This window comes from Pygocentrus nattereri, chromosome 29, assembly GCF_015220715.1.
Source record: "Pygocentrus nattereri isolate fPygNat1 chromosome 29, fPygNat1.pri, whole genome shotgun sequence".
Taxonomy (NCBI): Eukaryota; Metazoa; Chordata; class Actinopteri; order Characiformes; family Serrasalmidae; genus Pygocentrus; species Pygocentrus nattereri.
In genome coordinates, this window is record NC_051239.1 from 10,726,108 (window position 1) to 10,798,196 (window position 72,089).

Sequence of the window (72,089 nt, forward strand, 5' to 3'; positions counted from 1 at the left end):
AACACGCTTGGAGGAGAGCACTAACTGTTACATCAGCTAACAGGCAACTGAATTAGCTAACACCCATTCAGTGCTAGGGAGAGGGAGACCACCGAGAAAGAGTGAGGACAACTGTTTGTTTGTGTCATCGTTAGAAATCAAATTGGCAATCATCCAACAATAAGGCCGCTTGTGGGCAGCTTCGGGAGAAAATAAATGCTTTGTTACACCAGTAGCAGATAAGCTAACACTACTTGTTAGCCACCTTAGCCTTGTAGCTCCAGTGCGCAAACAAAACTTCAGGTACCAAGCATGTCGTGGCTTTTTAACCAAACCATCACTTTTAAAGAAAAGAGAAACAGGTGTGTTTGTGTGGCTATATGCATCTATCAGTCTGCACTCCTGAGGTATCATTCTTTTCTCTCCAGGCGCAGTCAGAGATGCATGGCTAGATGTAGCAGGCACCTGCAGCTCCTCTTAGTTGTGTGGAATAGATCTAAATCACAGCAGGAGCCGCACAAATCAGAATTTACACTGCAATCTGTGTGTCATTTCGCCCCGCTTTCTCTTTCCTCACTCTCTCTGTCTCACTCTCTCTCTCACTTGTTCTCAGCTCCTCTGCATCACAGCATCTTAATTATTTGACACCTACAGTGCTAAGGACACATGTTTTCTCGTGTTCACTTCCAGCTCAGTGCTGCTGCAGAGAGATGGTGGAAGATTCTAAGCATGCAGTTAGATGGGTTTAAGATGTTTTTAAAAACCGTTTAAAGCTATAATCTGATAAAAACTAACTTAAATGTTTGCCCTACATGTTTGGCATCTGAAGATTGCTTCTTTAGTTGGACTGTCTGCAGCTAATGTACCTAAAAAGTAATAAAAGCTTCACATTAAGTCATCCTCAAACCATGTCATGTTTAGTGATCTCTAACAGACTTGTTCATGTGGACTGTATGACATACTATTGTCCAGTAATGGCTAGTAATCATATTGGATGGCTAAAAGGCTAAAGCTAATATTGGAATGCTAAAAACACTAACAGTAGCTCACTGTAGCACCACATTTGAGAACCCCTTCCCAGCTACAGCAATTAAACAATGAAAAAAGTTGATTAGCTAGCTTGTGTTTTAAATGTTGATGGCGCTAACAACTATAGCTAGCTAAAAGAAAAATCCGACTGAAAGCAGACCGGGCTGGCTGCTGCTGTCTACTACCCACTTCTACCACTTTCTTTCCTAGTTTTACAGAAAACTGCTGCGTAAAACTCTTTTCAAGACATGAGGTGACCAAGGGACTGAAAACACAGGTGGGGTTACAGGACTTCTTACTACCCAGTGATTTGTATAAGCATACAAGTCTTTACCATAGACTCTGGAACTCAGAGAGTGATGTCTTTTATAGTTATAGAGTTCCTCAGAAACATGGAGCACACTCTTAAAAATTATAGTTCTTTAGTAAAGAAAATGGTTCTATAGAACCATGAATGCTCAAAGAACCCTTTGCATGATTAAAGGTTCTTCAGTTTTGTGGAGTATGTGCTGTAGATGGTTCTGTATAGAACCTTCTTGAAAAAGGCTCTATATAGCACCAAAAAGGGTTCTTCTATTGTTATGATGTCAAGTCTGTAGCAATAAAAGAACCCTTTTTGGTGGTAAACAGAATGCTTATCAAAAGGTTCTACATAGAAACATGTAAAACACATTCGCCATCAATCTGAAGAACACTTTGACAAGGAAAAGAACCATTTAATCGTGCAAAAGGTTCTTTGAGCATTCATGGTTTTATATTGAACCATTTTCTTTACTAAAGAACCCTTGAAGAACCTTCTTTTGATATGGTTCTTTTTTATTCTCAGTTGTTCTCATTGCAGTGAAGATGTAGAAAATCAGTGATGTTGCCTTTTAAGAGTTGAGAATAGTATAGGATGTCTGGCCAATCTTGTATATTTTGCAATGGGGTAGCCAGTGCAACAACTGAAAACCAACTGTGTTTTGCACACAGAGGAATTAGACCTCCACATTTAACCCATCCGTGCAGTGAAACACCCATGTACACGCACACTAGGGGGCAGTGAGCATACTTGCCCAGAGCAGTGGGCAGCCCTATCCACAGCGCCCGGGAAGCAATTGGGGGTTAGGTGCCTTGCTCAAGGACACTTCAGTCACGTATCGTCAGCCGACAGGATCAAACTGGCCACCTGCAGGTCATGTGGCTGATTCCCTAACCTCCAGCCCACGACTGCCCCCATATGCTATTGTTACTGCTGTAGAGTGACCTATATGAAGGGCATGATTAGTACTTCTAGAACAATGAACAACCTCATGTATCATAAAAAACAGATTAAGACTAATTATAGAGAGTAATATAATTTAAATATCTTATTTTTAAATTAAATGTAGAAAGTCTTCCTAGATTACAGTGAAAAAGAAATGTAACATTCACCTCTGTAGGTTTATGAATCTAGGCAATGCAGCGTTAAAGCCCAGCATCAGATTGAATTATCAGTCAAATCTAAACATAGGTTCGATCATTTTTATCTGACAACACCGATATGATTCTAATTTTATACTCTCTAATATCATGCTCTGATTTTAACAACATTTTTAAATGCAACTACTGCTTTGCTGGAGCATTGTGTTCATTTCATCTTGTTTGCAAACCTCATAAGAATATCATCATGCACTTCGTCACTGTTCAAACAAAACAATTTATCTGAATTTTTGTTTGATTTTATTTTTCTACATCATTTCAAAATACCAGCTGTCCTTTATGTTGTGTGAAAATTTCATGATGAATGGCCCAATAGAAATGCGAATTGCAATGGCAAACAATGACACAGTTGACTAGGTTGATCTTGGTTGTCACCATGCCAACACAAGAGCAAGCAGTGATTGGTGGAGTGAGTTCAAAATGCCTAAGAGTGTGAATAAAATAAAGTTGCATTTTCACGTTTGAAAAGTTTGGTTTGGCATGAAAGATATCATCTGTATGGAAGCCCATTCACACCAAGTAGAAGAGAAAAAAATATGTGTTTGTCTGTTTTTTTCTTCTTCTATGTTTCTCACAGCTGAAGTCAAACTGACTCGGTATCTTGAAGTAATGACTTTTCTCAAAATACTGACACACTATATCAAAATAATGACAGTATCTCATAACAATTACAGATTATCTTGAAATTTTATAACATTATTTTTACACAATATCTCAAATATTCATTATTTTTAGTCATTATTTTGAGATATTATGTGATATATCAAGAAAATGTCATTATTTGATTAAGAAAAGATATTTTAAGAAAATAAAATATTCTTCTGATATACTTATTTACATGTCAATATTTGCAACCTCATTTCCAAAAAGGTTGGGATACTTTAAAAAATGTAAATAAAAACAAAATGCAATGATGGGCAAATCATTTAAATCCTATATTTCTTTGAAAATGTTTCAAAGACAACATATCAAATGCTGAAACAGTGAAATCTTTATTGTTTTTTTTAATATACGCCCTTTTTGAATTTGATGCCAACAATACATTCCGAAAAAATTCAGATGGGGGCAACAGAAGGCTGGTAAAGTTGTGTAAGGCTTAAAAAAACACCTAGTGGCTAATTGGCAACAGGTCAGTAACATGATTGTGTATAAAAAGAACATCTCAGAGAGGCAGAGTCTATCAGAAGTAAAGATGAGGAGAGCTTCACCACTCTGTGAAAGACAATCAGATTCTCAGATTAAATTGCAAAAAACCTTAGTTTTTCATCATCTACAGTACAAAATAACATTAAAACATCCAGAGAATCTGGAGAATCTCTGTAAGCAAGAGACAAGACCGAAAACCAGTATTTGCTGGCCTTGATCTTTTGGGTCTCAGTAGTCACAGCATTAAAAACAGACATGACTCTGTAGTGGAAATCACTGCATGGGCTCAGATACACTTCTGATAAAACCCTGTTTATGAAAACAGTTATTTAAAACTCTTAAATGAAAAGAAGGAAGAATCCAGAATCCAGAAATGCTGCCACCTTCTCTGGGCCCAAGCTTATTAAAATGGGCTGAGGTGAAGTGGAAAAATGTCCTGTGATCTGAATTTGAATTTCTTTTTGGAAATCATGGACACTTTGTCCTCCAGGCTAAAGACCACTCAGCTTGTTATCCGTGCAAAAGCCAGTATTCATGATGGTATAGGGGTGCATTAGTGCACATGGCATGGATGATATTAAAAATATGACAAATGACCCCCCCGGACTGATCAGCAGTTGAAATGTTTTATGTTAAACAAAAATTTTAAAATATTTCACTTTCAAAATTACAGCAAGTGGTCTTCTCAGTTCCCAAATGCTTACAGAGTGTTGTTAAAAGCTGAGGTGATGAAACACAGTGGTAAACATACCCCCATCCCAACTATTTTGAGACGTGTTGTTGACATCAAATTCAAAATGGGCATAAATAAAAAAAAAAAACAATTTTATTTCTCAGTTTCAATGTTTGATTTGTTTGTACTATTACTGTACAGGCTTCCATACAGCAGTTATACACATGTTGAAAAAAAAATGCTGTCTAGCAATGTGTCTAGCCTCCAGTTTGAAGCTAATTAGCACTGTCTCTGCCTGCACAGTGAGGAATGAAACCAGAATAGTGAGTAGTACTCTGTGTGTGTGTGTGTGTGTGTGTGTGTGTGTGTGTGTGTGTGTGTGTGTGTGTGTGTATGTGTGTGTGCAATAAAGTGGCTCTTCAGGGGACCAGATTGGTTTGCTGTTTTTGCAGCATATTTACAGCCTGTCAGGCCTCCAGAGTTTTGCTATTGCATTAGAGTTTTGCAGCAGATTAGCTTTATCTCTATTATGTAACTCAAGATCCACATAGGAAAAGTGCTTATTTACAGTTAAAACATTCGTTTAAATGGCTTCATGCTGCTCACAGACTCCTGCTGAGAAGTGTATATCTGCTCGGTACAAAGTATGCGCTTGTAGCCACTGATATTTGTTTTGAAATACTTCCGAAATTCCATGAAAGGTTGTTTTAGGCACGAACTGGAGGACTGTTCATCACCTTCCAGTGAGTTCAACCTTAGAAAAACAGCGAAAGGCAGTACAGGAAGTATTGCATTACTCAACCAAGGTCAGCGCTGAATGTTGTAGCTTTCAAATGACAATGAGGTAAAAGCAAGCGAGGGAAAAAAATCACAGTCAAGGTTGGAACCATTTTAATATACACTGAAGCACATTCAAGAATCCAAACCATCAACACAAGACAGTATTACAAAAATGTGTCTTTTCATATGTACAATATTGGGAATGTTTTCTGGCAGAGACTACGAGGCCTACGTAATAAGGCCTTCCCACTAGCCTTGGCTGATACATGATACATAACACAATGATACTGAAAACTGTTTCTAGCAATAGTGAATCAACAGTTAACTGCACTGATTAGTAGATACATTAATTTCATGTGTCCTACTTCCACACATCAAAAATGATATCTCGGCAAACATACAGGCAACATATCTAAAATTTCTTATAATGTGATTATTGTAAGTTTACCTATTTCTCGATATTTTACTTACATATTTTTCTTAATGCACTGGCATATTTTGCCTGTTTTGGGAAATGATTTTTAAAGGCCATTTATTAAGTAACTACAGGGACTTCATTGCAAACTGGTTGAACTACTCTTAGGCTATAGACGTGTGCTATAAAACTTTGGGCCCAGTGGTGGTCCTCTGGTCATTGAAGAGGTTAAAGGAAGTAAAATCATCTGCGAACTTCAATTATTTCAATGCTTTCTCTACAGATCATTGCTCATTTTCTGTGCACAAAGCAAAACTACACTACATTGGCTTATTTAAACAAACATATTTAGATCCATTCCCACTGAGCTGTTGAAATTCACTTTATCATCGTCACTTTGGTTGCAAGGCCTTGTTCAGGCTGTTAGCCCAAGCCCGATTTTAGGTGTATATAGATTGTATCTTGATACCAGCTTGATTTTTCATAGTGTGAAGAGCAAAAAACACATTAAATCTGAATTAAAATTGGAAGCTGTTTGAGGTGTGATTCCAATCTGATTTTTACAAATGCATCTTAGTCTGGATGCTCCACTCAGTCTGATTTCAAAGTCTTTTACATCACTTGCAAAGTCAATGTCAAATCCAGAATGATGGAATTGCTGGGATTCAAGAACCACTGTTTCAGAGATTCATGCTTATGCCAGAGAAATTTGAAGAGTTTGAAGGGTGAGATCACCAACGTAGCTACATAGTTGCTGTCACCTACGTTGTTACCACAGCAACCAATGTAGATAGATTGGTGATGTCTGGACACACAAATCCAATATGATTACTTGCAAATAACAGTGTGGACAGTGTTGAGAAACAAACCTGATTTGCCTTTTACATAAAGAGTTAATTGTGTTCATATAAAATGAAATAAAATATATAAAACACATAAGAATAAACATATAAACAATACAATAACCCCATTTTACTATCAAGGAGAATTCCAATTCTGTTATTCAGTTGTTGAGATGTAAACAAAGGTGGGATAGCAACCAGGGGTTGCAATGCCTGCAATGCAAATGTCTTCTTTTATTTTTTATCCAAAACCCCCAGTTAACCTACAAGTATCTGAGTTTTTTATATGTAATATTGATGGCAATTTTTGTTTCATAATTCCCTGCAAGTACCTCTTAAACATACTTTATTGCCATTAACACATTTTGGTCCAAAGGTTTATCTCGAAGCTATTGTAAGACAGTATCTCTGGCATCAGTATTGACAATAATTTCATGTAAAAACTTTCTGGCTCCTATTATCACCACCGTGGACAGATTGCTCAGAGCACTTCAAACCACTCTGAATGACTTTGTACCATTTTTAGCAAATGAATTATACACAAAAAATATGTGGATTTCCCTTTAAAAAGCATATTATACAGCACTCACATACGAGGGATCACAATATCTAGTTTAGACGTTGAGTAAAATGGGTTGAACCATCTGACAATAATCTTACAATAAGGTTATTATAAGAAATTTTAGGCATATTCAAAATGGCAAGATATATTCAACATGCTATATTCTACCACTATTGCAGTGCATGTTGAATTATACTCATAAAGTATGTTGATTCAACATACTTACATCCAATCTGTACCTGAAGGAGTCAAACAGTGAGTCAGGATCTAATTTACATGGATATAGTTCTATTTGTATAACATGATGTTTGGATTAAATACAAGATATTTGAATGTGTTTATACATGACAAAATGCTACTAATGCTCTTTTCTAGCAACCTCTGAATAAAGTCAAAGAAAAGATGTTCAAACTTTTGTGTTCAGGTGAACAAATGAAGTCGCAGCATCATAAATAATAAACTGTGTCATTTTTAAGATATGTTTGTGCACATTATGTATCTATGCTATATATCATGTTATGTGTGGCCTGTGTAAAACCACACTAAGCAATACATGAATGTTCAGGGACTTTCTATGTAGTCTGTGATAAATCATCATACGCTGATAAGAACAATGGTAAGTCATATGAATGTGTGAACGTTTGCAAGACCTAAATGTGTTCAGTTTACACAGTCAGCATTTCATAAATATCTAATCTTCTTTATGTTGAACTAAAAGGCCGTAAACACATGCACACAAATACTTGTATTGCTTTACTTGTGTTAGTATATTCGCTATGACGGTCAGTCAGACTATCTCTAATTAAAAGCCGAAAACTGCTCTCATAAGACATAATCATGCAGAGTTTTAAAAAAATGTATTTTATAAAATATTGTAACTACGATAATTCTAAAATAAAAATGGAAAAAGTTACATATAGTATAAATACACATATGTATGTTCTCTTAGTGGGTGAGGGGGTCGGGTTAGTTTAACTTTCTAGTTGGCCAAATCATCAATGTCCTCATCAATCACAGTCAGGGGGAGGTGTCAGAATGTATGATGCATCGATAGATCCAATCAAAGTCAGGAAAAGGTCTCAGAACCAATGTTACTGTGATAATAATGAGTTCCAGTCAGGAGAAGGTCTCCGAATGAAAGATAGTAATTAGAACCAGTCACAGTCAGGAGGACATTCTAGAATGAATGACACATGGGTTTGAACCAATCACAGTCAGGGGGAGGTCACAGAACAAACAACATGGTGGTTAGAACCCATCACAGTCAGGGGGAGGTGTGAGAATGAATGATGCATTGATAGGACCAATCAGAGTCAGGGAGAGGTCGTGGAACAAAGGATGCTGTGATGATGACCAGTTACAGTCAGGGGGAGGTCTCAGAATGAATGATACAGGGACTAAAACCAATCACAGTCAGAAGGACATTCTGGAATGAATGGCGCATTGATTAAAACCAATCACAGTGAGGGAGAGAACAAATGAATCAGCTATTAGAACCAAACACAGTCAGGGGAGGTCACAGAACAAACAACATGGTGGTTAGAACCCATCACAGTCAGGAGGAGGTGTCAGAATGAATGATGCATTGATAGGACCAATCAGAGTCAGGGAGAGGCCAAGGATGCTGTGATGATGACCAGTTACTAAAGGACTTTACCAGGACTAAAACCAATCACAGTCAGAAGGACATTCTGGAATGAATGGCGCATTGATTAAAACCAATCACAGTGAGGGAGAGAACAAATGAATCAGCTATTAGAACCAAACACAGTCAGGGGAGGTCTCATAACAAATGAATCAGTGATTAGAACCAATCACATTTAAGGGGAGATCTCAGCATGAATTATATGGTGATCAGTAACAATCATGGTCAGGGTAGTCTCAGAATGAATAACATGGGGTTTAGAACCATTAAATCACAATCAGGAGGAGATTCTAGAATGAACGACTAAGGGATTAGAACCAGTCACAGTCAGGGGAGATTGCAAAACAAACAACATGGTGGTTAGAACCCATCACAGTCAGGGGGAGGTGTCAGAATGAATGATGCATTGATAGGACCAATCAGAGACAGGGAGAGGCCAAGGATGCTGTGATGATGTCCAGGTACAGTCAGGGGAGAAGTCCCAGGACAAATGACATAGTAATCAGAACCAGTCACAGTCAGGGGGAGGTCTCAGAATGAATGATACAGGGACTAAAACCAATCACAGTCAGGGAAAGATCTCAGAACATATAATTCAGCTATTACACAGTCAGGGGGAGGTCTCAGAATGAATGATATGGTGATCAGAAACAATCATGGTCAGGGAGGTCTCAGAATGAATAACATGGGGATTAGAACCATTAGATCACAATCAGGAGGAGATTCTAGAATGAACGACTCAGGGATTAGAACCAGTCACAGTCAGGAGGAGGTTCTAGAATAAATGACGCAGGTATTTGAATCAGTCACAGTAAAGGGGAGGTTTCAGAATGAATGATGTGATTAGAACCAATCAAAGTCAGGGAGAGGTCTCTGAACAAATGAGTCAGTGATTAGAACCACAGTCGGGAGGAGGTATCAGACCAAATGAGTCAGTAATTAGAACCAATCACAGTCAGGGGGAGGTATCAGAACAAATGAGTGAGTGACTGGAACCAAATACAGTCAGGAGGAGGTTCCAGAACAAAGGATGCAGGGATTAGAACCAGTTGGGTAGAGGGCTATGAATGAATGATATGATGATCAGAAACAACTGTAGTCAGGGAGGTCTCCAAATAAATGACGCAGGGATTAGAAACAATAACAGTCAGGAGGAAGTTCTAGAATGAATGACACAGGGATTAGAACCAGTCACAGTCAGGGGGAGGTTTCAGGATGAATGATATAGTTATTAAACCAGTCACAGTCAGTGATAGATTTCAGAACAAATCAGTCAGTGATTAGAACCAAACACACTCGGGGGGAGGTTTCAGAACAAACAAGTCAGTGATTAAAACCAATCACAGTCAGTGGGAGCTCTCAGAATAAATGATGCGGTGACACAGTCACAGACAGGAGGGGGTTGAAGAATGAATAATCCAGGGATTAGAACCAGTCACAGTAAGGAAGAGGTTTCAAATCCAATAAGTCAGTCATTAGAACTAATCACAGTACGGGAGGGGGGTCAGAATGAATGACATAGTGATTAGAACTAATCTGAGTCAAGTTTAAAATTTCAAAACGCATAAGACAGTTATTAGAACCAATTATAGTCACGGGGAGACCTCAAAACAAATGATGCAGCGATTAGAACCAGACACAGTAAGGAGGAAGGTCTAGAACAAATGACACAGGGATTAGAACAAATTGTGGTCAGGGAGAGTCTCAGAATTAATGATAAGGTGATCAGAAATAATCATGGTCAGGAAGCTTTCCAAATGAATGACACAGGGATTAGAACCAGTCACAGTCAGAGGGAGGTTTCAGAAGGAACAATGTGGTGATTAAACCAGTCACACTCAGTGAGAGATTTCAGAGCAAATGAGTCAGTGATCAGAACCAATCACAGTTGGTGCTCTATGAACAAATGATGGGGTAATTAGGAATTCTGTTCTTCTGCACTGCACAAACTCAAAGCAACACGTCATTCTGGCCAACAGACCCTGACCCTTAAACTGGACTTTAGCCTGGCTATAACATTGAGGCCAGTGCACAACTTTAAACATAAGCAAAGGCACACAAAAAGTTTGGCTCATTTAATTGAGAAAATAAAAAGCTGTTGTTTACTTTAAAAATCTTCCTAATGAGAGCCAGCAAAAACCATGTTTTCCGCATTTTACAACCTGGTTCTCACAAGTACAGCAGTACAAGGTCACACACACATATGTATGCACACACACACACACACACACACACACACACACACACCGAGGGGCTGAGCAAGATCAAAGCAGGTAAAGATATAATATTTGTACATAATAACTGAACACAGAAAATAGATAGTAAGAATAAATTACTCGTTCACATAAATACTTCAAAGCAATTTCCCACAAGGTAATAGAACTGGAATATTGTTTTCCCATAAAGTTGGAGCAGAATCACTCATTAAGTTAAAAACCAAAGACTCTGGAACATAGCCATCAAGCAGGTTTATAGCAGTGTCTGCCTGTATGAGTGAAACATTTTATGATTTAGAAATTATTCATGGAAATTATAGTTCACTGTACTGAGTATATAAAATGATTAGAAACAGTACCTCGCTTCATGTGACCGAAACACTCTTTGTAGCTCCATATGCCTTTGCTTTTTAGGCTATGATATCACTGAGAACATTATGTTACATTCAATACCACTATGATATAACTGGCAGTTACTCTATTGCGTTTGGAATAGGGACAGTAACGCAAAAAACAGTTCTTCAAATAGGCTATAAAGACTCAAACCCACTACGTTTCAACTGTTGTATCTATACTGTGGCATTGGCAAATACATTCCTTGAATAGTTTCCTTATAATACCCTCCTTAACTCATTACAAGTGCTTTGTCAACTGATCTTGACAAAATGTACAATACTGCCCAAAAGTTGGAGACCATCCTTCAATTATTTCATTTCCAGTCAAAACAGCCAGTATGTACAAGTTATTCATTTTTCAGCAAACATATTTAACAGAAAACTGCATATTTTGTTCCACTTCCACACTTCCACCACTTCCCACACTTCCAAATTCAGTCTTGGAAGCTGGTTGCATTCTCTACTTCTCACAATCCAAGAAATCCCAAAACACATTCAGAGATGTTGAGGTCGGGACTCTTGGGTGGTCAGTCCATTGTTCTTAGAACATCAGTGGCTTTTTTTTGTTTTGTTTTTTGTATTTTTTTTATTTACAGTCTAGAGAATGAATTTTTCTCCACAACAAACATTTTCCAGAGGGTCTAGCATGATGTATTTCCAGCATTAATGATGCCTTTAATTAACACCTTCAGATGTTGTTATACATCCCCAAACTTGCATTCATCCCCTCTTTCTTTTTAGAATTAAACCACACTGACTAGATGATGAAAATAAAAGAAGGGTGGTCTCTGACTTGTGCACATTACTGTATATCGCAATTTTATATAACACCTGTATTGTGTAGATCGCAGGAGGGTTCTATAAGCATAACTTCAGTAGTGTATGCATTACTGCATTAAAAATGACTGGGCACTCCATGTTTGGAACATTACATTATACAATTCCTCTGTCAAAACCTCACTGCATCCTGTTTTTTGGCAAATTCTTGATACCCTGAAGAGCCCAAGTTGCCGGTGCACGTTTTTGAAAAAATCTACATCATCATTCATCACAATAGGTTTGGAAGGACCTATAACATTTACCATCACTAAAGAAACTAACTCTCTTATTTTTGACTTCTAAATGTCACTACAGCAAGATATCCGACTGTTTATAACTCTATATCATTCTATCTGTCTATCATTCTGCCTATACTTGTTATAAAATATTAAAGTGATCTAATTACAATGGCCATGTTTTATTATTTACAGAGACAATGAGATCGAGGTCATTGTTTACACTGCTGGTTCCAATTTATCTACACCTACAGTTGTGACCTTGGAGGCATCTAGTGATCTAGAAAGTGACGAACATGGTGATCACCTTTCGCTTTACCGATCTCTATGTCTAGAACTGGATCACATATTGAGGCAAAGGGAACGAGGCAATTCAACCTTAAGGCCTTTGTACACTATTAAACGTTTTCTTAAAAACACCAAAGTTGCTAAAAGTTTGTCTCCTTTTCAAGAGGGACTGAAAAGATTCTACATTTTTTTACATAGTGCTTGCAAACTTTCCTTTCGTGACCACAAGCTGTAATAGTGTCCACTATGCAGTCACAGTTCTCAACTTACCAGCTGGCCAATGACTATGCATAAAACATAGTTCAGTGCATGAGCATTATTGAGCCATCTTGAATTATTGTTCGGGCATAAACCTGTCAATTGCAACTCAGACTAACGAATATTTATTATGCATTGATTTCCAGGCTCTCTTTCTCTTGGTGCTGTTGCAAGACATTGATGCTAACAGAGCCATTGCTAAGAACCGAGCCCTTTGTTACGTCCGTGCTGACGGTGGACAGTGGGAAACTCTCATAGTTCTCTGGCGCCCCCCAACAGCGGCACTGGTACAGCAACGACTTCAGCTCCTTCTGGAAGTTGTTGTTAAGGAAGCCGTAGATGATGGGATTGACGCATGTAGATGCCATGGCTGTGAGGTGGCACAACGAGAAGACAGTGTTGTAGCACACCGGCATGGCCTCGTGGTTCCAGTCGAACACGGTGTTGAACACGATCAGTGGCAACCAGCAGAGGGCGAACACTGCCACGATGGAGGCTAGCATGACATTGATCCGCTTGGAGTGCTTGGCCTTCCTTTGGCGTGCATCTCGAGTCCTCTCAATGATATCTTTCCGGCGACTGAGACGGAGAAAAATGCGCAAATAGCAGATGGTGATGAGGACCAGTGGCAGACAGTATTGAAACATCAACAGTGACGTCATGTAGGCAAGCCGGTTCCCCCTTGACGGCCATTCCTCTATACAAACTATATGTTCAACTGATGTATTGGTGGGAAGGTTTAAGTTGTCTTTGTGCAAGTCATGGATCACATTAAAAGAGAGTAAAGGCAGGGAGATGAAACACGCCACTATCCAGGTAACAGCCACGGCCAGGTACGAGTGCACAACTGCAGGCTTCCAACCGGTCGGGTGTATGATAAGCTGGTGCCTCTCCAGTGCAATGAGGACCATGGTGAAGGTGGAGACTGTGATTGATGAGCACTGGATGAACGGTGACAGCTTGCACAGGGTCTCTCCAAGGATCCAAGTGTCCATGAGCGTGTAGACGATGGTTGAGGGCAAGCACAAGATAGACATGAGGATGTCGGAACATGAAAGGTTGGCGATGAAGATGTTGGTCACGTTGCGCATCTCCTTCTGTCGCAGGATGACCACAACCAGGCACGTGTTGCCCAGCAATCCCACGGCCAGCATGGCGCTGTAGGCCATGATGAGGAAGGTGGTGCCGCTGAGCGTGGGTGGGCAGAGATCCAAGTCTTCTAGAGAGTCTCCAGAGCTGTTACGGTAGAAACCCTCCATCAGCAACTGCTCATAGACACAGATTAAAAAAAACAGAACTGCAGTCCTTTATTTTCCGGTCCTATTTTTTTCTCAGTTCCCAAAACATCTCATTTTGAAGCCTCTCGTGGCAGAACAGTGAACAGTGGCGCTCCTATGATATCTGCAATAAAACAACAAAACAAAAGGCATCAGTACTTGCAGCAAATGGAGGATCTGTGACATGACTACCATATGAAATCTCACTAAGAAGGGTGTCAGGATTATTAGGTAGAGCAGGGAATCTGTCGTGCTTGGAGAACGATTCCACAGCACTGCTGATTTTTTTCATATGCCAACTGAAGTGACAAAGAATTACACCTTCACAGACTCTGGGCTAAAGATAGATTTGCCCTTTGTTTTATTCTATTCATCTTGCCATTGCCTTTCTTTATCATCTTAGTATCTTTGTTGGCTAACCCCTCTTCATTCTCTCTCTTTCTTGCTGCATACTTTGCCTATTCAACAAATTATTTTCCTAAGAATAGCTGTCCTGATATTTTAATATGCTACAAAACTCTCTACACCACACAGTAGGCAAAAGAGCACCATCTCTGAAAGAAAGACTTTTACATCCTCTCACTTAAAGACCACCCGAGATTCCAACACCTGAGACAAGCTTTGCATCTTTCAAAGCAACTTCAAACTCCATTGTATCACTAATACCTTCAAAAATGGCCATGAATTATTTACAAAAAACACAGTGGTCTGGGGAGAATATAGGGAGGGCTTACAAAACGCAATCTACAAAGCTCAGTTACTGAACTCAGCAGAGGTGGATCAGAAACATTCACCACAGACTTAACAGATATAACACACTATTCTTATTGCGAGTAATTAGGCCATTTCGTAACTGTGAACATGAATTATTCATCTTTCACCCAACACATGATGCATATACAACGCAGCTCCAAACTGCATATCCAGCGTCTGGTTTTTCCAAAGTGTTATAAAAGAGATTTCGGCCAAAATGAAAAATGCTTATTTTCATCCCATTGTGGTGGTGGACTAGTCTCTAGAGAGAGATTTTCTGGTTTAAAGACTATTTTGGATGAAGGTTTAAGAAATGCAAAAAAAAAAAAAGCTTTCAAATTATCACTACATTGAAGAGAATCAATTGCTCAAAGGACAGAAATGCTTAAAAGCTTAAGGTAAATGAGCCAAAAGCTTAAAAGTTAGCAAGCTAGCTGGCTATCTAGATGCCTAACCCCTCTAGCTTTAGCTAAAAGCTAAAGTAAGCAAGCTAGCTGGCTATCTAGATACCTAACTCCACTAACTTTAGCTAAAAGCTAAAGTTAGCAAGCTAGCTGGCTATGTAGATGCCTAACCCCTCTAGCTTTAGCTAAAAGCTAAAGTAAGCAAGCTAGCTGGCTATCTAGATACCTAACTCCACTAACTTTAGCTAAAAGCTAAAGTAAGCAAGCTAGCTGGCTATCTAGATACCTAACTCCACTAACTTTAGCTAAAAGCTAAATTAAGCAAGCTAGCTGGCTGGCTATCTAGATGCCTAACCCCACTAATTTTAGCTAAAATATGTACCTAGATACCTTACCATTGTTCTTTTTGTCTGTCTGAAAGGCTAAAAAGCTTTTCTTTGAGGTTTTTGCGCTAAAAAGACAGTCACTGTTATCTTTACATTGAACTGCAAGTTACACTAATTCTAGCTTCGCTCCATTAACATAAGCCTACAGTCCTGCTGGAAATTAACAGTGTAGACCAGCATACCTGCCCATATGGGGAAAAATATGGACATATATTTTTATATTTATATTTAAATACATTTCAAATACATTGCAAGATACCCTCTTTGAAGGTATGTGATTCGCTAAGCCTAGCAGTGAGGTTGCTGAACTTCACACTCCTGTGCTGTGACTGCAGACTGGCAGGGTTGCCTAAGTAATGTTTTTTATTTTAGGGTTGTTCTATTTCATATGAGATTTCAACCACTACCCCATATAACTCAGTTCCAAGGGGAAAGGTGACACTTGAAAACAAGGGGTAGGGGTGGAGATAAGAAATGGGATTGGGCCTTACTTTAAACTTTGGTACTGTATACATTTAGAAAACAGCATCATAAATCTCAAGTGTTACAAAGCAAAATCTGTAGGCATGCAGCAGGAATAGAACATGGAGTAGCTAAATACAATTTGCAATCCAATCTTCAGTGCATCAAGTATTCATCTGAGAGAAATATCAATCTCTTGAAATCTTTCTTCCCAGTCTCCAGTCCCACTTGGCCAGACACTGTCAGCTCTGTGATATGAGGCTTCCAGCATCTGACACTGCTTCAGTCTCCTTTTTTATAGATGTGCATTTGTATTCCCTGAAGAAAACATACACAAGGATAAAAAAATGCAGTTGTTCTGCAAATGAGCTATTGTCAAAATATCGTTTTGAGATACTAAAGCGACACTGCAGCCATTCAGATTTCTTTATGTTTATATTATTATCTGCTGAAGAAGTGTCCTACTGAATAGGATTAGAAATGGGGTTTTATGGAAATCGTGGAGAGCCAGGTTAGATAGCAATTCCAACTTGGCCTGAAGCAAAGATCGGCCTGACTGCTGGAAAATATTACTGTCTAAAAATCTTATATGTCTTTATATATTTCTGCACCAGGTTTGCCGTACTAAATGAAACATCTAGCACTTATATGGTTCTCCTGTTGAAGAAGAAATGGTGGTGTTCCGATAATGCACGTCAGCGTCCATTGTTTTGGATTTGTTTGCAAAATAACGTTAAATTGGAGTTACACAGATGGCTTCAATTTGCAGTGTGGCAGGTGTGACTTCATTTAGTCTTAAGATGAAAACAAACTGGAAAGGGGTCGATAAAGGCAGGATGACAACATAACTTATAGTACAGATTCTGAGTTTTCTTTGAAGCTACAATATCTCTATGTGCGAGTCTGACAGCTGTGAAGTCTAGCTGAAATGCCAAAGCGCTCAGGATCGATAAGCCCAATACCTACCCACTCCACTTCACCATTCTCAGGCCTCATAATCAGTGCTGAGGAGCAGTTAATTCAGCCAACACTAATCTACTGTCTTTCTCTTTATCTCTCCATCTCTTTCTTTCTGTTCCTCAATTGGCCTGTATTGTTTTCGCTTATCCATCTCTATCAGTCTCCTTCATGCCTTCCCTCTTTCTCAACACAGCTCACACAGCACAATATCAATTTAAAAGTGACATGGAATTCAGCTCCTTCCTTCCAGTTCAATTAAACTTCTGTAAGTCAGTGACCTTGACCCAAGATAACCCACACAAATTTGGTGTGAATGTGCTCCATAGTACTGCAGTACAGCGAACCTTCATTCGTTAAAAGGTGGACAAAGTTAACTCAAAATTACAGCAAAATATTCTCCTGTCTTTGGACGCAAATGATATGATACCACAATACACCTAAAAAAATTATTATTATTAATACAAATTTATGTTTATTGAATTGAGGCTTTATGTGGTCCATAATGCTACAGTAGAACGCTGGGTGATATGGACTCAAATTTACATCACAATATTGATAATAATAACAATCAACAAATAGAGACCACTGATGGCAACAATAATGATACAGTAGAACAGTGGGCCTTCATAAGCCTAAGGCTAGGCGATATGAACTCAAATTTACATCACAATATTTACCATCTCTATACAATAATGATGAAATATTACAATATGCACCTCAGAAAAATGATTTCTAATTCATTTTTACTGAGGTGGTGTTATATATAGTTCTTAATGATACAGTAGAAAAGTGGGCTGGGCGATGTGAACTCAAATTTGCATCACAATATTTCACCGTTTTTTGACAATAATGATACAATATCACAATACACTCCCCAAAATGTTTTTATTAATACCAATTGATATTTATTGGAACCTCTGTCATCAGATTTCCTTTTTTTAATAAGGCTAGTAGAGTTAATTGATCAGCAGGCCTCTGTTAGCCTGGGCCTGGACAAACTGAAATAAACAATAAATGTAATATATTAATAATCAGAATAATATTCATATTTGTTTTTTCTTGGGGACAGGGTTATGCTACTGTAGAAAGGTTGGGCAATATGAACTCTCTGTTAGCCTGTTAAGGTTGAACAAAAAGTTACATAACATATTTCACAGTTTTTCCACAAAAAAGGTAACACTAGCAATTTATTATTATTAATTGACATTGGAGGATAGACATTTTGAGGCTTATCACAGTGTCTATGAGATGGTAACACCTATTTAATATGACATGGCAGTATTCACTATGAAGCCAATAACACTCCCCCTACTAGCGCTGTGAGTGTTGCGGGGTAATGGTTCAACGTTGGGTAAGAATGTAATTATGGCTTTATCCTTGTGTCTCCGCGGCCCATTCGATCTCTTCAAAGTCTGTTCTAATGACTGGCTCTCTGAATGCTAAAGATTTGAAGACTGATTTTCTGAGCAAATAGTCAGCTGCTGCTGAGGCGATGGTAGAATAACAGCGGACGTCTGCCTGGAGATGGACTTCGGTCACAGTTGGGTTTGTGCTGTATAAACAACTATTCCATAATGTGTAGAAGGTGCAGCATCCTTACAGAACCCAAAATGTCCAAAAGACAAATGACACAAATGGCAGTCTTGCAGCTACAACGACTTCAGTGCAAACTGGCTGAGCTATTCTTAGCTTTAAAAGGTATGTAATAAAATTTTGGGCCTTGGATTTTTAAGCAGTTAACTAGTCACCTAGAAAAGACAAGGCAAACCTACAATGTCAAGACCAACAAAATGCTTCCGAATCGTTTATTTTTGGTTACATTACGGTTGGTTACATTATGGTTAAGCTTAAAACATTCTGATTATCCATAGATACTTCAACTCCTCCATTCGTCCAATCTTAAATCAGTGGAGTCACAGCTGTGTCCTCTAAATAAATGCTGTTCCCAAAAGTCACTGACATTATGTTCCCCTTCAATAAGACACTAATCACTAACATTCACACAAACAACTACTCAGGATCACCTCAGCTGCCTTCAGATTTCTTTCTCATGTGAAAAAATGGTTACAGGAGATCTTTCTCACGAGTAAGGAGGAAGCATTTTCTGTCAAAGGTGTCATAGAATGGAAAACTGTAAGGACAGTTTGGCATATAGGACTGAAACACTGTTGTCTCCTTCTTCAAATAAAACCCTAAACTGTTGCATAACAGTCTTAACTCATTAATTATTTACACCCTCCAGAATTTACACACACCAGTCCATGTTCTAGCCCAGTGAAACAATGACAACAGAGCAAGTAATCTGAAAAGGGCAGCTGTCCTGTATATTGAGCCACAATTTTATGATGAATGAACAGAAAGGGTGTTAAAGTATGTGGGAAAACAGTTAAGAATGTTTCCCTTGTTCTGTAGAGTTAGCTTTTTGGAGATATACACCTCCAGCAGCACTGGTGTGTCTGATCCACTCAGACCAGCGCAACACACACTAACACACCACCACCATGTCAATGTTACTGCAGTGCTGAGAATGATTCACCACCTAAATAGTACCTGCACTGTGACCCCATGAGAGTCCTGGAGCTTTGCATTCAAGGACTACAAAGTGCACCCATATAGTGGACAATGAGTGTAGGAACAAGGAGGTGGTTATAATGTTATACCTGATCGGTGTAGGTGCTTACATAAATGTGTGTGTATATGTGTGTGTATATATATATATATATATATATATATATATCAGAGAGAGACATTTTGATTGGCTTTTTTGAAGTGCCTCCTCAGGCTTGGATAACACCCAGCAAGTAAAAGGTGTAACATTTCACTTTCACCACACCAAGTTCCACATCATCACCCAAGTCCTGAGTGATTACATAAACACCCCAACAATTATGACTGTAATTACAGTCTATGAATAATTCATTAAGGTACTCTATGCTAATTTCTCTATTTAAACTTTCATTGTAAAGATGAATATGCATTTTCAGATATGTCTAATTAGGCTACCTAATATTGGTACCTCCATATCAGGACCTGATTTATTCAAAGGAATTGCATCTAAGTCAAACAGAATTACTGAGCACTCACATAGAATTCAGCAACAGTGCTAAACCTACTGCCTTTTACCTGATTGCCCGCCATCTTCAAACTTTTGCCAAAGCTTAAATATAGACCAAACATTCTCAAACATGATTAAACATCAATTTGAAAAATTAGCAATGATTAGATTACAATTTGCATGATGATATACACCAATCAGGCATAACATCATGATCACCTCCTTGTTTCTACGCTCATTGTCCATTTTATCAGCTCCACTTACTGTATAGGAGCACTTTGTAGTTCTACAGTTACAGACTGTAGTCCATCTGTTTCTCTGATACTCTGTTAGCCTCTTTTACCCTGTTCTTCAGTGCTCAGGACCCCCATGGACCCTCACAGAGCAGGTATTATTTGGGTGGTGGATCATTCTCAGCACTGCAGTAACACTGACATGGTGGTGATATTTTAGTGTGTTGTGCTCAGGTGCACTGCTGGTTACCAAAATAACGAGCTAACAGTGTCCTGTGTCCTGTGACCACTGATGAAGGACTAAAGGATGACCAGCACAGACTGTGCAGCAGCAGATGTGCTGTCATCTCTGACTTTAAATCTGCAAGGTGGACGGACAAGGTAGGAGTGTCTAATAGAGTGAAGAGTGAGTGTTTAAAAACTCCAGCAGCACTGCTGTGTCTGATCCACTCGTACCAGTGCAGCACACACTAACACACCACCACCACATCAGTGTTACTGCAGCGCTGAGAATGATCCATCACAAATAGTACCTGCTCTGTGAGGGTCCATGGGGGTGCTGACAACTGAAGAACAGGGTAAAAGGGGGCTAACAGAGTACACAGGAAAACAGATGGACTACAGTCTGTAACTGTAGAACTACAAAGTGCAACTATACAGTAAGTGGAGCCGATAAAACGGACAATGAGCGTAAAAACAAGGAGGTGGTCATAATGTTACGCCTGATCTGTATACTTTGCCCATGTATAGCATATGCTAACAAGAGCTAGATTAACCTGCTTACAAAGAAAACACACAACCATATACCTCTTAACCCAGTGGCTTATTATTCATTTCATAATGCATCTATTATAAATAAGTGAGCTATCACAGTGTTTACAGGCTTAACGTGTCTATATGATAGGAAAAACTGCAACGTTTTGTGTCTTGTGTCCCTTACAGAGTCAAAGCGAGTGTGGGTAATTTATGACATCATCACTGGCTTCTCTCCATATCAATGGAAAAGTGAAACATCTGTCAGACTGCAGATAAGATTCAAAGTGCCTCCTCACAAGTGACAAAAGATCCATCAAGCTCAAGGCGTTCATCACGGAAACTGAATCTGGACAAGCGCCCGATAAGCCGCCCGAAATGCTGATTATTGTCTACTCAATCTTCTTCTAGAAGCCACTTTCTTATTCAAACAGGATGCTTATGTCTCAACAGAAACACTTGACTGAAAAGCAGCGTGCTGGGACGTTGGAGAGTGAAGGAGCAAAGATGCACGGGCCAAGAGGAACAAAGCACATGTCATGCTGTTTTTTACAGTCTAAAACACCCAGACGCAATCGATGGGTTATCTATGCGGCCTGTCAGGTAAGCTTACGGATGGCGCGGCGAGGGGACATTTAGGTGTCGACGGTGGCGATGGATGCGAAAAACACAGACACATGATCATTTCTACTGCTAAAATAGAACCCAACACCTCAGAACTGATGGCAAGTGTCCGCTTTTTATTTTCTGCAGCGCTGTTGACGGGAAAGGAGCAGCCCAAGGAAGACAGCGGGTCCCTGCTGACTGCTGTCTTGTAGAAAAGCAAGCATACTTTTAAGTGGCTCTGTGAATCATTCTAAATGTTGTGTGGGCAGGGGCGGGCATGTGGGTTGCATGATGTGCGTATGTAGCTGTCGGATCAAAAATTTCAGTATTTGTTTACTTTTTTATTAACAGAAAACCACAGCTGCCTTTTACGTCAGGTGGAAAGGTCTTGTTGAATGGACCAAAGGAAATGATGCTGGAAGAGATGACTTGGAAAAATATCTTCTCATATTAGCTTACAATAAAAGACGAGGCAGCCATAGAGACCACAGCTAAGTTTGGTGTTAAAAAAATTCAATATTAGAAGCTTTATTTCTTCTTATCATAGCACATCATTTTCACAATCCAAAAGGCCCCTACTAAAAGAAATAATATCAAAAACTTCCCATTACTAAAAACTAATATCTTTACTAAACGATATTCCAGAGAAACATCAGAATCTAAACTTGAGTTGATACCTGTTTAGATATATATATATGAGAAATATATGCATTGTATGTAAATACAATGTATGAAAACTGTATTGATGCTCAGATACAAACCATCAACAGACCACTAGTGTCATTATAATATAACTGGATCATGAGAACATACATCACTGCCGTTAGACTGATCAAATTCAATAACACTATCCCTGATATTGAGGTGTTGCCAGGGTAGAGATGCAGCGATACCACTTTTTCCCATATTAACTCTATCTAACCTAACTCACTTGTCCTGATACGGGTCCGTTAGCGTGTTTTTTCACCAAATGCTGCCATTACAGATGATGCCATGAGCATTTTTGTTGCTGCTTGTCATCCCACATCACTGACGTGTTGTTACGTTCTGTCTACTGGCAAGTATGCATGCATCAGACGTCACTTAGGGGATACTGGTCAATAATATCGGTATCCCCATCACCAATGCCAATACTGCGTTTAAGTGCCACCATCAGTAAGCCTGGACTGGGTAAGCCTACTCAGACTGATCACAGGTCTACCCAATGATATATGATATCAATAATATTTATTGAGCCAGTTTCTTAAGAAAATTAAATTAGATTTGTTTTCTGTGTGTGCTGTTATTGTATTATGGCTATTCAAGTCATTACACTTTCCACCAAGCTTTGCCTTCTTTTCTCAGCCCCTTAATCACAGCTGCTCTCCACTATTACCAAAAGCCTCCAGTTTGAATGTAGTGCTTGAAAGCTCCAGTGGCTGTTAAAATACGTAACTGGGATGTTTAGAAGTGACAGTGCATCTTGTTGAGTATATTATTTTCTAACTACATAAAGCCACAAGCAAATTTTAAAAATCAATTTTGGTTTAATTTTGGCTGAAATGGGCTTTGGGAAAATGTAAAAGCAAACGTGTAACTTTATTTCCGAGCATTGAGTCATCAAGGGTAAGACATAAATAGACCATAAGCATTTCAAGCCTGCCACAGCAATATGCTTTTGTCTACATGATTAAGTTTAGGTTTTTAAAATGTTGTGTTTTTTTCTCTGCTTTGTACATCTCAGCTGTCTGATTTGAACTCGGTTGTGTTGTTTCCACTGAGCAAACATGTTCTTTATAGTTGTTTCGTACTACTACTATCTCATGAAGTTAACATGTTGGAGATACAACATTAGAAATTAGTGAAAAAGGCAATAACTGGCCAGTAAATGGGCAGTTACAGTAAATTAATTTGGCATAACCAAACAAAAGTGTGCTGAGAGGGAAAAAGAACGTAAACAGTTCTCAGAGGTAGGTGGCCCCTTCGGCTCTGCATGTGAAGCAGTCAAAATATGAAGTGTTGGCTGGGGACTAAAGAATTCAATGTCTTTAAGTACCCTATTATTATATTTTTGCACATCGCCCACCCCTAGTGCATTTACCAGAAGAAGTCCACATGCTTGAGAAACCACAGCTTGTTGCAAACATGCAGTGAAATCCATGACTTTCTCCTGATGACTGGCACTAAGCATGACAGAAGGCCATAAGTAAACTCCACATGTTCAGCAGTATCATAGCAGGGGGGCTCTGAGATGCCAGAAACATCGCAGATCATCTAATGAGCTCATGAGCATTCGCTCTGATTGTGTTTCATGTGGGGCATCAGCGTGAAATGGCTACAGCCAGCATCAACACAAACCACAAAGGGGAGTTAATGAACGGTAGCGTGGAGAGGTATGAGATTTGATTAGCATCGCTGAATCAGAGCATGCAGATTAGCTTTGCTTTTGACCTGAAACCCGGGCGCCTTTTGGTATAAGTTCAAAATGATACAGGATACAACAACGCAGAACCCTGGTGATTTGATCTCTTGCAGACAAAGCTGTTATTTTCTGAGCTTTGGAAGAACAAGGAGACACATCTCCTGTAAATCTGCACCGTCTCTCGGGAAATTTGAACAAATTTAAAATTTGAACGGCCAAAAAAGGCAGCAATGCGAGCCAACAGTGCAGGCTCTATAAAGAGACTTCCTTTCAAAGGCCAGCTGGCTTTTCCCAAATGCTGGCTGTAATCATAGGGGAAAGAGTAAAGAGATCTATGGGGCATTTCACAAAGCAGCGCTTCTCATTTGATAACTTAAAGGGCACATGTCATGGAGAAACAAAGTTTCCTTGCTATTTTGTTGCATGTAAACATTGTATCAAAATCACATTCCAGTCCATATAGAAGAAATAATCTGCAAATACAGCCTACTTTGAACTCACTGTTTTTGTGATGTCACAAAATCCAATGCATTTCAATATTCACCCTATTTAGCCTACATCAGTTTAGCTCCACCCATTCATGTCAAAGTTTCAAGGAATGTTTTTGAACTAGGCACAATACAAGACAGCCAATCAGAATAGACATCATTTACATACAGCTATATATGACATTTTGGGCACCCCTGGTCCCCTCTGTAAGTTTTTATTGTGAAAATAAGTTAACACACCCTCATTAACACATTCTATTGCGCAAGTATTGTTTATTTGCTGTGTTTAATTTTAATATTGGGAAAAAATAAATGATTAATTATAACATGTTTGATATTTTATCTTTATTGTTTTTTCCACTATGTTAAACTTAGCAAATAAATAGAAATTATGCACTAAAATTAGCAGGAAAGTACCATAAGAAAACGGATGCAATAAAATTCACATAGCAAATCAACAAAATAAGTAATTTTGACTGTAATTACATGTGTGTATATATATATATATATATATATATTTTTTTTTTTTTTTACATGTATGTCAAACACATATAGAAATATATTAATTGATATGCTTTGACACATACTTTGAAAAACCTGGATGGATATTTGCTCTGCAGATGGGTGTGAGCTACATCGAAATTATTCCACAGCAAACAGAGATGCTGAATTTCCATTCTTGCATCCATCTGTTGGACTCTGGAACTGGAAGTGCTGACAGCAACACTTTGACGCTCCTTAAATCTGACAAGTGACAGCTAATCTAGTGTCTGCATGAACATAATTCCCCGCAATCACGCTGTCAACCTATGAGTCACACATAACTGCATCGTTTGTCAGTGTCAATTTCGGATTTCTCTTTAAAGTCGAGCAATTAGAGGCCACTTTTCTGGAGTAACAGCTCCAGCCCAGCCTTACACAGCGAGCATTTGTCAATAAAAAATCCCCAGCGCAAGTATAAATGAGTCCTGTATTAAGATTAATCCTTGCCTGGGAAAGCAGCCCTCAGGAGTTCAGATTTAAACCCCAACCCACGGGGGGCACGCTGATCCCCCCCCTCGACGACGGGTCTTCAGAAAACCAGCGGGTTGCTCATCCCTGCTGGTTCCTTCTGAGAAATGAAAAAGCGGTGTGAAATTTTAAGAGCCACACCGTTACATCACACGTACAAAAGCATAAAAGGAGTCATTCTGAGATACGAGGCCGGCTAATAAGATCAAACCTGTTCATAAGTCATAAGCGGATGTGTGATCAGGGTTCAGGGATTCTCTACTAACGCACTTAGTCGGGTCAACAGCTAAAGCGAAGCACTACATCCACATACAGTGAAAAAAGTAACATTATTTACTCGATTTAGCTCCCATTTCTTTCACATTTTTATTTTTCTCCATCATTTGAGCTCAGCAACTTCCCTATGCATCGTGTGAGCATTCAAGACAAGTGAACCAATAGAAACAATTAAAAATTCCCTGGAATAAAATCTCATTACCTCACATTAAAACTTAAGACTTAACTTTGCCCTTTGGTTAATCTTCCAAGTTAAAAGAAGCTCTTAAAAGGCCAGGGCCCATCGTTTTATAATACTTCTGTTACCTAAGAATAGCTCTGCGAGTTTGCATTGGAGTCCCTGCAGTTACTCAATAATAGGCCTTAGTATGTAAAAAGCTGTGATTTTAAGAGATTTAATGGATTGACAGTTGGCATGGTGGCGCAGTGGGTAGGGTTTGGGTTCGATTCCCCGGAACGGGGAACCAGTGTGGAGTCTGCATGTTATTCCGATGTCTGCATGGGTTTCCTCTCATAGTCCAAAGACAGTCAGGCCAATAGGAAATCCCAACTGCCTGTGCAATGGACTGCCGAACTGTCCAGGGTGTTTCCCTCCCCCCGATGAATGTGGAAATCCATGACCCAGGAGAATAAGTGGATTCAAAAATGATTTTTTTTCCCAATATGGCTTACGGTCACCCACCCTGTTCCTGGAGATCTACCTTCCCACAGAGTTCAGCTCCAGCTGCACTCTGCCACACCAGCTCCAGCTAATCTAGCTCAGTTCTTTAGCAGTCATTGATTCCCTGATTCAGATGTATTAGTGTTCTGTATAAATGGGCCAAGTAACTGTAGGTGGGAGTGACTGTATTGTTAGTATACAAAATTAATTTGTATTCATTTGAACAAAGCAAATTTATTGCATTACTGTTTTTCAGTGAAGGTTTCACTGGTAAATTTAGCATTTGGTCAGTGAAATCGGCCTCACAAATGTATTAACATCCACTACTGCTCAAAAGTTTGGGTTCACTGATTTCATTCATATAAAACCAGTGTCTATACGTGTAGCAAATTATTCTACGATGAAAAAAAAAATGATATCAATGATAATCGGTGCTATAAGTGATTCATGCTAACTAAGACATCAATATAGCATTGTGAATGAACTTTTAACCTCTTAAATGGTCTGCACCCAAAGTTTTATTGCACACTTCTATAACCTTAGAATAGCTCAACCAGTTTACACTGGAGCCCCTGTAGTTACTGAACAATAAGCCTTAGATAATAAACCTGGGATTTTAAGGGGTTCAAGACACTGTCACCTACAAAGCCTTGTTATTATAGGACAATACACAATACAGTGTTTTCATGTCGTTATCACAAAACCGGCATTGGAACAGAACACTGTGATAAGTACAACTGTTTATTGGACACCATTAGACCATCCTGACCAATCACAAACATTCTGGTTTGTTTTGGGTTTTTTTTTCCCAAACATTAATACATTTTTTCGAAAGTTATTGCAAGCCAGTGTTACAAACATTCACCAAAGTGCTTTTAATTTCAATCTAGGAGTGGGCAATATGACAACCTTCATCATTATCGGGATAAATGACGTCACAATATGCCATAACACTGTTTTCCGAGCACAATGACGATACTGTACTTAATAAACACTGATCAACTGCACCTTTCATTACAAAGAGAGCATAATTAGTTCTGTGTAATTAGATTTTGTACCATGCTGTCACGATTGGCCCCTCCCAGTCCTGTCCATGTGCTCGTGTTTTGGTTTTGTAACTCCGCCCCTGATTGTTTTCACCTGTCCCTCATTGTTCCATGTATTTAAGCCCTGTGTTTGCTCCTTGCGTTTGCCAGTCTTTGTATCTTTGTACCTGGTCTTTGTTTGTGTTGGTTCTGGTCTTTGTCATGTCATACCCTAAATCTGTACGTGTCGGCTCATTGACCCTGGACTGTTTTGACCACGACCCTGGATTTGCCCATAATAAATCTCGCTTATCTCAGCGTGTGCATCCGCCTCCTCGCTCCCCCTTACACATGCTGTACTTGAAACACTGAATTGAAAAGATTGTACTCAATCTTCAATGTGCTTCTTTTTTTCTGTTGTAACTTATCAAAACCTCATAAAAATGAAATATTATGAAAACTGGCTATCATTAAAATGTCCAAATGAAGTACAGTGATATATATAAGTGCCGTATTGTCCGTCCCTATTTCAGTGGTCATTTTTCATCCAACTTTGTCCATGTCTGATTCATGAAACTATCAGAGAACATTAATATGAGCAGCAATTTTAATGCATTTGTCTGCTCATTATTTCCTAATTTATACAACATTTGCAAATGCCGTGTCTCAATTTCCCAATGCAGGCAAGGGCCAATAAAAGGAAAGTATTCAGCACATGAGTCATTAAGTTTGATCATACAGATTGAAACTGATGAATAATAAAACCCTCAGATTTGACCATACTTAAATTTGATGAATACGGGCCATTATAAAGCAATTTAAAGCAGTGATTTTTCAGAATTTGTGTATAAAAAATGGTTAAATTATTAACAAAGTCATTCAGAATGTTTTGATTTGAAACACACTGTTCTAAAGAAACCAAACCAGAGTTCACAGTGGTGGTTACTGGAACCAGACATCTGAAGTAATATAAATGCATATTTAAAAGCATTCATGGTGGAGGAGTACTTACAATACATAGTGTACATACATACAATGGTGGTTTTGGACTGTATATAAAACGGCTATATTTAAGATGGCTATATTGGAGACGTCATGATCCTTGACGCCTATCACCACCATTATAAAGAGTAAGTTTCACATCAAGCAAGTCTGACGTTGTGTACATCCTGATGACTAAATTACGCAGAAATGTTCCCTTTTAAAGGTGCAGTATGTAAAATTTAGTGGCATCTAGTGGTGAGTTTGCAGACTGCAACCAACTGATCACCCCTCCCTCACCTCTCTCTTTCCAAGCGTGTAGTAGAACCTACATTGGCTGTCATGTTTCTGCTTCTTTTATGACAAGGATTCATGATCCATTGCTTTTTTTGCTCTGCTAAATAATAAGTTTGATCCACCATTTGTCAAAAAGTGGGTTCTCAAACTTCTCACAACACAAAATGGTTAGCCAGCACCAGCAGCAACAACTAATTCTTCTTCTTTTTACGTTCCAACCAGTGCACCAAACGTAAAAATGCAAAAGGCTCTCTAGACTCTCTAGTGCTTGGTTTCTCCATTCTGAACTACTGAAATATGAAAGTGCCACATGAAGGCCTCTCATTATATAAATATGCAGGGCTCATTTTAAGCTAATGAAAACACAATGACGTATAGTTACAGTGATTACACAGTAATAAAAACAGTTTTGTATGCCAGTGTTTCTCAGCCCTGGTCCTGGAGGCCCACTGCTCTGCCCTGCTCCCAACACACCTGATCCAACTAATCAGCTCATTCCTAGAACATTAGTGAGTTAAAGTGGGTGTGTTAAAACAGGAAAAGCATTAAAATGTGCAAGACAGTGGGCCTCCAGGACCAGGCCTGATAAACCCTGTTGTATACTATTTTCCATTTCTGCTAAAAGAACCCCCCTAAATATTACACACCGCACCTTTACTTGCTGTCCAGCGTTTTATCCATCTGATGCAGCCCTAATCCAAAGACTCTGGCCGTCTCAGGCCTCATCAAGAGGCTGGGGAACATCCACAGAGAGTTAATTGCTGAAAGACGCACAGACTTTTTGGTATCCGTTTAGTGTGCTGTTGCGTAACGTGCAATTCGGCTCGGCTTGGCTGTCGATAATGAGCAGAGATGCTGTGTGAAATAATGCTCCTGTCAGAAAGTGTCTCTCGCACTTTCTCCAGTAGGATGTGTGAAGGCACCGAATGTGAATCAAAGCCTTCGCTGCGCTGCATCGCTCTCACCTCAAAGTCATCTCTCTCACTTTGATAAACTCATGTTGTTAGGGGATGTGGCCTATGGTGCAAGAAAAATAGGTTCTTGGTGAAGGGAAAAAAAAGCATAGCATCTTTTTATGTAGCGAAAACGGGCAGCTGTGATGAGTATGGTGGAATCTATATGTGGCACATCAATCTGACATTCAGACAGTAGTTTAGGCTACTTCATACTATATTTTTAAAAGCTATGCATTCAACAAAATACCATAGTGAAACAGAACGGAAGGCTGCATGGGGATGTGCACAAGCCCAGCATGCATGCATTTGCATATTAACAAGGAAATATATGCAAACTAATGTGCAATTTTCCAGCAGCTGCATTATTTGGAAACATTCTTCCTGTCTGAGTTTCATAACAGAGACTGCAATAAAACGTTCACGGAAGACAAGAAACAGACAAATGAATCATCATCATTCGCAGAAAAGTCCGGGCTGTGTACAGCGGGGTTTGTGGGTAATTTGTAGTCTTTCGGCAATATCAGGAAAACTGAACCTGATGATTATAGTTAGTTATGCTGGTTGATGATGATGATGATTTGTAAATATCACACAGAAAAGAAATGCCAGGAATGGAGGTCCATTTTTCTGGCTGCAGTAAGTCAAAATGACTCAGTACCTCAAAATAATGACTAATTGTCTTAAAATAAAACAACTGCTTGTTTTCTGAAAATATTGACTACGTATACCAAAATAATGACTTATTCTCTCAAAATAATTAGCTGCTATCAAACAAATGACTGGTCTAAAAAGTATGAAGTATCTTGAAATAACGACTTATTTTCTTTAATTATTATTATTTTCTCCAAATTTTGCCTCAGTCACTCGAAATAATGACTTAGCATCTCTAAATGACTTTTCTTGACATTTTGATGTAGTATGTCTAAATAATGACTTACTGTCTTGAAACTTTGACTTTGTTTCCCAAAATAATGGCTCATTTCCTCAAAATATTAACTGAGTATCAGGGAATTACTTATTTCATCATTGTTTTGACCTAGAAAATCTAAAAAAATGATCACATTTTCTTTGAGTTTTGACTTAGTATGTTTAAATACACTTTATTGCCTTAAAGTTTGGATGTCTAAATAATTACTTATTGTCTTAAGATAATGACTTTGTGTAATTAGGATAAAACTTTAACATACAACAAAAGTAAGTCGTTATTTTGACAGTCAGTGTTTTGTTACAGTATATTACTATATAGAGACGTTAAGTCATCATTTTGACATAGTAAATCAGTGTTTTTTTACAGTATATCACTATATAGAGACGTTAAGTCATTATTTTGACATAGTAAGTCAGTGTTTTGTTACAGTATATCACTATATAGACATTAAGTCATTATTTTGACATAGTAAGTCAGTGCTTTGTTACAGTATATCACTATATAGAGACGTTAAGTCATTATTTTGACATAGTAAGTCAGCGTTATGTTACAGTATATCACTATATAGTGACGTTAAGTCATCATTTTGACATAGTAAGTCAGCGTTATGTTACAGTATATCGCTATATAGAGATGTTAAGTCATCATTTTGACATAGTAAGTCAGCGTTATGTTACAGTATATCGCTATATAGAGACGTTAAGTCATTATTTTGACATAGTAAGTCAGTGTTTTGTTACAGTATATCGCTATATAGAGATGTTAAGTCATCATTTTGACATAGTAAGTCAGTGTTTTGTTACAGTATATCACTATATAGAGACGTTAAGTCATTATTTTGACATAGTAAGTCAGCGTTATGTTACAGTATATCACTATATAGAGACGTTAAGTCATCATTTTGACATAGTAAGTCAGCGCTATGTTACAGTATATCACTATATAGAGACGTTAAGTCATTATTTTGACATAGTAAGTCAGCGTTATGTTACAGTATATCACTATATAGAGACGTTAAGTCATCATTTTGACATAGTAAGTCTGCGTTATGTTACAGTATATCACTATATAGAGACGTTAAGTCATCATTTTGACATAGTAAGTCTGCGTTATGTTACAGTATATCACTATATAGAGACGTTAAGTCATCATTTTGACATAGTAAGTCAGTGTTTCAGGATACCAAGTCTTTATTTCGACATAGTAAATAAACGAGTCGTTTCTGACTTATCACCACCATAGTACGTCAGTATTTTGAGAGAATAAGTCGTTATTTCGACACAGTAAGCCTTTATTTAGAGATACTGCTGCAAGACAGAAGGCGATTTTTCCCTCCACTACCTGCAGGAATGGACTTCCATAGTCTGGACACTCACACTGCCTGTCAGGTTCCTCCACGTGTCGCCGGTTCTACATGAAGCCAAAGCGACTCTCAGCACACACTGGCGCTCTGAAACACGGAGGTGCCAAAAGGAGCCTGTGTGGAGCGACGCAGTGGGAGCACAGCAGCGGATGGTAGTTGTTTGTAAACGAGACGTGCGAGTGTGAAACTTCCACATAATGTAAAGGTTCGAATGAAGGCTTCCTCCTAGAACCGTGCGTCCGAGCCAAGACCCGTTCAGGGACGTTTATCTGAAGCGAGCCCGCGTCTCTGCGCGGTCACCGAGTCGGCCGCTTTACGCACCACAGACACGCCGCCGCCTTCATGCAGCACAACAGCGACACGAGAACTCCTCATCCTCCCAGCATGCAAATCCTCCTCAGTCTTACCCTTCACTCCTCCGGCGCTCCTCTGCCGCGTCCGCTGCGCTGCGGTGGCGTCTGAAGCAGCGTGCGCTCCGCACAGTGAGGGGAGACGTCTGAGGCGGTGGGCTTTATCAGCCCAATCCCAAAATCCAAAAAAAACCCAGAGCAGGTAGGAGGTGCTTTCCTCACGTCGAGCAGTCACCTCCCAATAGCCCTTCCCCCAACGTCCGTATGAGGCTCTCCGCTCTCAAAGCTCTCTCTGCCCTCACAGGGTTCACTAACAGTCTCCCAGAGCAGACCCCTTCCCAATCCTTGTCTCCCATCATCCACAGCTGGCTGAAGCACAACCTCGCCAGTTGCTCTAGAGCGGAGAAATGTGTGGATCTTCTGCAGAGCTTACACGCTGTGTGAAATGCAGGACTTTAAAACCATCCAAAACATACATTTCAAAAGCTGGAACTGACTAAGCTGTGTTGAGGTGTTTCCAGTAGATAGCTGCCAAACGGACACGCCAGTTTGAGAGTTATTTGCGTCCAACATCCCTGCTGAAAAACCCAGCTTTACTGCTACAGCTGGTCTCAGATGGTCTAAGCTAGTCTGTGGTGGTCAAGGTGGTTGACAAGCTGGACATACAGCTGGACTACATGGAAACATACATAAACATTCTGGTTCAGCTGGTAGATCAACTTTGACCAGCATAGTATGTTTCATTTCATGCTGGTCAGCCAGCTTGGTCATGCTGGCCGTACTGGAAGACCAACTTGGTCACGCTAGTCATGCTGGTTGACCAACATAGTCAACATGGTCAAGTATCTTGCTCATGCTGGTATTTCTGGTCCACGAGATTGGTAATACTGGTCATGCTGGTCAACTTGGTCATGCTGATCAACCAGCTTGGTCATGGTGGTCAACCAGCTTGGTCATGCTGATCAACCAACTTTGTCATTCTGGTCAATAGTCTTGGTCATGCTGGTCATTCTGGTTGCCCAACTTGTTTATGCTGATTAGGCTGGTCGACCAGCTCAGTCATGCTGATCGTACTGGATGACCAATTTGGTCACGCTGGTCATGCTGAACAACCAACTTGGTCATGCAGGTCAACCAGCTTGGGTAAGATGGTCAGTCTGGTTGACCAACATGATCATGTTGATCATGCCATGCACATAGATGTGTGTGTGTGTGTGTGTGTGTGTGTGTGTGTGTGTGTGTGTGTGTGTGTGTGTGTGTGTGTGTATGCATGCATAATATAAGCATATGATGTCTTTTGTTTTGAATTAAAATAATATCAAACAGAACAGATGTGTGGGAATACAACATAAAGTCCAAATGTAGTAAATCAGTAAAATGTCTTTAGTTACCCATTTTGGAAATGGAATTTTATGAGGGTGGCACGGTTTTCCCAGACTAGTTCACCACTATTCCCCTTCTGGAGTCACTTACTCCGCCCCCTTGTCAATCATCTCATCTGTGTTTGGTTTGTAACTCTGCCCTGTCTTAATTGGTCCCAGGTGTTTCTTGTGTGTGGTCAGCGTCTACATGCCCCTTCGTTTCCTTGTTTGGCTTTGTGAGTGTTTATGTTAATCTGATTATTACTGTGCTTGTTTTTTTTCCCCTGTTGTTTGTTACTGTGTTTTATTTATTTTACCTCTCTTTGTGTTTAGCTTAGAGTTCTGTGAAACAGTTCAGCCCCACTTGCCTCGTTTGGCTTCCTTTCATATTCTTTTGGCTTTTCATGTTTCCTGTTTTGCTCCTAGTCCTATTCATTTGCTCTGTCATTGACTCTGTGAACCTGGACTTCAATAAAAAAGAACTCGCACTTGCCTCCTATCTCCTCACCTCAGTCAATACAGTGGGTTGGAGGCTTGACCAAAAATTCCTCTGAATTATGTTCAAGCGAGAAGCAAAAATATGGCTCTGAAGGAAAGAACTATTTGAACATGTTTGGGGTTGAAAAACAGCAAGACCGTCCTTTAATGTCCACTAAAGGACTATTTATATCTGTGATGGTTTCAGCCCATTTTATAAAAGCAGTAAGTCACTTGAGGCTGTGTGACTTTATCTCAGGGAAGGGAATTCTTAGGCATGACACAAGGCCTCTCATGGCTTATTACTTTAGTATTAAGATTAAGAGACCCTTATTAGTCCCACAACGGGGAAATTTCACCTCCGCATTTAACCCATCCATGAAGTGAAACACCACATACACACTAGTGAGCACACACACACTAGGGGGCAGTGAGCACACTTGCCCGGAGCGGTGGGCAGCCCAATCCGCAGCGTCCAGGGAGCAGTTGGGGGTTAGGTGTCTTGCTCAAGGACACCTCAGTCATGTGCTGTCGGTTCTGGGGATCGAACCGGCAACCTTCCGGTCACGAGGCTGGATCCCTAACCTCCAGCCCACGACTGCCGTATGTAATAAGCCTGGGATTTTGAGGGGTTAAAATTCTTTGCCAGTCAACAAAATACTGAAATTCACTGTCACATAATAAACATAATCCAAGAAATAATCTTTCCAAAGTAATGCTAGCACATGCATTCAGAACTTCATTTTTAAAGTCAACCTAAAATGGACCTTCTTTACCTTTTCCTTGGTCACATTAAGCACGATCCATATCATCTGAGATACTCTGGCTGAAAGCTCATGCTGGCCCAGAGACAAACCAGCGTGGGTGCAACTTGAAGCTCTTTATTCACACATTAATGATCAAAAACGTAATCAAATTAAACACATTCGCCTTTTTTTAGAGTCCTTTCAGTCTGTGTCTCTGTACACAAAGCTCTCTCTCTCCAGCCATGGAACTCCCTCTCTCGCCATGCTGGAGAGAGCCAGTCTTTAAAGTGTCCATGCTCCTCCTCTGATTAGCCTCAGCAGTCCCTGTCACACACCGCCTCTCCACTGTCACACTTTCAAAAGACAAAATTCTTGATTCTCCACATCTTTGACTGACTTTAGCTGCCTTTAAATGCCTCCCGCTGTGTTCCACAGCTGGAAAGAAATTATACTTACCCATAAACATCTTAGCATTGTTTTCCCTCCCCCTCCCACCACCCTGACCAAACACTGTCATCGCCTCCCGGCAACTCCTGATTGTACATACATGTATGTCAGCAGACGGCTGTCTTATTTGCTGTCCTGTTGCTTTACTCACCCACGTTTCATTTTTAGATCAGTGGTAGAATAATGTACAACCCCAATTCCAGTGAAGTTGGGACGTTGTGTAAAACATAAATAAAAGCAGAATATGATGATTTGAAAATCCTTTTCAACCTCTATTCAATTGAATACACTACAAAGACAAGATATTTAATGTTCAAACTTTGTTTTTTGCAAATATTCACTCCTTTTGAATTTGATGCCTGCAACATGTTCCAAAGAAGTTGGTACATGGGCGTGTTTACCACTGTGTTACATCACCTTTCCTTTTAACAACACTCAGTAAGCGTTTGGGAACTGAGGACACTAATTGTTGAAGCTTTGTAGGTGGAATTCTTTCCCATTCTTGCTTGATGTACAACTTCAGTTGCTCAACAGTCCGGGGTCTCCGTTGACGTATTTTGCGCTTCATAATGCGCCACACATTTTCAATGGGAGACAGGTCTGGACTGCAGGCAGGCCAGTCTAGTACCCGCACTCTTTTACTACGAAGCCACACTGTTGTAACACGTGCAGAATGTGGCTTGGCATTGTCTTGCTGAAATAAGCAGGGAATTAAAAGACGTTGCTTGGATGGCAGCATATGTTGCTCCAAAACCTGTATGTACCTTTCAGCATTAATGGAGCCTTCACAGATGTGTAAGTTACCCATGCCATGGGCACTAACACACCCCCACACCATCAGAGATGCTGGCTTTGAACTTTGCGCTGAAAACAATCTGGACAGTGCTTTTCCTCTTTGGCCCGGAGGACACGACGTCCATGATTTCCAAAAACTATTTGAAATGTGGACTCGTCAGACCACAGGACACTTTTCCACTTTGCGTCAGTCCATCTCAGATGAGCTCAGGCCCAGAGAAGCCGGCGGCGTTTCTGGGTGTTGTTGATAAATGGCTTTCGCTTTGCATGGCAGAGTTTTAACTTGTAGATGGAGCGATGAACTGTGTTCACTGACAGTGGTTTTCTGAAGTGTTCCTGAGCCCATGTGGGAATATCCGTTACAGAATGATGTCGGTTTTAATGCAGTGCCGCCTGAGGGATCGAAGGTCACAGGCGTTCAGTGTTGGTTTTCTGCCTTGCTGCTTACTTGCAGAGATTTCTCCAGATTCTCTGAATCTTTTGATGATATTATGGACTGTAGATGATGAAATCCCTAAATTCCTTGCAATTGAACATTTGAGAAACGTTGTTCTTAAACTGTTGGACAATTTGCTGCCACTATTTGTTCACAAAGTGGTGAACCTCGCCCCATCCTTGCTTGTGAATGACTGAGCCTTTCAGGGATGCTCCTTTTATACCCAATCATGACATGCCTGGCCTGCTTGGCTTGGGCCTTCTCCACATTAGCCTGAACCTGCTGGATTAGGTCTTGTTGTCGCTGGATAGTTTTGTATGCCATCTGCTCAGGATCCGGGGGCAGGCTCAAGAGCCACTCTAAGGGACCCTTGAGTTTTCTGCCCAAGGCTACCTCTGCAGGGGTGAACCCAGTGCTCTCCTGCCATGCGCTATTGATAGCAAACCGGAACTCAGAGAGCCACTGGTCCCGCTATCGATGCTTATCCCGGACATAGGAGACAATCATAGTCTTGACTGTTCGATTGATGCGTTCAGTGAGGTTGGTCTGTGGATGGTATGCGGTGGTGAGTTCCTGTACAACACCCCACTCCTGACAAGTCTCATGGATTAGTTGGGAGGTAAATTGGGCTCCACGATCGGACACAAGATAGGCTGGTGTACCCCAAAGAGTAAACACTTCTGTGACCAGGATGCGGGCTATCTGTGATGCTCTAGCTGTCCGCAGAGGGAGCAAGTTATTACAAGGAATACAAGTTATTTCAGCTTGTTAACGCTCAAAACCCAAGAGCATGTTAACAGGTGTGAGATAGTTTAAGCATCTGGTGCTATTTATGCCATTTTCTAGAGTTTTCTGCTGCTCTGTGAAGCTGTAAGACGGTCAGCTGATGGTGGAACAACATGTACAGACACAAACACACACACACACTGCTTGAATGTGTATGGAGGTTACCAATAACGATTACCTGACTTCCTTTTTCTTTCTTTTGTAAGCATAAGAAAAGCAGGAGCAAGGCGGATGCTAAAAGGCCTGCCAAAGAGCACTTTGCCTCGTCTAAGTAAAAAATACATGTTAAAATCAAGCTTTCAACATCACGTCCCGCCCACTATTATTTCCCACCCAAATATCCTGTTTTACCTGAACATGTGTCATGCTAAGGAAGCCTTTAAATGCAGTTCACCTGCAGTGTAATCCTCACCATTTATCAAGAAGTTTTTGCAGTTGGTTTGCATGTCATGTCGTCTTTAGTCTTTTTCCATCTGGTTATTTGCAGTGAAGCATTACTTTCAGGGAGAATTTAAAAAGAAATGGAGCTTGTTTTGAACACAACTTGTAAAAACCAAGAACTTCCAAAAGGTAATAGATCTGACCAAGTTATCTTCATATTGTAGAATGCGTGAGTTGGAATGCTTTAAAGTGGCAATGCATTTAAAGGGGCCAAAATGGCTCCAGAGTGGCGCAACGGTCTAAGCGTTGACCCTATCATCAGGAGATCGCGGGTTTGATCCCTGGTGATGCTACAGCCATCCGTAGCCGGGAGAACAAAAGAGCGCAATTGGCCTCGCTTTCTCTGGGTTGGTAGGATGGCCCCTCTCTCCTCCTCCTCCTATCACTCAGCGTGATGCTAGTCAGCGCAGGCATCTGTTAGCTGACGTAACAGATTTGGCAGTTGGTGTTTTTCTCCACGAGCACGTTTGGCTGTCCAATGACATTGCGTGAGCAGCAGCTCGCAGAGAAGCGGTGATTGGTTTCACAGGTCTCGGAGGAAGCCTGTGCTAGCCTCACCCTCCTAGCATTGGTAGCATTGTGTGATTGGGGGAATCCTAACTAGCGGGTGGAATTGGAAACGACTAAATTGGGGGGAAAATTGGGTAAAAAAAATCAAATGGGCCAAAATGAAAAATGTAACCATTACTACAGCTACATCAACTGCATTTCATACAGTTCCTACATTTCACTACATTCTGCAGTGGTCTCAAGAGCAAAATATTCCCATTTATAGACTAACAATCCCTTCTGATGATGTATCTTGAAGGTGGTAGGAACTTTTGAAAAACTACAAACCCTTTGGCAGCAGATTCATAACAGTGGGCTGTAGAGGTCTGCACCTCCATGGATTCTCCTCCCATGGACCAAGCAGAGAGGGCTAATTTGCAGTGTTGCGTGCAGGAGTGGGCGGAAATCCAGCCCACTGCCTGCAGGTCTGGGCCTCAGCACAAACGAAGAGAAATCCCGCAAATTAATGAATAGCCTAAATAAAGTAGAATAATCACTAAATCTTATATATAATCAATACAAAATGATAACAGTAAAGCAATTAAATGAGTGAAGTCATTCTAAAGAGTTGCAAAGCAACCAGTGACACGAACTATACACCAAATCACCAAAATTAACCACTCTGTGGTTTCATCCCTGCTTTGAGTTTACAGGTGATAAATGGCATTTGGTGAAGTTACTTCACAGTTGGCCTGATGACCATGACTGCTGTGTCCGAAGAGAATAACGTATTTGTGAATACATTGGATGCCAGTTCATCGTGATGGAACTGTGTGGGTGGGAGCGAGACATAGGATTCCAATTTTCAGCGGGAGTGGGAGGGATGCACAGCTGCACTGCATAATAGGCAGAATAGTGTGACACACAACAGATTAAAGGGCCCATATCATGTAAAACACTTTTTTAAATAACAGAATTTGTTATAATATTTAAACATTGCTAAAGTTTAAGAACATACCATTTCTTCTCCAGTCTATCCCGCCCTCCTGCTTGCTGAAGTTATAAAGAGTGTTTAAGCCTGGTCTGCTTTTTGAACGAAGCACAATACAGGGCAGCAAATTAGAGATCATCTACATAAGCGCCCATCTTAAAGGCACAGTCACAAGAACAGTCTGTTTAATTCTAAGGGATGACAAAAGATGGGCGATGGAAAAATGGGTTATGTAGAAATGAATAATGACTGCGTTTGTTACCTAAAGCACACAAACAGTATAAGTTGACATACAAGAAAAAATATTGGATATGGGCTCTTTAAGCACTAGTTGTTGTCAGGATTGCCACTTTAAAATTCTTCTAAAACACCGCCAGCTTGTCTATCACATTTCCAAAGCCGGCAGAAGGTTGAACGACCAAGAAAGCTGTAAAAGAACGGTCATTAAACCCATGCTGTGCTTTCCAGAACACTCTGTCTTAATTTGCAATGTTTTCCTATGTGTTCAAATGAACAATCTATTCTCCGAGTTAAATTTGAACTCACATTCGCTCCCATGGCCTTCTAATTGATGTTTCCTGCCCGTATGCTTTGTCCTATTGATTCACCTGTCTCAACACAATTGACAACTGCCGCTGGATTACCATTTCGGCCCATTAAGAAGCAAAATCATTACATCCTTTGTCAATTTCACTCAGCAGATGGAGACCTGACTATTATAAGGTTAAAGATGGATCTGCTGATGCTTTAGCTGGTGCTTACAGGCTCAGTGACTGTTAGTCTAAGGCCTACAGTACATGAGAAAAGTCGATGAGAAAAGTTCAAAGCTTCCATAATACTGAGTCTTTATTAGAACCGATGGGAAAAGCTAAGGCTGAGCATTTTTAAAGTGGTACTTTTTAAGATTCTGAGCATTAACGTTGTTATTTATTGCATTTCTTCTCCATGGAACTCTTCCAAAGAGCTAGCGGATGTTTTGTAATAGCTCAGAAGCCCTCTTAAAGCCTATGAAAGCCTGGAGGCAGGAAATTTCCACAGCTGGCCAGATTTGGTACTGCAGCAGTTTACTGTACCACATTAACTCAAAACGTTGAAATAAACATGTTTACCTCCATCATTTGGCTCAGAGCTGGTCCTCAGGCAGCTGTGGCACAGTTTCAGCAGCCTCTGTTTGGAAGCTTTAAATAGGTGCTCACACAGTGTCTTCAGCTGGCTAATAATGTATTTTGCAGCGGTTTGTTTGAATTTGACCTCACGACTGACTGTTCAGTTCCCACCACTGAGACATGCTTTATTTTCCCATGTTCGACTTTTGGGAAATGTTACAGCCCCTGAGAGTTTCCAATCAACCACCATCACGTTGTCTCTTCCATCTCAGACCTCTCCAACAGAATCTGAATCTGCAGAGCTACAACGTCATAAATTAAGCTTTGTGGCCATTTTCTCGCTTAGACGTATGATTTCAGGAAAGTCTTTTAATTGGTACAGAGCCTTTCTATTATGTGGAAGTTCTTTAAATCAAATCAAATCAGATTTATTTGTATAGCGCTTTTTACAACGGATGTTGTCACAAAGCAGCTTTACAGAATTTCAGAAAAGACAAAGTTTCAACAGTACTGTAAGAAGGGCCCGTATGATGGAAAAACTGACTTCTCACTATTTTTCTAATAAATGAGCTGTTTGATGTAGCATGTTAAACTTTCAGACATACAGTCCATAAGGTCAGTATGTGATGTCACAAAAAATGTGTACATATGTCTACCTATTCAACCTCAATTGAGCCCTGCCCATTTGAATCAGTCACAATGCAGGTAAGCCAGTCAGAACATAGCTCATTTACATATATGAGTCTTGATGCATAGTAATGAAAACTTTGTTCAGCAAATAATTATTCCTTGTTCATTCTTGGAGATTTGTAGTTTAGGTAAGGTTGGTAGGTAAACAACAACACAGTGATAGAACGCTTGTTGCTATAATAAAAAATATAGAGTAGAATAATATATATTTAAAGTCATTGTAATGCAATTGGATTGGAATAAGATATAACATATAAATATATTTTAAAAACAAACTTATTTGTGGAAAATATAAATGAAATAAAGTGAAGTAAACAGAATAACATTTATTTAGTCATTCATATTCAAAGCTTCTTATCCTCCCAGGGTGCTGAAGCCTAATCCAGCGGTCATTGGGCAAAAGGCATGAAACCTTGGATGGCCCACTTGTCCCTGACCAGCAGACAGCCACATTTACACACGCTTTAGACCACATGTGTCAAGCTCCAGTCCTTGTGACCCTGGTCGCCCAGCCGGGGAATCGAACCCAGACCCTTCTTTCTGTGATGTGACAGTGCTCTATCTAGCTATCTATTTATTTTTTGCCATAACAACAAGCACTGACTTACCCAATCAGACAGCAGGGCTCAACAAGTCAATCAGCTTGCAGGATTAAGTGAGCCAATGAGAACGCAGGGTAGAGATAGCCAATCAGAGAGCAGGATTCTAGTAGCTGATCCAGTTATGGTATTAAACTAGCCAATCAGAGTGCAGAGCCAGACTCAAAATGGTTAAACTATTGAAATGCCTGTAAATCTGTCAAATCAGGTTTGAACTAGCCAATCAGAGCAGTAGGGCAGGGCTGAGCTATCCAATTAGGGAACTGGACTGAAGCAGCCAATCAGAGTGCAGGATTGAACCAGCCAATCAGAGCTGAACCCACTAATTAGATAGCAGTATTTGATTATGAACCTTAAAGTTCTTAAAATTACCCTGTTTAATTCTAGTTGGAAATGTTAAAAAGAATTATGACTATAATTATGTTTTTGGTGCATAAAGCCGAACATTGTAAGTGGACCAAAGAGAAAAAAATGGTAGTAAATGGTTCTCTAAGGGACCAAAAGCAGTTTTTCTCTGACATTGCTTCAAAAGAACCCTTTCAGCACCTTTATTTTTAAGAGGGAAATGGCAGATAAAGAGCTTCACATTTAAAGAGCGACTGAACCTCCAGAAAGGTTGCACTGTCATTTACCAGCGAAGGACAGATGTGACGATATCAATTATATATTAGTCTAAACTGCTCTACAACAAGTAGGTAAGTCTCATGGTCTAATGTCAGCAACTGAAGCCTTGAGAGCAGCACACAGTGAGTATGTTTGATTTTTATGTTAAATGGACCAAAAGAAATGGCCCACAATTGCTTAGACTGGACCTAAAAGAGAAAGTCCAACAACCTAAATGAGAATTATACAATGGTGTTGTACACAGTGAGGACCACGATGGACAGGACCTATTGTTACTGTAAAAGATGCTACACTGAAGAAATCAGCCTCAATACCAGCCACTTTCTCAGACTTATCCCTTACAAGTATAAGTTATTACAAGCAATAATAAAAGAGTTATGTAAGTCATTATTATCCAAAGTACAGCACATTTGTGTATGAGATATTTTATTATGATTTGAATGTAGTGAAATCTTACTGTCGTGCCCAATTTAGTCCTTTCTTGACATCAAAACAAACAGAAAACCGTCAGAGGTGCAGACTCGAGTGTGTTGATACAGAGCATAAATGAAATGCATTGCATAACTCACGATGCCATGAACTATATAATTATGTAATTAAACTTGAATAGTGTAGCAAAATGGCAGTAATAGAAGCCTAAGGGTCGAACTCACAGAGGGCAGCAGGAAACGATAGTGATCCTCAGCTGCTATACTAGCTAAGCTGGGTGAGGTGCCAGCTGGGGGAAGAATTCGCTCAGGCCTACAACGATCCCATGGGAAAGAGAAGCTAGAGCAATGCTAACTGGCCGCTTTTTAAACTCTGTTCACCAGAGACTGTCAGTGTGTGTGAGTCAGCTGGAAAAGAGCTAAAAGAGTAGAGCTACAGTTTACTCTGAGGGCCTGTTTTACTAAAGGTTGGCTGTTCTGGTGCTTGTAAGAGTCATGGGAGAAGATGTGTGGTTTATTAGTGTTGGGTACACTGTTACAAAAGGAGTTGTTTAATAAAGGCAGTTGAAAGCTCTAATGGTTCTTTGTGACTTATATATCACTGCTGTTGGAACAAAACTGTATATCTCCTTGGAATCAGACGTATTTTCAAGCAACTGTGGGCCATTTCTTTTGGTCCATTTAATATGAAAATTATGCACACTGTAAAGGGCAACAGGCATTTTCAAACTATCCTAAAACCTGAAAAATTATATATATATATATATATATATATATATATATATATATATAAAATCTCACAAATGTGAGTACACCCCTCACATTTCTGCAAATATTGTATTATATCTTTTCATGGGGCAACACTATAGAAATGAAACTTGGATATAACTTAAAGTAGTCAGTGTGCAGCTTGTATAGCAGTGCAGATTTACTGTCCTCTGAAAAGAACTCAACACACAGCCAATCATGTCTAAATAGCTGGCAACACAAGTGAGGACACCTCACAGTGAACATGTCCAAATTGTGCCTAATTGTGTTATTGTCCCTCCCTGGTGTCATGTGACTCGTTAGAGTTACAAGGTTCCGGGTGTGGATGAGAGCAGAGCTGTTAAATGTGGTGTTTTTGGGTATAATATTGAAGTTTCATTTCTATGGCTGTCCCATGAAAAGTTATAATAAAATATTTGCTGAAATGTGAGGGGTGTACTCACTTGAGACTGTATATAGTATCTTGACTACTGCAACTCGCTTATGGCTGGTCTTCCTATTCGGCCATCAAGCCTCTGCAACTCATCGAGAATGCAGCAGCACGGCTCGTCTTCGGTCTTCCTAAATTCAGTCACGTCACCCCACTGCTGTGCTCCATTCACTGGCTTCCTGTAGCTGTACGCATCAGATTTAAAACCCTGACGCTTGCCTACAAAGCCAAAAACAGACCAGCCCCTCCTGACCTAGAGGGAATGGTCAAAACTCAAACCTTGAGCTCTTCGAGCTTTGAGTACAGCTCGGCTTGACCTGCCATCCTTTAAGGCACACACACACAAACACACACACACACACACACACACATTATATATATATTTATATATATATATATATATATATATATATATATATATATATATATATATATACATAGACTAGGCCAAGGGCCTTCAGACAGCAGACGTGATTCTTCAGTAGAAACCACTGCATGAGCTCAGAAACACTTCTGAAAGCCACTGTCTATGAAAACAGTTTGACGCTGCATCCACAAATACAAGTTAAAACTCTAAAATGCAAAAAGAAGAAACCATATATAAACAGAATCCAGAAATGCTGGCACCTTCTTTGGGCCCCAGCTCCTTTAAAATGAAGTGAGGAAAAGTGAAAAAGTATCCTGTGGCAACAACATGGCTCCATATTAAAAGACTGCAGGTGCTAAACTGGCCTGCCTGCAGTCCAGCCCTGTCACCAATGAGAACATTTGGCAAATTATAAAATGAAAAAGTGACAAATAAGCTCCCGAACTGATGAGCAGCTGAAATCCTATATCAAATAAGAATGAAAAAACATTTCACTTTCAGAACTACAGCAGTCGGTCTCCTCAGTTCCCAAACGCTTGCAGAGTGATGTTAAAAGAAGAGGTGATGTAACACAGTGGTAAACACGAACCTGACCCAACTTTTTTAGAATGTGTTGTTGCCATCAAAGTCAAAACGGGCATACATTTTTCAAAAAACTATATAATATCTCAATTTCAACATTTGATATGTTGTTGCTGTTATTTTCAATTAAATAAAGGGTTTAAATTATTTGCAAACCATTGCATTTTGTTTTTTTTACATTTTGCACAGCATCCCAACTTTTAAACTGATCTATTCTCTATCGCCATCATCAACATTAACTGGAAGAATCTTTTGGAAGAAAACAGTTTCATCAATCTTGTGCAGGCAACACCTAGCTAAAACACTTTATGTTGACCTCACACCATATTTATACCTTGTTAATACCTCATAAATCCAAAACCACAGGAATTAGAGAACAAAAAGCTAAAAATAGCTGCTACTTCAACAGAATCTCATGGGAGGATGAAATGAGGCTGTAAAACATCCCTCTCAGGGTGAAGCAAATAAATACCAACCTGAGACTAAACAACAGCTCGTCCATTCTGTCCTTTCTCTAAATATATCAGAAGAAATCCAATGTCGCTGTCTAAAATAGTGCTTTGACAATGCCCAGCCAAACAAGACTGTGACCCGAATGACACAGTTCTTTGACTAGTCTTTTCTAAGCTCTTTCTAAGCAAAAATAAACCATTTCTGATGCAAAAACACCTAGGTAGAACCTAAAAAACACCTAGGTAGAACCTAAAAAACACCTAGGTAGAACCTAAAAAAAACCTAGGTAGAACCATGTTTTTAGTCTTCTTCACCTTTCCATCTTCTCCATATACAGTTCTGGCTGACGTTAAAGGTTTTTCCAAACCATAACCCAGAAACCTTTGTGACTCATCAGCTTTTCATTACCAACCTATGGACGTGCCTTATTCAAAGCTGCCAGCAGCTGAAAGGAGGTGTAAAATTTGATTGCTTTCTACAGCAGTGAGACCTGAACCTTCTTTAAAGCTGCGGAGTATTTTCAAGATTTCTCACTCGGGCTAAAGCTGCTAATTGTAATTATCACCATGCTGACAAGAACAGTGAGGAACCCAATGAAACCATTCAGGAAAACATTCAGGTCATTTTGAAATAGCTGCATCCAGAACCTCACAACACTGAAAACACACTTGAAGGGGAATTCCACCAAAATGTTACACTTTCTCCATGATTTTGTAACTAAGCTGTAAACAAAGAAATTCAGAAAGTTTTGATGTGAAACTGAAAAAAAAAGAAACTTTACAGTGGAGGTGATAGGAACCAGGGTTTGTAAAGTCTATAATGCAAATATAGAATTTTTATTTACTGTCAAAAACAAGTAGTGGACCTACACATGTTTTACATGTAATAATGATATGATGATGGTAAAATAATGTTATTCCAAAAAAAAAAAAAACTAAAACTTTACACACTATTCTTTAGGGCCTTACAAAGCTTGTACTCAGGATAAAGATGTTTTAGTGGCATTAAATTCAGACGTTTCACACCAAACCGCTCTCGCTGACTTTGTTCACAACTTAACCCTTTTAATTAAGCAGTAATTTTGACAAATCAGTGGAATTCCCCTTTAAGGTCAGAATCTGTTCACACTATCGACAGATATGGGTTACTTACAAACAGGAAGGTGAGCTGTTAAGCCAGAGAAATCAGATATGAAAAAAATCTAAATTGAGCAATGAGGCTTGCAATAAGAATGTAGCCTAAGGCCCATGTGCCCAACTCATTCCTTTCCAGCCCCCAAAAGTATTTTAATTTTCTAATAATGTTAACCCGTTTCACAATATGCTGCACAGTCCCCAGCATGCACTGAAACGCAATGTGCTCTGACTCTCCTACCCCAACAACAGTCAACAGGACAGCAGTTATATCTTATATACAACTGCAAAACTGCACACCAGTCATATCACTAAATACACTAGCTGCATTTCAGCCCCCCATGACCTACCCTCCTTACAGCAATTCCTCAGGCTTGTAGACTGGTATCATAAGTTCATTCCACATTTTGCAGAGTTGGCAGCTCCCTTAAATCATCTCAGATGGTGGTATGGGTGTAGACTGAAGACTGTCAAAGAAGTGTGGACAAACTGAAAGCAGCACTCCAGCAAGCACTGGTGCTCGCAGAGCCCAGTCCTCTTCATTCCTTTCAGGTGCATACAGATGCAAGCAATGTAGGATTTGGAGCTGTGCTTACACAGATGGTAGATGGAGAAGAAAAGGTCATTGTGTATGCCTCCAGGAGCCTGAAAGGTGCTGAATTTAACTACTCAACCTCTGAAAAGGAATGCCTCACCATTGTCTGGGCTGTGAAGAAATGGTATTATTACCTGGTCCACTTGTTGTTTATACAGATCATGCTGTTCTCACTTGGGCTTTCAATTCTCCCAAATCCACATCCAGACTGACCAGATGGACCGTAAGGCTTCAGCATTTTGACTTTCAAGTCAAATACCGAAAGGTATGCAAGAGCATCTGGCAAGTTCAATCTCGATCTACACATTTGCTGGACCATGTGCTTGTGGCTACCTGTGTGAGAAAGGGTCCCCTCACTTGGAATGCCATGCTACCAATGAGTCTGGCTGATATAAATCTGAGAACGACTACATCAAAGAGTTAAGGGGAACAGTGTAAAACTAGTAGCACCCAGAAAGATCGCATACGATGAGAAATGCAGCAAGACATGTTATACAGAGTCATACCATGTGGTGGAGGGGAGGGGTCAAATACCAGCTGGTGATGCCCAAGTCTCTGACTGTCTCTTTTCTTGACTACATAGTCCACTAGGAGCACATCTGGGGAGGATGAAGACACTCCTCAGAATCCTGGAGGTTGCCTGGTGGCCTGAAGTATGTAAGGATGTATGGCAACATGTCAAAGAATGCCCTGTCTGTCAGAAGTACAAGCCCTCCAATACCAAGCCCTCTGGGTACCTTCAGGGCACTGAGATCGAAGAGCCCAGTTATATGCTTGGAATGGATCTTATGGGACCTTCTCCAAAGAGTAAGAGGGGCAATGTCTACTTGCTTGTCATTGTGGATTACTTCACCAAGTGGATTGAACCTTACCCCTTGCGTGACAGCAAAGGTCATCGCCTCTGCAAAATCCTGAGAGAAGAAATCTTCACCAGGTGGGGTGTGCCAAAATATGTCTTGTCTGATTGGGGGCTTCAATTTCTCAGTCAACTGAAAGCAGACATGTGTAAAACCTGGGGAGTCATCCAGAAACTTACGACTAGTTACCATCCACAGACCAACCTTATGGAATGGGTCAATAAAGTTTTGAAGACAATGATGGCCTCATATGTGAAAGAGAATCTCAGGGACTGGGATAAGTGGCTGTTTGAATTCAGTCTCGGCGTTAACAATGGCATGCATAAAACCACAAAGAACACACCTGCTGAGCTGGCATTGGGCAGAACTCTGAAGGGTCCTTTGAAGAGTCTCATTCACCATCATGCTGTAATGCCAAATCATCCCTCATATTCCCTTGTTGAGAGTCAACACCAGCTCAACGAGGAGGTGAGATGCTCAGCTCATGCATTACAGCTTAGACAAGCCAGGTATTACAATACCCGAAGGAAAGATGTGTACTTTCAAGTGGGAGGCCTGGTCTGGGTGCATGCTCATCCTACCTCTAATTTTGAATATAAACCCTGGTTTGGGAACAGGAAAGGGAAGTGTGGCAGCCATTTCATGGACTTTTATAGACTTTTTTTGTTGGATTTGATGGAGACAATCTCTGGACTTGGGACAACTTTATTCCACCTAATGGATCATATATTTAACTGCTTTTCTGCTTTGTATTTTTTTTAGCTTTGTTGGTGTTGCTGTTTCTGATGTGTTGTCTGTTCTGGGGAAAATTAAGTAAAACTTGTGCAAGCTCTGTGGTATTCTGGTGCTCACATGTTTTTTTCTCATCAAATTAGTGTTCGGATTTTATTAGTAACCCCTAAGTTTGGTCAGATTGTTACATGTTGTCTGGCTTCTTTTCATCTGTTTAAAACCAGCCATTTTAAAAAAATCTCTAAAACAAGTTGAAAATGCTGAGCATGCCAGTGCAATGGAGTCATATATTTTTAGATATTTTAATACTTACAGTTGAGATGAGGCCCCTTTTAAAAGAACTGATCTCAGAAATGTTACATTCGACACCCTCACGGTGCCTCCAAAATTACCCTGAGCACAGAGTAGCAACCCAGTCATCAGTCAGATATCAGAGTTCTGCATACTTAGCAAATGTTACAAACGTGTGCATGTTAATGGACTGATTTCAGTGTTTTCCCCAGAGCAGGGGTCAACAGCATGCAGCTCCATAACATTTTACAGCTTTTACTGCCCTGTTGCAGCTCTACAGAATTAGAGTTTAAGGTAAAAATAAAATAATCCTCCTTTACAGTAAAATAAAGCTCTGCTGATCATTCAACTCAGTTTAACAATAAATGGTCTTAAACGCTGGAGTTAACGTATAACTGCTAATTCACCCTTTAACCCTGAAGACTGGCATGCAGACAGCTGATCACCATAGCAGTGCAAAAAACAGTCTCACTTGGAGATGAATTGATTTATTTGCATTTATAATCAGTCCAGCTGGTTTCCTGATATGTTTAATCTGCAATGAGAAACTGTCAAACACTAAAAAGTTTGAATTTTCCTGTTCCACCTTAAATAGTGCAGCAGTTACATTCTGACACCTCTGGCATCATTTAAGGTGGAACGGGACAATTCAAACAGGAAGCTGGCTGATGAGAAGCTGACTTGCCTCGTAAATAATTGAATATTGAGGGATGCTTTACAAGAAACTATTCCACTTTTGCGGAAAGTTTCCTGCTGGAGATGCGAGAAAAGCAGCTATAGCTGAGCTAAAGGTTAAAGCAGAACAAAGTAAGTCTGCATTTTCATTTATATTTTTTGCCTATACTCGGACATTAGCACATACTAACGCATATTTACAGAAAAAGATGGACGTCAAATGTTGGTGGCTGGGTTTTGTTGAAAGGACAAAATAGCTCTTCTTAACCTTTGGGTTGCGATCCCTGCCCTAGAGAGTAATTACCAAAACTTCGCAGGTATGTGTGGACTGGGTCTAAGGTTCAGAGTGGAACTTTTTTGTTAAAGGGCCCATATTCTGCATTTCCCCAAGCTCCACTTGCTCGTAAGATGTCAGTGAAGGTTTATGAGCCAAGAACAATCAGAATGACTGTTTTCTAATCTCTTTTTATGCCCCATTATTAAATAGGCTGCTTTTGCCACTGTCCCTTTAAGACATTGTTTTGATTGACTGCTCTGTATTGTGGCTTTTACAAAAAACAAGCCAGGCTGAAGCCAGGCTGAAGCCAGTCAGCCTGCAGACTGCTTCTACAAACATAAGTGAAAGAATGGGTCGCTCTCAGGAGCTCATTGAATTCCAGCGTGGTACCATAATAGGATGTCACGTGTGCAACAAATCCAGTCGTGAAATTTCCTCGCTACTAAATATTCCATAGTCAACTGTCTGTATAACAAAGTGGAAGTGATTGGGAACGACAGCAACTCAGCCACGAAATGGTAGGCCACATAAAATGATAGAGCAGGGTCAGTGGATGCAGAGGCGTATAGTGCACAGAGGTTCGCCAACTGCAGAGTCAATCACTATACACCTCCAAACTTCATGTGGCCTTCAGATTAGCTCAAGAGGAGCATAGAGAGTTTCATGGAATGGGTTTGCATGGCTGAGCAGCTGCATCCAAGCCTTACATTCAATGCAAAGCGTTGAATGCAGTGGTGTAACGTGCTGGTACTGGACTCTAGAGCACTGGAAACATGTTCTCTGGAGTAATGAATCACGTTTCTCTATCTGGCAATCCGATGGATGACCCTGGGTTTGGGGGTTGCCTGGAGAACAGTAATTATCTGACTGCATTGTCAAGTCAAGAGACTTTTATTGTCATTCCATCTATGTACAAGTACACAGTGGAGTGAAATTCATCCAAGGAACAGGGTGCAACATGAAACAGAATAAGCAGGACTAAGTGCAACATGCTGACGTAAGTGTGCAAAAAAATTTGACTTAAAAACAATACAATAAATACCATAAATAAAACAGACATTAGACACAGTAAACAGACAGAACAGTGCAGCGCCGACATGGCAGTCATTTCTGAGCATGAGGTAGGATTGTTTATATTATTTACATCCACAATGCTGGTGGGATGATTTCGGATGCAGCGTGTTGTGTAGATGTCCAAGATGGAGGGGAGAGAGACCCCAATGATCTTCTCAGCCATCCTCACAATATGCTGTAGGGTCTTGCAGTCAGAGGCGGCAATTCCCAAACCAGGCGATGATGCAGCTGCTCAGGATGCTTTCCACAGTCTCCTTGTAGAACATGGTGAGGATGGTAGAGGGGAGATGAGCCTCCTTCAATCTCCGCAAGAAGTAGAGGCACTGCCGGGCTCTCTTGGCTATGGAGTTGGTGTTGAGGGACCAGGTGAGGTTCTCTGTGATGTGGACACCAAGGAACTTGGTGTTCCTGACGATCTGCACAGCAGAGCCAGTGATGTTAAGTGGGGGGTGGACACCTCGCACTCTTCTGAAGTCAACAACCATCTCCTTAGTTTTGTCCACATTCAGAGACAGGTTGTTGGTGTACCTCCTCTCTGTACGCTGACTCATCATTCTTGCTGATCAGAACCACCACAGCCGTGTCATCAGCAAACTTGATGATGTGGTTTGACCTGTACTTTGTAATACAGTTGTGAGTCAGTAGACTAATGGACAGCAGTGGACTGAACACACAGCCCAGAGGGGCACAGTTGCTCAGTATGGTGGTTCTGGAGATGTTATTACCTATCTTGGCTAACTGAGGTCTCTCAGTCAGGAAATCCAGGACCCAGTTACAGAGGGAGGCGCTCAGGCCTAGCAGGCTCAGTTTTTCAATCAGCTGCTGAGGGATGATGGTGTTGAATGCTAAACTGAAGTCTATGAACAGCATTCTGACGTAGGTGTCTTTATTGTCCAGTTGGGAGAGAGCCAGGTGGAGTGTGGTGGAGATGGTGTCATCTGTTGAGCGGTTTGGGCGATATGCAAATTTAAGTGGGTCCAGTGAGACGGGGGAGCTAGTCTTTGATGTGCCTCATGACAAGCCTACTGAAGCACTTGGTGATGATGGGAGGCAGGACACTGGAGACTTCTTTGGCACAGGGATGATGATGGTGGACTTGAAGCATGTTGGAACGACTGCAGAGCTCAGAGAAATGTTTAATATAAAATAGAGAGAGACTGTGTCATTTCATTTCATTGTGCGTTAATTTTCAGGAAACCAAATGAATTCAACCAAGGCTGTTTTTACTTAATTTTCATATATAGATTGTAAAGACGCTCAGTTTATTTTTTACATTAAACACTTCTATTTAAAAAAAAATCATAAAAGGGGCCTTTAAGCAATGCAACAGTCGGTCAGAGTCTCCAGCTTTTAGCAGATACAGTTCACTCTTCTGCGTGAAGCTGCCAGTTGATTGATTTCCAGTACAGGGCAGAGGTTTCACATGGCTTTCACTTTGTTTGACATCTGTCTCTTGATCCTAGGTGTCCATTGTTGACTTCTTGATGAAGTTAAGAGCTCCACCTTAATATATCATTGTGGTAAGGCATGTCTGCCACCCACGGACATGCCTTAGGCTGCAAATGCCAAGATTTCCATTTAATTTCTTTCTAATACAACACTGAAATCTGACTCTTAGAGTTTTGAGGTGGTTTACATGGCCAAAAATATGTGGACACCTTAACGTCACATCCATGTGTGCTTGTTAAGCATCTTTTTCCAAAACTATGGACATTAGTATGGACATCTCTCTTTGATGCTATAACAGCGTCCACTATGGTTTAAAGGCTTTACAGTAGATTTTCCACGAGATGTCTGCAAGAATTCACTTCCATTCAAAAGAGCATTAGTAAGGTCAGGCCCTGACGCTGGCTTGCTCTGATCCATCCCAAAAAAAAGAAGACATTTTGCAAGTATTGCAATAAATGTTGAGTTCTTCAGGAATGTTCTGTATGTGCTTTGGCTTTTTGCAGGAGTTTAGCACAGGAGACCATGGCGCACGGACTTTCTCTATGACTCACTCTGGCGCTATCTGTTCTCAGCTCGGTTAAATCAATCTACTAAGGGCCGGCACAACTCACTGCCCGGAGAATAAGGCCAAGAACCCGGGGAGGAGGAGAGATAGCGAAAGAAAGAGATTGTTTGGAGAGGGATAGAGTGTCGTTCCAACATCCAACCTTTACTCCCTTCGCTGGTAGAAATCAATTCAACCCTAATGAACAGCTCAAGCTGCTAGTTGGCACTGTGGCACCATCCTCCCGCGCAGTACACACACAGCCCGCCAGCCCTCACACCACGCTATTTATAACATTTCAGTCGGAGGAAGGAAGCCGGCGACCGAAAGAGAGGCATTTCACTCGGATCAGAGGGGAATAAAGCAACGATTTTTAGCGAACTGAAGGTCGTTTCTGCATTCAGCGAGGGAGCCATTGTTAGGGCTTATAAAGAATCACCCTGCCGCATGTGGCGGAAGTGGCGTAATAGCGTTAGTGCTGATATGCGCTAGCGCGAAGACCTTGAGAATCAGCATTCAGAAAGCCAGGTCACCGACCCACTTGCCGGCAATAAATGAGTTTTGACAAGAGCAAGCTGGCTGGCTTCAAAGCCCTCCGGTCACGACATTTTGAGACGTAACACAGGGTGGAATTGGAAATGTGTTTTTTTCTTTTTCTTTTTTTTTTTTTGCTGTCTCACTGCCTCCTTGTGATTATTTACACTGCTCGAATGGGATTATGTCAGGCAAAGAATAGGCTGTGGGCTCTGACTAATGCTGGAGTGGAGGAGCCTTAAAAATTCTAGGGTATATGCGAATTTGTACAGGCCGGAAATACCACATCAGTCACATTAACGTCTCTCCACCTCTGGTTCCACTGAATAGAGTTCTATTTTCACCCATGCATTAGGCCCTGAAGCTTGTGCTGTACAGACCACACTGTGCTCGCATGCACAAAAGTGTAAGAAGAGGAGATGAACTCTCGGCCTCTGTAGACTGGATGCAACCCAAAGGCAAAGATGACAGGACTTGGAAGTAAAATCCTTCAGTGGAAATGAGCAACTGAATAACTGAGTCACTTGGCTGGGTCCCAAGCGGCGGAACAAATTGCCTAATCAGCACAGACACTGGACGTTTCGGGTCTAAATCCTTCTTCAATCCTCACGTTAACAGCACTTTTGTTTGTGACTATTATGAGCACTTTGGGGTGATATTATGTCATAATCTGGATTACAGAAATTAGGCCTCTTGTAATTATTACATGATCACCTCATCACAATTCTTTAATGATTTAATAATTATTCCCACTGCTGTTAGCGCACTCATTGATTAAGATGTCAGGAATATTACCTCTAACTGCTGACTGGCGCTGTAACCCCTGTAGAGGGCAGCAGTGAGTGCTGTTTGTTTATTTGAGCTCAAGATGGGTTATCAATTTGTTCACTTTAGGATTGTAGTTTAATCACTACATACAATAAACAAAAATGACAATCACATCCATTTATATGGCAATTAGGTCAAATTTCATGATCACAATAAGCCTGATAGAAATAGAGGCAATACTTTATCTTGAGTGGTCTCTTTCAGATGGAAATTTACACTTTGTAACATTTTTTTCATTTGTAACATTTAAACAACATATAAGTGATAGCAGTAGTGAATACATTTTATTTAAAAGTATATTGATAATCTAATTATTAATAAACTGTGTTAATAATCTAGCAAATTTAGTTCTTTTTCACTTTGTTTGAAGTGGTCACTGACTGTGTAACAGGCTTAATACAGACCATCCCAGCATCCTCAACAAGCTGTTATAGACATACTATTCAGTTTATCAGGGTTAGGTTTTGGCTAAGGTTAGGATCAGGATTAGGTTTTGGGTTGAGGTTAAGGATTTGGGCCAGGGTGAGAGAGGGTTTTGGGTAAGGTTGGATAAGGTTTGGTTTTGCACAATGGAAGTTAAGTCTACTTCATGTAATACATCAACAATGCACCTTTTTTATGTAAGTAAAGCATCAACAGTACATCTTCTAGATATTTACCTAAATGAATTCAGATGCTTCGCTACTGCTGCTTCCCTGATATGTTGTTGTGGTACTGATTCTCTGTAAAGAGATTATGAATCATCTACAAAGGACCACTCCAAGTGGTGTTGCCAAAATAGGGGATTTAGGGGAATGCAGGGCAGTATAAATGTGCTTTTGGTCACATTCTCATAGCAGTTTTTGCAAAGTTTATCTGAGATTCACATTTTGAAAAATTGACAAACACATTATTTCAATCACTTTCTTGGTGAATTAAACTAAAATTAGCATCGTTTTAAAGCTCATACCCATTCAAATAACACATCGTATTGAAGTACAGCTTTCATACAGCAAGGTTAGTTTAACACAGTGTTCACTAAACAATATCATTTTTATTCAACTGATTCAGTGATGAATTCATCTGATGCATGCATTGGTTCCATATTTATGAAATATATCATTAACACAATTACTGCCATCTTACTTCCCAGATAGCAAACGCTTATCAGTCTGTTGGCTTGATACGGTCAGCACCCTGCTGACTGTAAGCCACTGCTGGCCCACCCTCGGACCCAGATTATCATCCTGGTCTAGGTCTAGGACAAGGTCTAACTAGATTTTAATCTCCTAAAATACTATTGCTGTTAAATAATTACAAACGTCTGAGAGAAAAAAATAATGACTGGGCCTAACACAAAATCATTTTGTTGAAAATGTTGTTGCAGACGAAAATGTTGTGCTAGATGAAAATGATTTACTGAACTAATTTACAATAAGAAAATTGGGCTGAGAGTGGAAAATGAGTGATGAAAAGTGCCATTTCCGCCTGGAAAACTCAAAGCCAGTGGGCCGCCAGCTTTGCTGGTAATGGGCAAACAGTGGCCCACTATCCTCTTGCTCTCTGAGTTACTTTGAATTGCGTTGATGTAATTTAATTTATTCATGTGGAACCAGTGCACATATTTGAATCAAGTAAACTCATGTGTGCTCATTTCACTCATATTTATTATAATTCATTTTCAGGTATTTAGGTTGGAATACTCGTTTAGTTCAAACAACATCGAAATGGTTTGAATTTATTCTGTTTTCATTGACCTATTGGACTTTTCTAACCTACATTACAACTAGCCCCCTCAAGTCTGTTGCAGTTGCCCCATTACTACTGATAAATGGATCAGTGGGCTACACTGTTAATCCAAGATGTACAGTTGCCTCCTGAATGCTAATAGGGGTAAGGTTAAAATATGTTTTATATATTCAAAACTATCAAACAGAAATGGAAGAAAGGAGATGTAAGTTATGTGACGATCCATTCAATAAGCATTAACTTCAGTCATGTTCAAATTTCAAACAGTGAAATGTAGTTAGCTGACATCGGCTAACAGGAGTTGATGTTGTTGTGTGGTAGCTAGCTGGATGTTAGCTAGCCACTGTCAGCTAGCTAACAAGTTCAGTAATAATTATTGCTACTTTATGTCCTAAATCGTGTCAGGAATAACATAAGACTGCAAACAGTCCAACAACAAATGTGAAGACCTAACATTAGCTGTCTAGCTAACTCGCTAACTCATTCAGCTCATTTTAATGGGGAAGGCACCAACTTCCCACACTTTTGAGGCCAGTTTTTCGAAATGTAACTGTAAAGGAGGAGGTTAAGATGGGGACACATCCGTAGAAGACAACCCAACTCTGACAGATTATAACGCTGACTGTTTTTTCTTCCATAGAGCTCAATGGTGTGTGAGATGACATGGCTGGCGCTGTGTCAGAAGCTGTGTAAATCAGCACTGATCTCCAGCCTGCGGATCTCAGAGTGCTGTCTTCACCTTGAGGCACAGAAAAGCCATCATTCGTCCTGACTGGACCAGTATATCTCACAGCAATTTGACCGAAGCCCTGTTAGATCAGACTGAGGACATCCAATGACCCAATGAAAGCCCCTGCGGGATATGAACTGATAAGGGGTCCTGGGTTGTCTCGCTAACGCTGAGCCCAAGTTAGTTTATGTACGTTTAAAGAGAAGTTCCACACTTCACCTCTCTCAGGTCCGATTATGCTGTAGTTCAGATCAACTGAAACCAGACAATTTACTCTTTTAAAGAGGAGTTTCACCAATTTTTCTTTTTCAAATTTCAGCATTATTAATGGGTAAAATGTAAACAAAGTCATTCAGGATGGTTGAATGTTGAATGCACTATCCTAGAGAAACTTACTAAATCAGAATTGTTCACAGTGGTGGTGATAGGAACCAGACGTCTGGCGAGTTTAACGCCTCTAAACGCTACATCAACGAAAGTCACTAATGGTTACAAATGCTGTGCCTGATGAATGAATCATTGTTTGTTAAAATACATTCATAGCGGAGAGATGCATGCAGGGCATTGTAAGTCAAAATACAATACAATGATGACTATATTCAATCATCTAAGATTAAAAAAGCATAATTTCATTGATCTTATTAATTGGCTGGCTCAGATTTATGCTAGTCCATTATCATGTTTCACATATATCCCTTAAAAAACGTTGCCCTTATGAGTTATTAGTCATTTTATTATAATGCTTAACACAATTTCATGTTTAATTACATACACCGAATTCAGCTCAGCACTTTGTAGTCCTACATTTCCAGACTCCGTCTGTTTCTCTGCATACTTGTTAGCCCCCTTTCAGCCTGTTCCAACAGTCAAGACCCTCACAGGACCACCATAGAGCAGGTATTATGTGAGTGATGGATCATTCTGAGCACTGCAATGACACTGACATGGTGGTAGTGCATTAGTGTGTGTTGCGCTGGTGTGAGTGGATCAGACACAGCAGTGCTTTTGCAATTTTGAAACACCTCAGTGTTGCTGCTGGATGGAGAATAGTCCAGCCAACAGCGTCCCGTAACCACTGATGAAGGACTAGAGGATGACTGTGCAGTAGCAGATGAGCTATCATCTCTGACTTCTTCAAGACCTCTACAAGATGGACTGACAAGTTAGGAGTGTCTAATAGAGTGGACAGTGAGTGTTTAAAAGCTCCAGCAGCGCTGCTGCCTCTGATCCACTTGTACCAACACAACACACACTAACACACCACCACATCAGTGTCACTGCAGTGCTGAGAATGATCCACCACCCAAATAATACCTGCTCTGTGAGGATCCTGTGGAAGTAACAACATAATAGAGATTGTGTGGTGGCAAAAATGAATGGGACTTTATTGGAGAAGTGTGGGATGAGAAATAAGAATAACAAAGGAGAAGAAGAAGATTATATATAAGATAATATATTTTTTTATAAAACCTCTTCTGCCTCTTGTAGGGTGAATGTACATTGAAAGACTGCTAAATGTAGACAGCATTTGTATTTCCTTAGTTAAACTACACTGGATACAGTAATGTCACGAAAAAGGCTTCACACCAATTGTATGTGAGCATTTTTTTCCCCTGTCCATATTGTTTTTTTTTTCATTCCTCACCAAAGGGGTTAATTATAATGAGACCACATATTGGGTTCTCCAAGCCATTCAAAGCTTAATCAAAAATGAAAAAGTAATGAGTTTTAATGATGATTACACAATATGCACGGAGTTGGAAGAGTCTGATGAGGCCATGTTGTCATCAAGGACCTCTGCAGTATATACTGAGCTTGCTTCGTGACATGCCCTGCAGCTATACTGCAAAAGTTCTCCACTGCTTTCTCCTTCTCTTTCACACTTTGCCCACTTTTCAATGTTTTTCTTCCCTTCAGGCTTCCAGGAACATTCTCCACAACCTGAATGCTGCTCATGTTTCAGTCTGACCGTCCATATATTCATCACTCCATCCGTTTCAGCTATCTGTCCAGCTCATCCACTTGGTCCAAATATCATACATTTTTCAGGATCTCTGTGTTGTTTTTCACAGTTTTGCATCATTCACAGTACCTGCTGCCTGCAGTAGTGTTGGGATGAGTAGGAAGAGTTGAGAGAGTATAGAGGTGGCAGAGGTAATTGCCCGCTGATTGGCGTTTGTGCCTGAGGCAGCAGGTGCCATCTGAGTGGCCGGCGTGAAGCAGCTCTCTGGAAGAACTCATTACACCGTGGGAGATTGAGGATCACTACGGATCCTTATGTTTTTAGTGCTTACCAGGTGAGGGCCTGTCATGTTTATTAATGGCTTTGGTGACACTTTGCATCTTGTGATACTGTCTAAAGAACAGGAGAGGGCAAGGGGTCAGTGGCTGTCCATTGTAAAATTACACAGATTATCATTTGCAGTCCAATAGGCCTCTCAATGCTGAAAGAGGGAGAAACCCTTGAAACTGCAGGACATCCACTGTAGTCCCTAAGCAAACAATGCTGTGGTCAAATAAAGACACATTTGCAGTGATGATAAGAGTAAAGCTCGTTGCTCGTTGCATGTTGGCTGGTTCATAAATAAGGATTACAGGTGTGTTTTACTGCTTGGGCAATATGATGCACTATTATCTCATTTAAATATGTCAGTATCGATTGATAACACAACACAGTCCCACAACAAAATAAAGCCTAACATATGTAAAAGACATGTTTTGAGCAGTGCAGCAAACCGCTAACTGCTGTTGTAGGAGAACAAAGGAGCCGGAATAAATGCCTTAGCAGAATTTCAGATTGACAGATTAAACAAGCACTTTAAACAGCCTTTTCATATTGCACCAGATTCCATGTTTGGTGACAACAAAAAAAAAGATTTTCACAAACTTTTTACTTCTTAAAACGTTTTATTTTGTAATAAGAAATGCCAAATGTTTGTTATATTAGAAATAATTATTCCTGTCATTATAATGAATTCGAAAATGGCTTGAATTATTATTAATATTGTAAAATAACAGTAACAGCTTTAGACTTGAGAGGGTTATCAGTATAAAAAGAAAAATCTGAAAATGCACAGTTTCCTCTGTATCCCAAATGTAGCCAAGCTGGTCTATGAAGTTTCCTTCTTTAGCTTTGTGCTGGAGCTGTGAGGCTAATGGAGCTAAAAAGCAATCCAAGTTTATTAGCGTCAGGCCAAACTGCAAGTTAAATCAGCACATTTGCCTCAAACGGTGTTGTAGTTGTTCAGTCTTACGCTTTCAGTGTAAGTTAATATAAAGAGATTTTACTCCAAGCAGTTTTGGAGCATTCCTGTTGGTCCATTCATGATGAAATTGTAAATGTTCCAACTCCTCCACGATTCTGGCCCCTTATTCTCATACTATTGCATTATTCAAGATGGCAGGAGCAGAAATAAGTTCATGTGAAGTACGTTTTCCTGAGTCTGACATCATTTAAAGTAATTAAAAACACAAGCGCTAGGCTCCCGACTGGTGCAACCGTCTAAGCGTTAGCCCTGTCATCAGGAGATCATGAGTTCGATCCCTGGTAATGCTACAGCCACCCATAGCAGGGAGTCCAAGAGAGCACAATTGGCCTCGCTCTCTCTGGGTGGGTAGGATGGCCCCCTTCCCCCCCATCACTCAATGTGATGCTAGTCAGTGCAGACATCCGTTAGCTTAACTGATCTGGCGGTTGGCGCTTTCCTCCGAGCGCGTTCAGCTATCATGACGTTGCATGAGTGGCAGTTCGAAAAGATCCAGTGGCTGGTTTCACAGGTTTTGGAGGAAGCCTGTGCTAGCCTTCACCCTCCTAACTAGCGGGTGGAATTGGAGACGACTAAACTGGGGAGAAAATTGTGTAAAAATAAAAAAACAAAACAAGCGCCACAGTTGGAAACTCAGCTAACACATGCTGACTGTGCTCACATGATGCTCATTGTCATTGTACCATCTACACTAAGCAGTACTCTACGAATGTGCTTGTCTACGAATGTGAAAAACTCGATCTGATTGATATAATTGCAGATTTTCCTTCAGATTATTCAGTAGAGTGAGCACATTAACACCTTAGTCTTAATCATTGATCTGAATGTATTTCATCAGATTAGCAAAAAAACAGTATCTCACAAAAGTGAGTACACCCTTCACTTTTCTGCAAATATTTTATTATATATTTTCATGGCAAACACTTTAGAAATGAAACTTGGATATAACTTAAAGTAGTCAGGGTACAGCTTGTATAGCAGTATAGATTTACTGTCCTCTGAAAAGAACTCAACACACAGCCATTAATGTCGAAATAGCTGGCAACACAAGTGAGTACACCTCACAGTGAACATGTCCAAATTGTGCTTAAAGTGTCAATATTTTGTGTCACCACCGTCATTATCTAGCACTGCCTTAACCCTCTTGGGCTTGGAATTCACCAGAGCTGCACAGGTTGCTACTGGAATCCTCTTGCACTCCTCCATCACAGAGCTGGTGGACACCTTGCGCTCCTCCTCCTTCCACATACATAGGTGTTCAATTGGGTTTAGCTCTGGAGACATACTTGGCCAGTCCATCACCTTTACATTCAGCAAGGCAGTCTTGGAGGTGTGTTTGGGGTCATTGTCATGTTGGAAAACTTCCATGCATCACAGTTTCCGAAGGGAGGGGATCATGCTCTGCTTCAGAATATTACAGTCTATGTTGGAATTCATGTTCCCTCAATGAGCCGCAGCTCCCCAGTGCTGGCAGCACTCATGCAGCTCCAGACCATGATGCTACCACCACCACGCTTGACTGTAGGCAAGAGACAGTTGTCTTGGTACTCCTTAACAGGGCACCGCCACACATACTGGACACCATCTGAGCCAAACAAGTTTATCTTGGTCTCATCAAACTACAGGACATGATTTCAGTAATCCATGTTCTTGGACTGCTTGTCTTCAGCAAACTGTTTTCAGTCTTTCTTCTGCATCAGCTTCAGAAGAAGCTTCCTTCTGGGATGACAGCCTAGCAGACTGAGTTGATGCATTGTGCAGCATATGGTCTGAGCACTGACAGGCTGACCTCCCACTTCTTCAACCTCTGCAGCAATGCTGGCAGCACTCATGTGTCTATTTTTTGGAGCCAACCTCTGGACATGACACTGAACACATGGACTCAACTTCTTTGGTCGACCCTGGCGAGGCCTGTTCGGAGTGGAACCTGTCCTGGAAAAATGCTGTATAACCTTGGCCACCATGCTATAGCTCAGTTTCAGGGTATTAGCAGTCTTCTTATAGCCATCTTTGTGGAGAGCAACAATTCTATTTCTCACATCCTCAGAGAGTTCTTTGCCCTGAGGTGCCATGTTGAATATCCAGTGGCCAGTATGAATGCGAATTGTACCCAAAACACCAAATTTAACAGCCCTGCTCCCTGTTCACACCTGGAATCTTGTAACTCTAACAACTCACATGACACCAGGTAGGGACAATGATACAATTTGGGAACAATTTGGACATGTTCACTGTGAGGTGTGTTGCCAACTATTTATACGTTAATGGCTGTGTGTTGAGTTCTTTTCAGAAGACAGTAAATGTATACTGCTATACAAGTTGCACACTGACTACTTTAAGGTTATATCCAAGTTTCATTTCTATATATATATATATATATATATATACACACCAGTCAAGATGCAGACAAAAATCCACACATACACACTTTGCTTTGAAAATCCTTTGCCTTGTAATCTTTGAGTCTCAGGGTTTATGGAGTATTAGACTGCACCATTTTATATGCGAGTCACACAGCCATCTACCCAGCACCCCCTCCAAATAGGTCAGAAAGCACAGTGCACAATAAAACTGAAAAAAAAAATGTAACAAAATTAATGTCTCTTTTGATGAATCACATCTGGCAGATTATCCTTCACACATTCCAACCACCCCCTACATGCATGAAAAAAAGGCAATTAAAAGACAGTTATAACAACAATGAAACATTACAATGCTTTAATTTCAACCACATCACGTTGATGAACCACATCTGGCAGCACATGCTGTCGGGATTCTTGTTGGCTATATACATGCGAAGTGTGTTTATTAGAGTTTTACAGAACAGGAAGAACCTAAAAGAGCATGGGTATTCATAAAAAACAGAGACAATACCAAAAAACATGTTTAAAGAGGAATTAAAGAGGAAATAAAATAAAATCTTCATAATTAAAAGGTTAACATGTAATCAAAGCCAATCAGAGTGGTTTGATGTGAGAAGCTTCATTTTATTGAAATTTGCATAATCAAATTTGTTCTCAGTGGTGGTGAGAGGAACCAGATAAATAAAACAGCTATATTAGTGACCTCTGGTTCCAAGTACTACAAGTATGTGAGTTTCACTACAATGAACCATTTCAAATCACTTTGTTTACATCTCAACGATTGTCCCCTTTAAAAGGAATTAAACTAATAGACTGGAAAGAAACCGACAATTACGTGATGTTCAAACTTACAATGCTGCACAAAGGCAAAAGAAGCTCTTCTGAAACAGAGCTGAGGTTACCGATGGGAGCGGGGTTACCTATGGTAACATAATAAAGAGGAGGCGCCTGAACAGGAGGAAGCCTGTTGAGACAATAGGTAGTGTAGAAGTGATGTAGCTTAGCACAGTGTTTCTCAACCTGTGGGCCTCAGACCACCAGTCAGCCGGGAAGCACCCTATAGTGGTCCACATGCCTGTACTCAGAGGGAGGCAGTAGTTATTCTTCTGGGAAGCGGACGAAGGGGGGACTGGAGCCTATCCCTGCAGACATTGGGTGCAAGGAAGTATACACCCTGGACAGGTCACCTGTCCATCATAGGGCAGGCAGACAGAGAGACATATACACCCACACTCACACCTAGGGGCAATTTAGCGTGCCCAGTCAGCCTGACTGTATGTCTTTGGACTGTGGGAGGAAATCTACGCAGACACGGTGAGAACATGCAAACTCTACACAGAAAGGACCCCGGTCACCCGGTCAGGGAATCAAACCCAGGTCCTTTATAAATACCATTATAAATATAATAAAGCTGTACAAATAAAAATGTTGCAGACTATTGGTGAATTAAACACTGAAATTGATGATCTGGTCTTTTTAAATCTCTGATTTTCAGGTTTTCAGTGTCAGCACTTAAGAAAAAAAAAGAAACTGTATTTAAGAAGTAGAGTTTTTCCATAGGACCGCTACGCTTTGTAGTCATAAACACTTGGGCCTTGGGGTGGAAAGGGTTGAGAACCCCTGGCTTAGCAGACACTGAATACTCCTAAGGCCCTGTGTCACTCGTTTCAAAGATTCACAAAGATTCTCTGAGGAGCATAGCAGGTTGCTACCATGGCAACGACAGCATGCAACTACTAGAGAGGGGAGCAAAGCTGTGCAACATTAGTGAAATCTCTGCATTATTTTTCACGTGACCCCAGTATTTGGAGATTGTGTCTGTTTGGGGAACAGACATGTTGTTCATCACTGTTTTAGAGCATGCACTTACTTTTAAAGTATTTTATGTCCCATTAAATGTCATTTCTGATAAAATGTGCAATTTGCAACTGTCACTACAGCCGAGTGAATCTGAAAGTACAACAAGAACAGCAATGTAATGAACACAAACCTCTCAAGAAAGCACAGTTCTATAAAAGGGCATATTGCGGTGGCCATAACAGGGCTCTCAGCTTCGCATGAGCATAGAAGCTTTTCTATTCAAATGTCATTTGAAGAGACTCAAGGGGTGTGTGGGCCCTCGTGAAAAGGGACTGTCTATGTTTATGCTGTGGTTCTTTGGTTAAAGTGTGTGTATGTGGTGATTTATTATTCTGTGGTGGGTTTGGGGGTTAGTCAGAGTGGGTTTTGTTATTAACCGTGATGAGAAACAATAAGGAGTGACCTGCCTCTCATTTTCAGTGGTTTTCACTTGCCTTTCTGTCTGCTTCAGCTGACTCCCCTGCTAAAGAATAAAAAAATCACAGAGGCCATTAAAAGTGGCTTCAGCTGGTTCTTTGTGGTGTCAGTACTGGTATGTTGTGTTTTCATGAGTTGATATCACAGTGTAACGGATTCTAAGGATTCTAAGGGTTTAACAGATGTTTTGTAATACATTTGATGGTTTCCTGATGGTTTCCTGATGGGATCTAATGGCATCCAACAGAGTATGCATAAAGCCAATTCCATTACAAAGCAAATCTATCAGGCTGTAATCCATAAAAATGGTCTTTTTTTCAGCAATGAAGATCACTAAATAATCATTGCTTGAAAAAGTGTAGCTGTTATTGGAAATCTGTGCCTATAAAATCCAACCAGATGAAGAACTGCTAGCTGAACATTGTGGTTGCTGCTAACAGATTCTATTTAACTGGTTTACACTTTATATTCTCTGTAACTGGATGTATTCTGCCCTCACTAGAGCAGGCTGAGCAGGTTAACAGAAGGCTAACCAGCTAACAGGCAAATACTCCAATAATAAAAGCCTTCACAGAAGGAATCACTTAAATCTGAGAAATATGAAAGAAATGTCTTATAATGTCTTTATTTAAAGTAGAGTTCTGTGTGTAAAATACCCTGCAGTATTCAGCGGGGTAGGAAGGAGGGTCCAGCACTGGCTGGCAGCTAACTGGCCTTTCACACCTCCTCTTTTGTCTTTGGTTTGAGAAATGAGTAACAGTTCAGTCTTTCCACCAATCACTTGGAAAACTGGGCATTTCCAATATGTTATGGCACATTGCAACGTTTTTCAGAGGTATCCTGGGTATAGTTTCAGTTATAAGGCTATGAAGTGAATGAATCAGCGTCACTGTGAGGCAGACCAGTGCTGCATCTATAGTTAGTTTAGATTACCAAAGACAGAAACTAGTCGATTGTGAGAGAGGCAGCTAACATTTCCCTGATTTTGTATTTGAGTGTTTATTTTATCCTAATGGGCATTTTAGAGGTTCATTTTCAGGTACCCCCTTAAAATATTAATGTTGAGACATTCAAGGGATTCAACTGGTTACATAGGAGGTCCAGGACCTCGCAGGTCCCCCTGTATTTTGTACTGTATTTGAGCTAACATTAAAATCCAGCATAGCGCTAAGCTAACCCTGCTATCTTGGCACTAACATTCCATATGAGATTTGCCCCTTAAGTAAATGACAGATTACTGCATGAAACACTGCTATCTAACACTTGATGGTTCAAATAGTGCAACAATTCAGGAATAACATTTCTCAACTTAAAATAGCAAAAAAAAAAAAACTTTTCCTTATCTATGGCACATAATATCATTAAAAGATTCAGAGAATCTGGAGAAATCTCTGTATGCAAGGGATAAGGCCAAAAACTAGTATTTGTTGGCAATGATCTTTGGGACTTCAGGCGGCACTTCATTAAAAGCAGACATGATTCTGTAGCGGAGATCACTGCATGGGCTCAGGAACACTTCTGAAAACCACTGTCTGTGAAAACTGTTCGTCGCTGCATCCACAACTGTTAATTAAAACTCTTAAATGCGAAGAAGAACCCAAATATAAACAGGAACCTGAAACGGCAGCCCTTTCTCTGGCCCGGAGCTCCTTTAAAATGGACTGAGGTGAAGTGGAAAAGTGCCCTGTGGTCTGCCGAATCAACATTTGAAATTGGAAATCATGGACACTCTGTCTTCCAGGCTAAAGACCACTCACCTTGCTAACAGTGCACAGTTCAAAAGCCAGTATTCATGATGGTACATGATGGCATAGGGTGACTGGCACATCTGTGAAGGCATCATTAATGCTGAATGATACAGGTTTTGGCAACATATGCTGCCATCCAGATGACGTCTTTTTCAGGGAAGGCCTTGCTTATTTCAGCAAGAGAATGCCAAACCACATTCTGCACATATTACAACAGCATGGCTGTATTAATGGAGTCTGGGCACTAATCTGTCACTCGTTAAAAACATTTGGCACATTCTCAACTACAGCAGTTGGTCTCCTCAGGTCCCAAACGCTTACAGACTGTTGTTAAAAGATGAAGTGATGAAACAGTGGTAAACATGCCCCCGTCCCAACTATTTTCAAATGTGTTGTTGGCATTAAATTCAAAATGGTCATATATTTTTAAAAAAAATTACATTTCTCAGTTTCAACATTTAATTTTTAGCCTTTGTACTGCCTTCAATGAAATATAGAGTTTAAATGATTTGCACATAATTGAATTTTGTTTTTATTTACATTTTGCACAGGGTCCCAACTTTTTTTTAGAAATGGGATTTTTTTACCTGAAGTCTGCCTTTACTGTGTAATTAGGTGTAATTTATATGTATCCTGAAAGGTCACAGTTAGTTGTCATGCGTAAAACATCTTCCATTTGGTTGTGTCATCACATCCATGATGAATTTTAACAGGGTATTTTTGCTTTTTTTCCCACACGGGTTGAATGGACTATGGAACGAATGGTATGTTTTGCAATGTTAACAGTGTTTGCACAATATATTTAATGCTTTTATCTCAACAGTTTTCAACTGCAAGGGCCCTTCAAACTTTCCTTAGAACGTATCCATCATTGTTTGTGAAATTCTCAAGTACTGTATCTTAGGCGCATTTTCAAGGAACTGTTTATCTGTCTTTCTTTCTTGCAAGCATTTATCCACACACACACCCACACACACTATTTCCCTCCTCTTTCAGTTGCGTCCCCGTAATGAACCGTGCAGGGAGTGGGCCGTGCCTCCTGCCCCATCATGCTTTCACAGCAGTCCCTGGAAAGAGTGAGGTTAACACAGTGAGAGGCCCTGCACATTCAGCAATGATAGACACTCCCCACGCTCTCCTAGATTTGGCCCAATAAATCTACACTCGTATTTTAAAGGGCCCACATCCTGCATTTTTTGCTTATTTTTTCCCCTGAGGACTTTTTTGACACTTGTGTGGGTTTATGTACCAAAACCGGTCATAACTCATTTTTTTGCATTAAAACTACACACTCGCAACAAAAATGAAGGAGCACACCTTCACCACCTCATTCAGCAGCTGGGAATTGATGAGAGTGTTCACATAATTTATAGCTATATCTGGTAAAGGCAGCCTGCGTTTAGCTATATCAGTTTGAAAGGGGCAAACTGGTAAATCAGGTTTTTATGGCTGTTTCAACAAATACACTTATCTTCATCTTCGAGTTGCTTTGTTTGTTTTTGTGCTACCAGTGAACACTGACACTGTTTATGGTTATACAGATACACACACACACACACACACACACACACAAATTTATATGTGAAAACAAAATGAGTATATATATATATATATATATATATATATATATATATATATATATATATATATATATATATATATATTTTTTTTTTTTTTTTTTTTTTTTTTTCCCTCACTACATAGTATCTGGTGTTTACTTGATAGTATCTAGTGATCACAACATAGTATACTGTGCTCATCACATAGTTTCCATTGCTCACCTGATAGTATGTTGTGCTCACTATATAGTATCCAATGCTCACCTGATATATCTGGTATCTAATATCTGGTGCTCACCATATAGTTTTCACTGCTTACCTGATAGTAGCTTGCGCTCACCACATAATTTCCATTGCTCACCTGATAGTATCTGGTGCTCACCATATAGTATGCAGTGCTTACCTGATAGTATCTTGTGCTCACCACATAATTTCACATAATAGCATAATTAGGGGGCAGTCGTGGGCTGGAGGTTAGGGATCTGCCACTGTAACCAGAAGGTTGCCAGGTTGATCCCCAGGACCGACAGTACATGACTGAGGTGTCCTTGAGCAAGACACCTAACCCCCAACTGCTCCCCGGGCGCCATGGATAGGGCTGCCCACCGCTCCGGGCAAGTGTGCTCCCTGCCCCCTAGTGTGTGTGTTCACTAGTGTGTATGTGGTGTTTCACTTCATGGATGGGTTAAATGCGGAGGTGGAATTTCCCCGGTTGTGGGATCAAAAAACTATCACTTATCACTTAACATTTACATTATTAATGTCATTTTAATATACGACTTTATTGACGTAAACTCCTCATGGCCCAAGTCTGTAACTAGGCTTTTCCCCAATATCATTTCCATATAGAAATATATGGAAATATATATTTCCCTCTAAACAAGTATACTTATATAGCAGGTGGACCAAAACGCACAGTTCCGTCAGACTGCCCGGGAAGTACTGTCATATGGAGTTGTCTGCCTAAAATATTGTAGCAGTGGACCACTAGGCTTTTAAAAGACAGCTGATGTTCTGCTTTGCTCCTCTAATTTATTTTCTAAAATAAATAATTAAATAAATAAACCTTAAAAGCTGGGCACAAGCAAAAGGACTGCAACGCAATAGTGCTTTATTAGGATTCAATTACATGAAGAGGATGAAAGGCAAACAAAATTCCCTCCCTCTCTCTCTCTCTCTCTCTCTCTCTCTCTCTCTCTCTCTCTCTCTCTCTCTGTCTCTCCTCATATGTATTAATTTGGAGTGTCCTTCCTGCTTTAGCTCCGAGCCACTTAGGTAATGCATGCAGTTTGTTCTTGCTCATTGCACTGGCTCCCCTCGAAAGCAACGTTCACCCACCACGCGGAGCTTGAATTTGCTCCATATGAAGGCAATTGAATCAGGATCCCTTACCATAGAGCAAATTACAATTTACTGGGGATGCAAATCTAATTCCAGGCCAAGCCGAAAGTACCCGACTATGACAGGAATGCTTCTTGGTTGCCCTAGCCCTGTTTTAGACGTTTAGAGTAGAACTAGAGATGATGAATTGGCAGAAGAAATGAGGCCTGTAAGAAAGAAGACACAGCAGAACTGAAAGACTGGCTAGAAGAGAGCATTTGTCCCTCAAAGTCCTACTGTTTTAATCCTTTAATGGTATCGTAATAACTAAATGGCACTTAGCCAGTAGCTAAATCTGGTGCCAATGGACATTAGCAAGTAGCTACTCATGTACAGCTGGAAGTTAGCCAGTCGCAAACTCTGGTGACAAAAAAAATGAGCAAGAACTGAACTCTGATGACAATAGAAGTTGCATATCTTATGCCAGTGGAAATTAGCAAGTAGCTTACTCTGGTGACAACAGAAATTAGCATTTGTTATGCCAGTAGAAATTAGTAAATAGCTCACTCTTGCACCGAAGGAAATGAGCAAGCCACTAAATCTGGTACCAATGGAAATTAGCAAGGCATTTACTTTGGTGGCAGCATGTTTTATCCCATTAGAAATTAGTAAATAGCTTACTCAATGATGGAAATGGGCAGGTAGCTAACTCTTATGCCAGTGGAAATGAGCAAGTATCTAATTCTAGTAACAATGGAAATTAGCAAATAGCTAACTCCTCCACATTTACTACAGAGTGTACCAGCCCATTTTGTCACAGAGACCACCAGCTTAGACCTAGACTTCCAAATATGAGCACGATGTCAACTACAGAATTATGCACAACTTCAGAGGACTATTGTTTAACAGCGTTTTCCTCGCCAGCTGGTGCATGTGACGTATTCACAACCCAGAATACATTTTAGAGGCGGGTAGGAGTCACAACATTTTGAGGGAAGATTACAGGAAAATAAGAATTCCATCTTTTCAATGATGATTGTGTTATCTAACTTGGGACATGAACTAATAATAGGCCTAATAATAGAAACTTTTTGAAACAATTACACTAAAGGCTTTAAAGGGAGATCAAAACAGGCAGGCTGAAAGATCATTTCCTATCACTTACAAAGGAAAAATGGGCAAATGAACAGAAAAGAACTGGTAAAATATAATATACAAGCAAATATAAAAGGAAAACAAATAAAACAATGGCAAAATGTAACTGAAAAAATTAGGGTAAAAAAATCTTATCAATACAAATGTGAAATTCATGCTGCTGACAGAGTAAATGGAGTGCAGTATGGAGCTATTTTGAAGGGGAAGGGGGCGTGCAATTTTGGGATCACAGGCTAAAAAAGTTTAGGAAACTTGGACGTGACCGCGTAAATGTGGTTGATAAACAAACAACACATTTAAAAGACCTCTTTGGAAGTGCTTCACCATAAAAGGGAGACATTCAGAGGCTTTGCCTGAACAGGCCCAGGTGCCTAGACGAGCCCAGCCTGTTGTGTCATCTGTGTGTTGACACTGGCCACTCCAGCCATTACTATACAGCCTTATTAAAAGCTGATTTCATTTGAAGGAACAGGTTTGCTGGAACAGTTGATGGGACATGTATAGTAATATTTCTTAGTAGTAAAATGATGTAAAAGGATGTGATAATAAAAGGATCCAAAGTATCATTATGTTTTTGCCATATTTCCTAAATTTATTTTCAGCCTTCACAGAACATAGAATTTCTTCACTTGTCACATACGATAGGTCTTGATATGCGCTATATGATCAAAGGACTCGGTGACCATCATACCTATATGAGCTTGTTGGACATTCCATTCCAAAACCATGGACGTTAATGTGGAGCTGCCCTCCCCTTAAGTCTCCACTCATCTGGGAAGTTTTACACAAGATTTTGGAGTGTGTCTGTGGGAATTCACACCCGTTCAGTCAAAAGAGCATTTGTGAGGTCGGGCACTCTTGCTGTGACATGCTTCCATTTCACAACAGTTGCACTTACAGTTGACTGGGGCAGATCTAGCAGTTCAGAAATTTCCAAAACTGACTTGTGTCATCCTGTGACAGAGCCATGTTTAAAGTCACAGCTCTTCAGTACCAATGTGGAGATTGCATGGACGGGGTAGTGAATGGTGCATTTTGAAACTTTAACAATGTTTACATACTACATCAAAAACTTCTACTTCATTGCTTCTTTTTTTCAGTTTGTTTCCAATGTGTTTAATAGCACTGATATAAAAACAGGCTCAAGATGATGATCAAGATCTAATAGAGATTTAAGAGTTTAGTATTTCTCAGAGTTTTCTCAGTTTGTCCATAATTAAACTTGATCAATAGTTTGAGTGCTCACATTTATTCAGATTAAAATCTGTGTGCATTAACATGGATTTCTTGCTTCTCTTACAAAGCTACTATTTTAGAGGTACAAGGGTTTGTTACAACTAAACCTGTGGCAGTAACAGAATCAACTAATTCAGATAACCACAGTTGCAGTTTATCCACAGTCAACAGTTAAATCTGCATCCACCTTAGAGTTCAGAAAAAAATATTGAAATTATTATTACTATTATTATTATTAGTAGTAGTAGTAGTAGTAGTAGTATAGTATTATTAGTATCATTATTATTATCATCATCGTCATCGTTGTTGTTATTATTATTATTATTATTATT

The 72,089-nt window shown here is 40.1% G+C and overlaps 1 protein-coding gene across 2 annotated transcripts; it reads right to left on the minus strand.

Moving 5' to 3' along the window:
• Positions 1–5,156: 5,156 nt before the first annotated feature.
• On the minus strand, positions 5,157–32,772 carry npy8br (neuropeptide Y receptor Y8b). Of its 2 annotated transcripts, XM_037536157.1 has the most exons (3): positions 32,428–32,772; positions 29,426–29,790; positions 5,157–14,145 (listed from the first exon to the last, which is right to left on the minus strand). In XM_037536157.1, the coding sequence occupies exon 3, from the start codon at positions 14,001–14,003 to the stop codon at positions 12,873–12,875; it is 1,131 nt and encodes a 376-aa protein (XP_037392054.1). In that variant the 5' UTR covers positions 14,004–14,145; positions 29,426–29,790; positions 32,428–32,772; the 3' UTR covers positions 5,157–12,872. The 2 variants fall into 2 exon arrangements, with proteins under 2 accessions (XP_037392054.1, XP_017551868.1); XM_017696379.2 differs by lacking the exon at positions 29,426–29,790.
• Positions 32,773–72,089: the final 39,317 nt, after the last annotated feature.

Excerpts from the sequence above, each read along its gene's own strand:
- npy8br (XM_017696379.2), bottom strand. The coding sequence starts at position 14,003 with ATGGAGGGTTTCTACCGTAACAGCTCTGGAGACTCTCTAGAAGACTTG.